The sequence below is a fragment of the Bufo gargarizans genome, chromosome 1 (assembly GCF_014858855.1).
Source record: "Bufo gargarizans isolate SCDJY-AF-19 chromosome 1, ASM1485885v1, whole genome shotgun sequence".
NCBI classification, from domain to species: Eukaryota; Metazoa; Chordata; class Amphibia; order Anura; family Bufonidae; genus Bufo; species Bufo gargarizans.
Window position 1 is genome coordinate 52,290,058 of NC_058080.1, and position 72,089 is coordinate 52,362,146.

At 45.7% G+C, this 72,089-nt stretch overlaps 3 protein-coding genes across 4 annotated transcripts; all 3 read left to right on the forward strand.

The window, feature by feature from the left end:
• The first annotated feature begins 8,394 nt into the window (after positions 1-8,394).
• Positions 8,395-25,036, forward strand: LOC122926714 (progonadoliberin-2). Its single transcript, XM_044278217.1, has 4 exons — positions 8,395-8,491; positions 14,857-15,029; positions 22,017-22,100; positions 24,005-25,036. Exons 2-4 carry the CDS (start codon positions 14,892-14,894, stop codon positions 24,038-24,040), a joined length of 258 nt encoding a protein of 85 aa, XP_044134152.1. The 5' UTR covers positions 8,395-8,491; positions 14,857-14,891; the 3' UTR covers positions 24,041-25,036.
• Positions 25,037-29,695: 4,659 nt separating this feature from the next.
• Positions 29,696-46,548, forward strand: UBOX5 (U-box domain containing 5). Its single transcript, XM_044295438.1, is given in 6 exon segments — positions 29,696-29,822; positions 40,932-41,024; positions 42,209-42,952; positions 42,954-43,386; positions 43,709-43,876; positions 44,602-46,548. Coding segments are annotated over 5 exon segments (1,608 nt in total). The 5' UTR covers positions 29,696-29,822; positions 40,932-40,970; the 3' UTR covers positions 44,811-46,548.
• Positions 29,704-34,649, forward strand: FASTKD5 (FAST kinase domains 5). Of its 2 annotated transcripts, none has more exons than XM_044295432.1 (2): positions 29,704-29,762; positions 32,166-34,649. In XM_044295432.1, exon 2 carries the CDS (start codon positions 32,200-32,202, stop codon positions 34,519-34,521), a length of 2,322 nt encoding a protein of 773 aa, XP_044151367.1. In that variant the 5' UTR covers positions 29,704-29,762; positions 32,166-32,199; the 3' UTR covers positions 34,522-34,649. The 2 variants fall into 2 exon arrangements, with proteins under 2 accessions (XP_044151367.1, XP_044151362.1); XM_044295427.1 differs by having other exon boundaries at positions 29,715-29,822.
• Positions 46,549-72,089: the final 25,541 nt, after the last annotated feature.

Below are 72,089 nucleotides of genomic sequence, written 5' to 3' on the forward strand. Positions count from 1 at the left end.
GACACGCTCCTGGTGCAAACAACACCCCTTTTTCATGCTTCCCCGGGACATTACTGCACACCTCAATTTTCACATTGCCGCACCCCATTAAGAGGATCTCGGGGTGCATTAAGAATAACGTTTCTTGGTATGTGGTACAAGTTATTAGCAAGATCCTTAAATGGAAAATCTTATATGGTGAGGTAAAGCAGCTCAGTAGGAAAGAGATGTATAAGAACCTGCTGATATCTCAGTTTAGTGCCCATATCCAGCTGAGGAACGCCCCGAACCTGGATGTAAAACAGGCTGTGACAACTCTGGAGGACCCCAGAGTCCCCGCTCACATGAAGGATGTGTCATGGCTGGCATTTCATGGTAAAATGTATGTCAGGGACAATCTAAAGTGTAGAAATGTGCCAGATAAATCCTGCCCTAGAGAACAATGCCGTCAGGTACTGGAGACCATGGAGCATCTTCTGCTGGACTGTCCGTTCAGTGTCCAGGTATGGGAGGCCCTGTCACGGTCCCTTCAGTTACCACATCTAGTGGGACAGCCGTATAATCAGCTCTTGTATGGAGACTTCCCCCCGGACCATGTACCATCTGTGGTGTGCACGGTGCTACCTGGTCATCAACAGAGAACTCCTGACTAGGGATGAGCGAACTCGAACTGTATAGTTCGGGTTCGTACCGAATTTTGGGGTGTCCGTGACACGGACCCGAACCCGGACATTTTCGTAAAAGTCCGGGTTCGGGTTCGGTGTTCGTCGCTTTCTTGGCGGGTTTGTGACGCTTTCTTGGCGCTTTTTGAAAGGCTGCAAAGCAGCCAATCAACAAGCGTCATACTACTTGCCCCAAGAGGCCGTCACAGCCATGCCTACTATTGGCATGGCTGTGATTGGCCAGAGCACCATGTGACCCAGCCTCTATTTAAGCTGGAGTCACATAGCGCCGCCCGTCACTCTGCTCTGATTAGCGTAGGGAGAGGTTGCGGCTGCGACAGTAGGGCGAGATTAGGCAGATTAACTCCTCCAAAGGACTTGATTAATCGATCGATCTGCAGCTGTGGGTCATTGAGCTGCTGATACTCAATTGCTCACTGTTTTTAGGCTGCCCAGACCGTTTGTCAGTCACTTTTTTCTGGGGTGATCGGCGGCCATTTTGTGTCTTGTGGTGCGCCAGCACAAGCTGCGACCAAGTGCATTTAACCCTCAATGGTATGGTTGTTTTTTGGCTAAAGCCTACATCAGGGTGAAGCTGTCACACCAAGTGCATTTAACCAGCAATAGTCTGTTTATTTTTTGGCCATATACTACATCAGGGGCAAGCTGCGCCTGTCACCAAGTGCATTTAACTCTCAATGGTGTGGTTGTTTTTTGGCTAAAGCCTACATCAGGGGGAAGCTGTCACACCAAGTGCATTTAACCAGCAATAGTCTGTTCATTTTTTGGCCATATACTACATCAGGGGCAAGCTGCGCCCGTCACCAAGTGCATTTAACCCTCAGTAGTGTGGTTGGTCAAGCTGTCACACCAAGTGCATTTAACCAGCAATAGTGTGGTTATTTTTTGGCCATATCCCAGTCTAATTCTGTCAGTAAATCCATACCGGTCACCCAGCGCCTAAATACTAGGCCTCAAATTTATATCCCGCTAAATCTGTCGTTACCGCTGTACTGTTGTGGCTGGGAAAGTTATTTAGTGTCCGTCAAAGCACATTTTTTGTTCAGGGTTGAAATACAATTCCCAATTTAGCAATTTCATAATTTAGTGGTTTCTGCTGTATCAGAGCTATTTGAAATCTATCCCTAAAAGGGTATATAATATTCAAGGTGCACATAGGGTCATTCAGAATAACTTCACACACACGCTACTGTGCATTTCCAAGTCTAATTCTGTCAGTAAATCTATACCGGTCACCCAGCGCCTAAATACTAGGCCTCAAATTTATATCCCGCTGAATTTGAATACAATACATTGGGCCAAATAATATATTTGTTGTTGTGGTGAACCATAACAATGAGAAAAACATCTAGTAAGGGACGCGGACGTGGACATGGTCGTGGTGGTGTTAGTGGACCCTCTGGTGCTGGGAGAGGACGTGGCCGTTCTGCCACAGCCACACGTCCTAGTGTACCAACTACCTCAGGTCCCAGTAGCCGCCAGAATTTACAGCGATATATGGTGGGGCCCAATGCCGTTCTAAGGATGGTAAGGCCTGAGCAGGTACAGGCATTAGTCAATTGGGTGGCCGACAGTGGATCCAGCACATTCACATTATCTCCCACCCAGTCTTCTGAAGAAAGCGCACAGATGGCGCCTGAAAACCAACCCCATCAGTCTGTCACATCACCCCCATGCATGCCAGGGAAACTGTCTCAGCCTCAAGTTATGCAGCAGTCTCTTATGCTGTTTGAAGACTCCGCTGGCAGGGTTTCCCAAGGGCATCCACCTAGCCCTTCCCCAGCGGTGAAAGACATAGAATGCACTGACGCACAACCACTTATGTTTCCTGATGATGAGGACATGGGAATACCACCTCAGCATGTCTCTGATGATGACGAAACACAGGTGCCAACTGCTGCGTCTTTCTGCAGTGTGCAGACTGAACAGGAGGTCAGGGATCAAGACTGGGTGGAAGACGATGCAGGGGACGATGAGGTCCTAGACCCCACATGGAATGAATGTCGTGCCACTGACTTTCACAGTTCGGAGGAAGAGGCAGTGGTGAGACCGAGCCAACAGCGTAGCAAAAGAGGGAGCAGTGGGCAAAAGCAGAACACCCGCCGCCAAGAGACTCCGCCTGCTACTGACCGCCGCCATCTGGGACCGAGCACCCCAAAGGCAGCTTCAAGGAGTTCCCTGGCATGGCACTTCTTCAAACAATGTGCTGACGACAAGACCCGAGTGGTTTGCACGCTGTGCCATCAGAGCCTGAAGCGAGGCATTAACGTTCTGAACCTGAGCACAACCTGCATGACCAGGCACCTGCATGCAAAGCATGAACTGCAGTGGAGTAAACACCTTAAAACCAAGGAAGTCACTCAGGCTCCCCCTGCTCCCTCTTCTGCTGCTGCCGCCTCGGCCTCTTCTGCTGCTGCCGCCTCGGCCTCTTCCTCCGCCTCTGGAGGAACGTTGGCACCTGCCGCCCAGCAAACAGGGGATGTACCACCAACACCACCTCCGTCACCAAGCGTCTCAACCATGTCACACGGCAGCGTTCAGCTCTCCATCTCACAAACATTTGAGAGAAAGCGTAAATTCCCACCTAGCCACCCTCGATCCCTGGCCCTGAATGCCAGCATTTCTAAACTACTGGCCTATGAAATGCTGTCATTTAGGCTGGTTGACACAGACAACTTCAAACAGCTCATGTCGCTTGCTGTCCCACAGCATGTTGTTCCCAGCCGCCACTACTTCTCCAAGAGAGCCGTGCCTTCCCTGCACAACCAAGTATCCGATAAAATCAAGTGTGCACTGCGCAACGCCATCTGTGGCAAGGTCCACCTAACCACAGATACGTGGACCAGTAAGCACGGCCAGGGACGCTATATCTCCCTAACTGCACACTGGGTAAATGTAGTGGCAGCTGGGCCCCAGGCGGAGAGCTGTTTGGCGCACGTCCTTCCGCCGCCAAGGATCGCAGGGCAACATTCTTTGCCTCCTGTTGCCACCTCCTCCTTCTCGGCTTCCTCCTCCTCTTCTTCCACCTGCTCATCCAGTCAGCCACACACCTTCACCACCAACTTCAGCACAGCCCGGGGTAAACGTCAGCAGGCCATTCTGAAACTCATATGTTTGGGGGACAGGCCCCACACCGCACAGGAGTTGTGGCGGGGTATAGAACAACAGACCGACGAGTGGTTGCTGCCGGTGAGCCTCAAGCCCGGCCTGGTGGTGTGTGATAATGGGCGAAATCTCGCTGCAGCTCTGGGACTAGCCGGTTTGACGCACATCCCTTGCCTGGCGCATGTGCTGAATTTGGTGGTGCAGAAGTTCATACACAACTACCCAGACATGTCAGAGCTGCTGCATAAAGTGCGGGCCGTCTGTTCGCGCTTCCGGCGTTCACATCCTGCCGCTGCTCGCCTGTCTGCGCTACAGCGTAACTTCGGCCTTCCCGCTCACCGCTTCATATGCGACGTGCCCACCAGGTGGAACTCCACCTTGCACATGCTGGACAGACTGTGCGAGCAGCAGCAGGCCATAGTGGAGTTTCAGCTGCAGCACGCACGGGTCAGTCGCACTACAGAACAGCACCACTTCACCACCAATGACTGGGCCTCCATGCGAGACCTGTGTGCCCTGTTGCGCTGTTTCGAGTATTCCACCAACATGGCCAGTGGCGATGACGCCGTTATCAGCGTTACAATACCACTTCTATGTCTCCTTGAGAAAACACTTAGGGCGATGATGGAAGAGGAGGTGGCCCAGGAGGAGGAGGAGGAGGAGGAAGAGGGGTCATTTTTAGCACTTTCAGGCCAGTCTCTTCGAAGTGACTCAGAGGGAGGTTTTTGGCAACAGCAGAGGCCAGGTACAAATGTGGCCAGCCAGGGCCCACTACTGGAGGACGAGGAGGACGAGGATGAGGAGGAGGTGGAGGAGGATGAGGATGAAGCATGGTCACAGCGGGGTGGCACCCAACGCAGCTCGGGTCCATCACTGGTGCGTGGCTGGGGGGAAAGGCAGGACGATGACGATACGCCTCCCACAGAGGACAGCTTGTCCTTACCCCTGGGCAGCCTGGCACACATGAGCCACTACATGCTGCAGTGCCTGCGCAACGACAGCAGAGTTGCCCACATTTTAACGTGTGCGGACTACTGGGTTGCCACCCTGCTGGATCCACGCTACAAAGACAATGTGCCCACCTTACTTCCTGCACTGGAGCGTGATAGGAAGATGCGCGAGTACAAGCGCACGTTGGTAGACGCGCTACTGAGAGCATTCCCAAATGTCACAGGGGAACAAGTGGAAGCCCAAGGCCAAGGCAGAGGAGGAGCAAGAGGTCGCCAAGGCAGCTGTGTCACGGCCAGCTCCTCTGAGGGCAGGGTTAGCATGGCAGAGATGTGGAAAAGTTTTGTCAACACGCCACAGCTAACTGCACCACCACCTGATACGCAACGTGTTAGCAGGAGGCAACATTTCACTAACATGGTGGAACAGTACATGTGCACACCCCTCCACGTACTGACTGATGGTTCGGCCCCATTCAACTTCTGGGTCTCTAAATTGTCCACGTGGCCAGAGCTAGCCTTTTATGCCTTGGAGGTGCTGGCCTGCCCGGCAGCCAGCGTTTTGTCTGAACGTGTATTCAGCACGGCAGGGGGCGTCATTACAGACAAACGCAGCCGCCTGTCTACAGCCAATGTGGACAAGCTGACGTTCATAAAAATGAACCAGGCATGGATCCCACAGGACCTGTCCATCCCTTGTGCAGATTAGACATTACCTACCTCCCCTTAACCATATATTATTGGACTCCAGGGCACTTCCTCATTCAATCCTATTTTTATTTTCATTTTACCATTATATTGCGAGGCTACCCAAAGTTGAATGAACCTCTCCTGTGTCTGGGTGCCGGGGCCTAAATATATGACAATGGACTGTTCCAATGTTGGGTGACGTGAAGCCTCATTCTCTGCTATGACATGCAGACTGATTCTCTGCTGACATGAAGCCAGATTGTCTGTTACGGGACCTCCCTCCTCTGCCTGTGTGTGTGCTGGGCCTAAATATATGCCAATGGACTGTTGCAGTGGTGGGTGACGTGAAGCCTGATTCTCTGCTATGACATGCAGACTGATTCTCTGCTGACATGAAGCCAGATCCTCTGTTACGGGACCTCTCTCCTCTGCCTGGGTGCTGGGCCTAAATATCTGACAATGGACTGTTGCAGTGGTGGCTGACGTGAAGCCTGATTCTCTGCTATGACATGCAGACTGATTCTCTGCTATGACATGAAGACTGATTCTCTGCTGACATGAAGCCAGATCCTCTGTTACGGGACCTCTCTCCTCTGCCTGGGTGCTGGGCCTAAATATCTGACAATGGACTGTTCCAGTGGTGGGTGACGTGAAGCCAGATTCTCTGCTATGGGACCTCTCTCCAATTGATTTTGGTTAATTTTTATTTATTTTTTATTTTAATTCATTTCCCTATCCACATTTGTTTGCAGGGGATTTACCTACATGTTGCTGCCTTTTGCAGCCCTCTAGCCCTTTCCTGGGCTGTTTTACAGCCTTTTTAGTGCCGAAAAGTTCGGGTCCCCATTGACTTCAATGGGGTTCGGGTTCGGGACGAAGTTCGGATCGGGTTCGGATCCCGAACCCGAACATTTTCGGGAAGTTCGGCCGAACTTCTCGAACCCGAACATCCAGGTGTTCGCTCAACTCTACTCCTGACCTGTGATACAATCTTATATAATATCCTGGAAAGTCTGAAGATGATATATAAGAAAGACCTGAAAAATAACCGCAATAACGTGTACTGGAGGAACATCCATGTGTCAGTAATTGTATAATGTGTTGTGATGTGTATTAAGAAAGTGATGTCCCTTTATATTTATTCTTTTCTATGATTTTATAGTAAGTGTATTGTAATATTTTGTTGCCTGTTTTTAAATAAAAAGATCATTATAGTAGTTATATTCTTGTACATAGGAGCAGTATTATAGTAGTTATATTCTTGTACATAGGAGGTAGTATTATAGTAGTTATATTCTTATACATAGGAGCAGTATTATAGTAGTTATATCCTTGTACATAGGGGGCAGTATTATAGTACTAATATTCTTGTACATAGGAGCAGTATTATAGCAGTTATATTCTTGTACATAGGTGGCAGTATTATAGTAGTTATATTCTTGTACAAAGGAGGCAGTATTATAGTAGTTATATTCTTGTACATAGGAGCAGTATTATAGTAGTTATATCCTTGTACATAGGAGCAGTATTATAGTAGTTATATTCTTGTACATAGGAGCAGTATTATAGTAGTTATATTCTTGTACATAGGAGGCAGTATTATAGTAGTTATATTCTTGTACATAGGAGGCAATATTATAGCAGTTATATTCTTGTACATAGGAGCAGTATTATAGTAGTTATATTCTAGTACATAGGAGCAGTATTATAGTAGTTATATTCTTGTACATAGGAGCAGTATTATAGTAGTTATATTCTTGTACATAGGAGCAGTATTATAGTAGTTATATTCTTGTACATAAGAGGCAGTATTATAGTAGTTATATTCTTGTATGTAGGAGCAGTATTATAGTAGTTATATTCTTGTACACAGGAGCAGTATTATAGTAGTTATATTCTTGTACATAGGAGCAGTATTATAGTAGTTATATTCTTGTATATAGGAGCAGTATTATAGTAGTTATATTCTTGTATATAGGAGCAGTATTATAGTAGTTATATTCTTGTATGTAGGAGCAGTATTATAGTAGTTATATTCTTGTACACAGGAGCAGTATTATAGTAGTTATATTCTTGTACATAAGAGGCAGTATTATAGTAGTTATATTCTTGTATGTAGGAGCAGTATTATAGTAGTTATATTCTTGTATATAGGAGCAGTATTATAGTAGTTATATTCTTGTATATAGGAGCAGTATTATAGTAGTTATATTCTTGTATATAGGAGCAGTATTATAGTAGTTATATTCTTGTATGTAGGAGCAGTATTATAGTAGTTATATTCTTGTACACAGGAGCAGTATTATAGTAGTTATATTCTTGTACACAGGAGCAGTATTATAGTAGTTATATTCTTGTATATAGGAGCAGTATTATAGTAGTTATATTCTTGTATGTAGGAGCAGTATTATAGTAGTTATATTCTTGTACATAGGAGCAGTATTATAGTAGTTATATTCTTGTATGTAGGAGCAGTATTATAGTAGTTATATTCTTGTACATAGGAGGCAGTATTATAGTAGTTATATTCTTGTATATAGAAGGCAGTATTATAGTAGTTATATTCTTGTACACAGGAGCAGTATTATAGTAGTTATATTCTTGTATATAGAAGGCAGTATTATAGTAGTTATATTCTTGTACATAGGAGCAGTATTATAATAGTTATATTCTTGTACATAGGAGCAGTATTATAGTAGTTATATTTTTCACTGCAAGTCAACAGTTTCTTCTCAACTAATTTTTGGATTTGGATAGAATAATCTATTTGAGTAAGTATTCAGATGTTTGCCTTGGACCCCATACACATTATATTTGTTTTACTTCTCAGCCACTTCTGCTCCTATGAAATGTGTTACCCACTTTAGATGTAACAGGGGAGTGCAGCACAGAACCCCCCTCCAAGCTGAAGATGTGATGGCATGTGCTGTGACTTAGACCTGAACATGTCACTAATCAGACCCCACACGTCAGCAGAAGGCAGATCCAGGGAAATCATTCCTATCCAAGCAAAGGGAATGTATAAATACTCGGGGCAAATGCTCACTAAGCAGTGAAGTCTGGTGGATCTAAGCAGACATCTGCAAGGTACGTGCCTCCTCCTACTGTACATCTCACCTTCATTTTATCGACTTGTCCAGTTATTTCTGACAACCGTTTACTCTATTTCTAAGTTTCATTCTAATTTTATGCTATATGTATACATATATATGTAGCAGTGCTGAATGTGTCATCAGACTCTTTCTTTTGTGCCCTGTGATATGCTATGCTCCTACTATTAACCTCTTTAAAAACTTTGTGTAATACCAACATGTGCTGTGCTTATGGACAGCCACATAAATGCATGCTACTCAGCTCTGCTACATCTTAGATATATAGATACGGCAGGGCTGAACATAGCTTTCAATTGTATCTTTTATGCTTCATGATAACTGTTAGTTTTCATGCCGTAAATGTAAAAACATATTATCAAACATATAATGTTATATGCAAATAAGTTGTGCTAAAGACAAACTCGGCTCTGCTACATAACACTTAACATACAGTCGTGGCAGTGCTGAATATGTAATCTGACTGTTTCTTTTGTGCTTTCATAACTCTTGGAATCAAGGATAATGTTTCTGGTTCTTTTCCACTCCTGTGCGCTGCAATGGCAAATTTAGCTCTGCTACATTGATGGAGTCACTCACCACTGCTACATCTTTGCATATTTTGTGGCAGGGTTGACGTTAAACTGTTTATTTTTGTACTTCATGACTCTCCGTTCATTTCCCTGCAGTTCAATGGAAAGGCTAAACACAAACTCATCTCTGCTGCATCTTTACGTAAACAGATGTGAATATGTTTTTGAGCGGTTTTCTTTGTGCAGTGTTAGGGCTCATGCACATGGCCGCGGCACAGACATACGGACATCTTTTGCGGCCCCATTTATTGCGGATCGGATGTGGACAAAAAACACGGTCGTGTGCATGAACCCTTATAGAAAGACTGATGATACCCTATTGTGATATGCCTAGGACCCAATGACAAACTCGGCTCTGCTACATCGTTTGAGCTACAGGACTAGCAGCGCAGACCATATCACTGAACTGTTACTGTCGTAGATTATGATAACTCTTCCCCTTAACAGGATATACCATAAATGTCTGATACACGTCCCACCTGTAGGACCCCCACCCATGTGGAGAATGGGGGTCCGCCGTCCTACCTGGGAAGCATCCAGGCAGAGGGTAAATGGAGAGGTGGCCAGTACTCTGCTTGGTACTGATGGGTCTCTGGTTTGGCTGCTATGAGTTCAATCAGTGGCGTATCGCTAGGACAGGGATCGGCAACGTTCAGAAACTACAACTCCCAGATTCCTTCTTTCATGTCTATGGGAATTACAAGAACAGCCGAGTAAATGTGCATGCTGGGAGTTGTAGTATCACAGCAGCTGGAGTGCTGGATCTTGCTGATCCCTGCGCTTGGATATGCCACCAATGTCGGATACGTGCGGATCCCACCTCTGAGACCACAGCGGGACCCCTGAAGTGAGCGGAGAGCAGCCGAGCATGCATGGCCGCCCTCCATTCATTTTTATGTAGTGGCCACAATCTAATGATATTAAAACACTTTGTGCCAAATGACCTACTCAGCTCTGCTGCATACTCAGCTCTGCCTATACCGATACGGCATGGCTAATTATGTAACGCAACTATTTCTTTTGTGTGTTGCAATGACTCAATGACAGTTTGATATTGGCATCAGCAGTACTACATGACAAACTCAGCTCTGCTACATCTTTCCATGTATAGATATGGCAGGACTAAATAGGGTCACTAGATATTAGTATACATTGTGGCAAATGACAAACCACACTATCCTACGCTGCCCATCTGTCTGTAATATATAGGGGTGAAGATATCTGCAGGACATATTTTGCGGTTCGGTAGGGGGTCCGACGCTCTTGCCCCTCACTGTGGACCAGACTCGCACACATTGTGGGCTATCTAGCTACAACTCGCAGCAGCCCACTTGCTCGGCTGTTCTTGGAGGATTCTGGGAGTTGTAGTTCCAGAACAGCTGGCATGCTGGAGGTTGCTGATCCCTGTTTTAGAGCTTCCATTCATTTCAGTGGCGGGCACACGGGAGCCCTATAAACTAATGCCAGGCGCCTCCAGCTTCCATCTCTTTAGGTCTCTATGAATACTACTTAAAGGGACACGTCTGGGTAAGGTGGTCCCTCGGGGGGCAGGATTACGTTGCCTCTTAAGATCAGGATGACAAGACCTGCAAACGCTCAAACCACATATAAATAGAAATCATAGATGGCAAATATTTGGGCATCTCCTTCATCGATCTGCCCAATGTAATCACCCGCTGCTCACTATATGACATTTCTATTCATTTATTCTGGATGGGGGGGGGGGGGGGGGGTTCTGCTGCTGCTGGAGGACCGAAAATACCAGTGCCAACATGTAGTTCTAAAGAACCCTGACTTACATAAAGGGACATCCATATCCACCAAGAGTCATGCCCCCTACATTTCAAAGGAAATATAATATACACATCCGCCATGGGCTGTTTAAAGAGCACTTCCCCTTTAAATAAAAATTTAAACTAGTCACCCAGTATGATTTTATGTAAACAAGGAATGCTCCTATTCAATGCCAGCAAACAGAGGTCTTGAAATGGTGCTGCCAGCCACTTATCTCCCCCCGTCTACACAGACATAACGTATCTGTTCTGCCAAACCAAATAAACACGCTAATGGTGGAGTTAGGACGTCATTCTCTTGTCTATGCCCAGATTAAAGGGGTTGTCTGGGATTAGAAAAAAGATATAAAAATTTCCCCAAAAAAACTGCGCCACATCTGTTCACAGGTTGTATGTGGCATTGCACCTCAGCCCTGTTCATCTATGGAGAAGACCCATGGACAGATGTGGTGTTTCTCTAAAAAGGCAGCCATGTTTTTTTTAATCCTTGACACCCCCTTTAAGTAAGACCTCAACCTCCCTATACACCCTATCATTACTCCATATGAATTTCTGCTGACTAGCCTTAGTGACTTACCTGCTGACTAGCCCTAGTGACCTACCTGCTGACTAGCCTTAGTGACCTACCTGCTGACTAGCCTTAGTGACTTACCTGCTGACTAGCCTTAGTGATTTACCTGCTGACTTGCCTTAGTGACTTACCTGCTGACTAGCCTTAGTGACTTACCTGCTGACTAGCCTTAGTGACTTAGCTGCTGACTAGCCTTAGTGACTTACCTGCTGACTAGCCTTAGTGACCTACCTGCTGACTAGCCTTAGTGACCTACCTGCTGACTAGCCTTAGTGACTTACCTGCTGACTAGCCTTAGTGACTTACCTTCTGACTAGCCTTAGTGACTTACCTGCTGACTAGCCTTAGTGACTTACCTGCTGACTTGCCTTAGTGACTTACCTGCTGACTAGCCTTAGTGACTTACCTGCTGACCAGCCTTAGTGATTTACCTGCTGACTAGCCTTAGTGATTTACCTGCTGACTAGCCTTAGTGACTTACCTGCTGACTAGCCTTAGTGACTTACCTTCTGACTAGCCTTAGTGACTTACCTGCTGACTAGCCTTAGTGACTTAGCTGCTGACTAGCCTTAGTGACTTACGTGCTGACTAGCCTTAGTGACTTACGTGCTGACTAGCCTTAGTGACTTACCTGCTGACTAGCCTTAGTGACTTACCTGCTGACCAGCCTTAGTGACTTACCTGCTGACCAGCCTTAGTGACTTACCTGCTGACCAGCCTTAGTGACTTACCCTTAACCCACCATAACATACCTGGACGTCATGAGCGTTAAGAGGAAGTATGGAGCGGGGCTCACCCAGTAGGTGCCAGCTGTGTAATCAGCTCTGCTACATCTCCATGGCTTTTTATCTGTTTTTTGTAGGCACTGGAGACAGAGCAATGAGCTTGTGGGGTGAACGGTGACTACAGCCAGGAGACCTTCAAGTCATTGTCCAGACTTTAACACCCTGTCGTTTTTCGATCCAAAATTATGAGCTAAATTCATAAAATATCTTTACAGTGGTCGCAGCTCCATTTTTCTGATACTGAGATACTCATCCTTTGTATAGCCTTAGGGTAAAATGATAAAATTTTGGCTACCTGCAGTCACCACCGGAGGGAGCTCAGGAGCTTACGTCACAGTAATAAGAACAGTATGCAGTTAGCTCCCCCTAGTGGTGACTGTCAGGATTCAGAATTTTATCATAGGCATAGTAAAAAACTAATTGCCACAGAACACTGCACCTAAAAACAATATGGTGTTAAAAGTGGACATTCCCTTTAAGGTTACTCCATATTTTGCATTGTGGCCCTTTAAATAAATATTAGATCTTATTTTTGGATAATATTGAGTCAGTGAGTTAATGATGTATTGCCCACCAGGGTGATGTCGGCTCAGGCCTAGAGGTCATTAGTAGACGTTTAGGCGCCAGACATTTTAGGGAGGGAGTGATGTCAGCGGAGTGCCACATGCGGCGGGGTCGGAGGTTCCCTCATCTTATAAAGGCCACAATTACATCACTGACAGGAACATCATATCATTAATCTGTGATATCTGAAGGCGTCAATACCGCAGGCTCCTCTGCTACTGGAAAACTACAACTCCCAGCATGCTCGCAGCTATCAGCTGCCTTGACAACCACATGGTATGCAGGGAGTTGTACACTCAGATAATGCACTATGATGTAGTAGCTTTACCTGCAGTCCTAACACCCCATGAGAAAGCCAGCTCTGCTACACTGACAACCTCAGCTCTGCTACATATGTTGCACTATGTTTCACCTGATGAGATGGATCCATTAAGCCTCTGGTCCGGGTAAGCAGGTCTTACACAGCACGGACAGGCGGCACTGGTGCAGCAGGATGGGAATAATGCAGCGATAAGGCAGAGTTGAATAACACTTGGTGTAGCAGAGTTGTAATAGTACTGTGGATATGCAGTGATGAGGCAGAGGTGTGAATGCTAGGTGTAGTTAAACTGTACTAGTGGTGCACGGATGCTGAGCTATTAACATGAACCAATGATGCAATGTTGAAGAACATTTGGTGTAGCAGAGCTGTACTGATTCTGAGAAGGTATGAATTGAAGAATACTAGGTGTAGCAGAGCTGTAGTAGTGCTGATGATGGAATGTAGAGAGTTGGCTGTGATGTAGAAGAGTTGATACAGTAATGTAGCAGGGTTGATTGTTTTAGAGCTGGAGTAGTGGCAGGACTATGTAGCAGAGCTGGAGCAGCGACGGGACTGAAGTAGCAGAGTAACAGGACAGAGAGAACCAATGACTAGACTCAGTGATAGTCCACAGGGACGCTGAACGACCTGAATAATCAGGCGGCATCCCACTGTCAGAGGCAGGTACCAATAACCCGCTGGTGTGATGACACCGCAGTGCGCAGGGTTGTCATGGTAACCAGAGGCCGGCCGAGGAGGGGAGCAGGACAGCGCGCCTCTGGATCCTGGACAGGTGAGTAGCATGTAAATGATAAGATACAGGTTCTCAAATCCTGCCCCAAACAGCAGTGTATGTGCAACAATCTGTAGCGTTGCCTCCCCACGTGGACCGGCCCCCGCAGAGCCTTCTTCTATGGGAGGTCCTACATGACCAACAAAGTTACACCCACCATTTTGAGAAACAGGTTGACTTACAAAGAATGGTGGGAAGTGGAGTTAATGGTGGCCTGGGATACAACTGAAGAAGATGAGGGATTTAAAAAATAAATGTACCCCCCCACACTCAAAAAATAAATAATTACATAAATAAATCTGGAAATATTTTCAAAATGGCTTCCAATATTATGTTTATCATCTGTCATATTTATCCCATGATTAATATAAAAAATGAAAATTAGACATCTCCTTCTAATAAAGCTAGAACCAGCCCTGGATCTCACATGGATCCAGAGATCTCCACAGTCATTGCTCTGCTAGATTTATATCAAGCTGACAGCTCAAGGGGAGTGTCCTTTCTGCTGCCGCTCTCTGCCTATCACAGCTCAAGGGGAGTGTCCTTTCTGCTGCCGCTCTCTGCCTATCACAGCTCAAGGGGAGTGTCCTTTCTGCTGCCGTTCTCTGCCTATCACAGCTCAAGGGGAGTGTCCTTTCTGCTGCACTTCTCTCCCTATCACAGTTCAGGGGTGTGTGTGTCCTTTCTGATGCAGCTCTCTCCTGTAACTGTCACAGCTTATAACAGTAGGTATAGCTGGTGGCAGTTGCTGGATGGAACTGAGCATGTGCGACCACCTCACCGATGTTACTATGGACAGAAAAATAATGAAGAGAACAAACAGCAGGTGGAGCTATACCGATGAAGTTTCTTGAATAACTCAGTGGTTATACCATATTTTTGTGCTGCTTTGGGAAATGTAGAATTGTTTTGGTCGGACCACCCCTTTAACAGGAGAATATGTTATTCTTTTTTTCCTCTCAGACCCAGTTCTGTGAACTGTAACCATAAACAGAGCCATGGCCTGCCAAAGTCACCTGGTCCTGCTCCTCCTCGTCCTGATGGCAGTCAGCACACAGCTGTCCCACGGCCAGCACTGGTCTCATGGATGGTACCCAGGAGGCAAGAGGGAGCTGGACATGCCGGCTTCTCCAGAGGTATGGCCTCCACACGGACTGCTCAACCATCCGGGGACACTTCTTTGCCTTTGAAATGAACTCAACTAGTGTTATCTATAGCTAGTAATATCTACAGCTAGTATTATATATGTAGTATTATATATAGCTAGTATTATCTATAGCTAGAAATATCTACAGCTAGTATGATATTTGTAGTATTATATATAGCTTGTACTATACATGTAGTATTATATATAGCTAGTATTATCTATAGCTAGACCTATACATGTAGTATCATATATAGCTAGTATTATCTATAGCTAGTAATATCTTCAGCTAGTACTGTACATGTAGTATTATATATAGCTAGTACTATACATGTAGTATTATATATAGCTAGTATTATCTATAGCTAGTAATATCTTTGGCTAGTACTATACATGTAGTATTATATATAGCTAGTACTATACATGTAGTATTATATATAGCTATTATAATCTATAGCTAGACCTATACATGTAGTATCATATATAGCTAGTATTATCTATAGCTAGTAATATCTTCAGCTAGTACTATACATATAGTATTATATATAGCTAGTATTAGCTATAGCTAGTAATATCTACAGCTAGTACTATACATGTAGCATTATACTGTATATAGCTAGTACTATACATGTAGTATTATCTACAGCTAGTAATATCTAAAGCTAGTATTATATACAGTATGTAGTATTATCTACAGCTAGACCTATACATGTAGTATTATTTATAGCTAGTAATATCTATAACTAGTATTATTCATGTAGTATTATCTATACCTAGCATTATGTATATGTAGTACTATCTATAACTAGTATTATATATATAGTATTATCTGTACCTAGCATTATGTATATGTAGTACTATCTATAACTAGTATTATATATGTAGTATTATCTGTACCTAGCATTATGTATATGTAGTACTATCTATAACTAGTATTATATATGTAGTATTATCTGTAACTAGTATTATGTATATGTAGTACTATCTATAACTAGTATTATATATGTAGTATTATCTGTAACTAGCATTATGTATATGTAGTACTATCTATAATTAGTATTATATATGTATTGTTATCTATAACTAGTATTATATATGCAGTATTATCTATATCAGTGATGGCTAACCTCCGGCACTCTACCTGTGGTAAAACTACAACTCCCAAGATGTACACTTGCTTGGCTGGCTGTTCTCAGAACTCCATAGAAATGAATGGAGCATGCTGGGAGTTGTAGTTTCACCACAGCTGGAGTGTCGGAGGTTAGCCATCACTGATTATTCTATATGTAGTATTATCTATCTATAACTGGTAACTTTCTAACACTAGAAATTATTTTTTCAAAAGTCGGGGGTCGTCTTATACGCCGGGTATACTCAGATCCGATGGTATATTCTACCCCCCAGGCGTTCCCATGGTGACGGGGACGCTTGCCTGGGGGTTAGAATATACAGGGCCCCGCCGCTCACAGGAGAACATTTATAAACTGTAATACGTAACTTTAAATCAGCGCTCATCTCTTTACTACCTTACTCTCAGCTCCAGTAACAGGCAGTGCGGGCGGCGCTCACTGATGTCACGTGCCTGCTCCTCCCACTAGGCGGGCGGCGCTCACTGATGTCACGTGCCTGCTCCTCCCACTAGGCGGGCAGGCGCGTGACATCAGTGAGTGAGCGCCGCCTGCCAGCACTGCCTGTTACCGGAGCTGAGATTAGGGTACCCTAGTAAAGTGATGAGCGCGGATTTAAAGTTAAAGTTACGGATTACAGTTTATAAATGTTCTCCTGTGAGCATCGGGGAGGAGATCTGTGGATGGCACTGTTTAGGGGGGATCTGTGGATGGCACTGTTTAGGGGGGGATCTGTGGATGGCACTGTTTAGGGGGGGATCTGTGGATGGCACTGTTATGGGGAGGGGGATCTGTGGATGGCACTGTTTAGGGGGGATCTGTGGATGGCACTGTTTAGGGGGAATCTGTGGATGGCACTGTTTAGGGGGATCTGTGGATGGCACTGTTTAGGGGGATCTGTAGATGGCACTGTTTAGGGGGATCTGTAGATGGCACTGTTTAAGGGGGGATCTGTGGATGGCACTGTTTAGGGGGATCTGTGGATGGCACTGTTTAGGGGGAATCTGTGGATGGCACTGTTTAGGGGGGGATCTGTGGATGACACTGTTTAGGGGGGGGATCTGTGGATGGCACTGTTTAGGGGGGGGATCTGTGGATGGCACTGTTATGGGGAGGGGGATCTGTGGATGGCACTGTTTAGGGGGATCTGTGGATGGCACTGTTTAGGGGGGGATCTGTGGATGGCACTGTTTAGGGGGGGATCTGTGGATGGCACTGTTATGGGGAGGGGGATCTGTGGATGGCACTGTTTAGGGGGGGATCTGTGGATGGCACTGTTATGGGGAGGGGGATCTGTGGATGGCACTGTTTAGGGGGGATCTGTGGATGGCACTGTTTAGGGGGGGATCTGTGGATGGCACTGTTTAGGGGGGGATCTGTGGATGGCACTGTTTAGGGGGGGATCTGTGGATGGCACTGTTTAGGGGGGATCTGTGGATGGCACTGTTTAGGGGGGATCTGTGGATGGCACTGTTTAGGGGGGATCTGTGGATGGCACTGTTATGGGGAGGGGGATCTGTGGATGGCACTGTTTAGGGGGGATCTGTTGATTGCACTGTTTAGGGGGGGATCTGTGGATGGCACTGTTTAGGGGGGGATCTGTGGATGGCACTGTTTAGGGGGGATCTGTGGATGGCACTGTTTAGGGGGGATCTGTGGATGGCACTGTTTAGGGGGGATCTGTGGATGGCACTGTTTAGGGGGGATCTGTGGATGGCACTGTTTAGGGGGGATCTGTGGATGGCACTGTTTAGGGGGGATCTGTGGATGGCACTGTTATGGGGGGATCTGTGGATGGAACTGTTATGGGGAGGGGGATCTGTGGATGACACATATAGCATAGGATGCTATATAGTGTCATCCACAAATCCCCTCCCCATAGCAGTGTCATCCACCGATCCCAGTCAGTTCCCTGGACTGGAGAAGATCGTCTTGGAGACAGGGAGGGCTGGGCAGGCAGGGGTAGTCTTATACGGCGAGTATAGCCCAAAACCTATATTGTAAATGGAAAAGTTGGGGTCGTCTTATACGCCGGAAAATAACTAGTATTATCTATCTATACCTGGTAGTGTCTATAACTAGTATTATCTATCTATACCTGGTAGTGTCTATAACTAGTATTATCCATCTATACCTGGTAGTGTCTATAACTAGTATTATCTATCTATACCTGGTAGTGTCTATAACTAGTATTATCTATCTATACCTGGTAGTGTCTATAACTAGTATTATCCATCTATAACTGGTAGTGTCTATAACTAGTATTATCCATCTATACCTGGTAGTGTCTATAACTAGTATTATCTATCTATACCTGGTATGCTCTATAACTAGTATTATCTATCTATACCTGGTAGTGTCTATAACTAGTATTATCCATCTATAACTGGTAGTGTCTATAACTAGTATTATCTATCTATACCTGGTAGTGTCTATAACTAGTATTATCTATCTATACCTGGTAGTGTCTATGACTAGTATTATCTATCTATACCTGGTATGCTCTATAACTAGTATTATCTATCTATACCTGGTAGTGTCTATAACTAGTATTATCTAGTCCTGCTTTAAGTCTATCAGATTGAGCATCACTGAGAAACTGAAGTCATCTGATTGGCTATGACGAGGCTTCCTGGCAGCCAATCAGATGACTTTCACCTAGCAAGTCACGGTCTTCCTATGAAATGTCTAAGACCAGAGTCCAGGGGCAGGAAGTGCTGTCATAGGGACACAGGCACAGAACCCCTTTCCATAGATATTAGACCTTTGCTTGTAATAGAGAGGGTTCCTGACGTGGGACAACCCTGTAAGGAGCACCCCAATCATCCAAGGACCTGCAGTGATCGATCTGCCTCTGTGGGGGGCCACATTATATGGGGGTCTTCAAACATGGCATATGGGGCTTGCAGAGGGGTTCCTGGATTATAGAAACCGTTAACCCTTCACGCCCTCAGGAGAAAGTCTGTAAGCATCGTCTGCTCTAATACCTCCCTCCTCCAGTGCCCCCTACTGGCAGATTCTAGGATGTGCATCCTGCAGGACTATATAGCCTCGGTGCTGACTTCCCTGATGCGACTTGGCCCATTTGGCCGCTGAAGCCTGTCGAATCTCCGCAGCAGGATCTTAGTAAACCACAGGTGTCAGAGGTGGGACGACGCTCATCTCTCAGAGGTGTCAGAATCGGGATGACTCATTATTCTCAAAACCAGTAAGGCCATTTTATTACATGTGCTCTTTGCTACATATTAAAACATAACTTTTATTGTTGCTTGTAAACATAAACATCTACTGATATATCTAAAATCCTCATCTGTGTCACTTGGTGACTTTTGTCACATGTGTTTGTGACACTGCCATCTTCACAGTGCAGCAGTTGCAGATATATACAGTGAGCCGTGTCGGGGCTTTGCTGCCTGCGCTACATGGAACATCTACTCCCTAGTATTTTCTACTAAACAGTCCACCTGATGCCTAAAACTACTTTAACCCCTTAAGGACCATTTTTGCATTTTCGTTTTTCACTCCCCGCCTTCTCATTGTCCTAACTTTTTTTATTTTTTTCATTCACATAGCCTTATGAGGGCTTATTTTTTGAGGGAGATGTTGTACTTTCTAATGGCGCCATTTAGGGTTGCATACCATGTAGTAGGGAGCGGGAAAAAAATTCCAAGTGGGGTAGAATTGGGGGGAAAAAATGCAATTCTGATATTTTTTTTACTCTGTTCACAATGCGGTAAAATTGACCAGTTATCTTCCTTCTCCAGGTCAGTACGGTTCCAACGATACCACATTTGTATAATTTTTTAATACTCAAAAAAAAATAAAAAATCTTTGAGGAAAAAAATAAGATTTTTTCATAACCATATTCTGACCCCCTATACCTTTTTTGTAGCTATGTGTACGGGGCTGTGTGAGGGCTCATTTTTTGCAGGACGATCTGTTCTTTTCAGTGATACCAATTTTAAGTGGGTGCGACTTTTTTATCACTTTTTACTCTTATTAAAAATTATTGGGTAGTTGAAGTGACAAAAAATTGTCTGTTTTAATTTTTTTTCTTGCTACACCATTTGCCGTATTCCATTAACATTGTTATATTTTAATAGTATGGGCATTTTCGCACGCGGCGATGCCCATGATGTTTATTGTTTTTATTGGTTAAGTATTTTTATTTTAAGGAAATTAGGGTGATTTGAACATTTTTTTTATATTTGTAAAAACTTTTTTTTTTACTTTTTTTTTAAATCGCCTTGGGTGATAATAACTGGCAGTCATTCGATTTCCCATAGTATTCAGTGATGGCTAATCATTGAAGACTTCATTTGCACTATATCAGTGATGGCTAACCTTGGCACTCCAGCTGTGGTAAAACTACAACTCCCAAGATGCCCCCTTGCTTGGCTGCTCTCAGAGCTCTATAGAAATAAATGGAGCATGCTGGGAATCGTAGTTTCACCACAGCTGGAGTGCCAAGGTTAGCCATTACTGCACTATATCAATACAAGGCTGCCACCTAGTGGCCTGTATTGATATATACATCTAATTGACTTTGAAGCCTGCTTGAGGCTTCGGTCAATTAGCTCAAGGCAACAAGTTCCCCGATCTCAGCCAGACCGGACCGGAAGCGCACGACTTCTGGTTACGGTCTACGCAGATGGCGTGGTCACATTCGACCACGGCATCTGAAAGGTAAGATGTCTTCTTGACCTAATGAAAATAATGAAAGTTATAAAAATGTGCTTATGGTCAGCATTTGTTGGAATTTAAGAAGTGGGACGGCGCTCATCTCTCAGAAGGTGTCAGAGGTGGGACGGCGCTCATCTCTCAGAAGGTGTCAGAGGTGGGACGGCGCTCATCTCTCAGAAGGTGTCAGAGGTGGGACGGCGCTCATCTCTCAGAAGGTGTCAGAGGTGGGACGGCGCTCATCTCTCAGAAGGTGTCAGAAGTGGACGGCGCTCATCTCTCAGAAGGTGTCAGAAGTGGGACGGCGCTCATCTCTCAGAAGGTGTCAGAGGTGGGACGGCGCTCATCTCTCAGAAGGTGTCAGAAGTGGGACGGCGCTCATCTCTCAGAAGGTGTCAGAGGTGGGACGGCGCTCATCTCTCAGAAGGTGTCAGAGGTGGGACGGCGCTCATCTCTCAGAAGGTGTCAGAGGTGGGACGGCGCTCATCTCTCAGAAGGTGTCAGAGGTGGGACGGCGCTCATCTCTCAGAAGGTGTCAGAGGTGGGACGGCGCTCATCTCTCAGAAGGTGTCAGAGGTGGGACGGCGCTCATCTCTCAGAAGGTGTCAGAAGTGGGACGGCGCTCATCTCTCAGAAGGTGTCAGAAGTGGGACGGCGCTCATCTCTCAGAAGGTGTCAGAGGTGGGACGGCGCTCATCTCTCAGAAGGTGTCAGAGGTGGGACGGCGCTCATCTCTCAGAAGGTGTCAGAGGTGGGACGGCGCTCATCTCTCAGAAGGTGTCAGAGGTGGGACGGCGCTCATCTCTCAGAAGGTGTCAGAGGTGGGACGGCGCTCATCTCTCAGAAGGTTTCAGAGGTGGGACGGCGCTCATCTCTCAGAAGGTGTCAGAAGTTGGACGGCGCTCATCTCTCAGAAGGTGTCAGAGGTGGGACGGCGCTCATCTCTCAGAAGGTGTCAGAGGTGGGACGGCGCTCATCTCTCAGAAGGTGTCAGAGGTGGGACGGCGCTCATCTCTCAGATGCAAACTGTGTCCTATGGGCCTAGACTCAACCCAGCAGAACAAGCACAAAAGTTTCAATAAGTAGCAGGGACACATATTAGGATGCCATCATGCTCTTCAACACATCCCACAATTTGAATTGACTTGGCATGACCTCTATTTTATCCGCAGGTCTCAGAAGAAATTAAGCTTTGTGAAGGAGAGGAATGCGCTTATCTCAGGAACCCCAGGAAAAACCTGTTAAAAAACATATTGGTAAGAAGAATTCACTTAAAGGGATTCCAACTGCAATCCTGTAAAACTATTTTAATCTGGGACCTAAGAGGTGTCGGATTATCAGATGTTCTGGATTACTGGATGAAAACTGTGTAATATTAGACAATCTTCATGAAGATGTATGAAAATGTGAACATAAATTGGCTGCTATCAGTATATGTTCTAATAGGCAGAATTCCTTAAAGGGGCAGTCTCACAAAGACAATCCCTTTTAAAAAGGGGCCAATGTAATCGGCTGATCACCAAAGGTCCAGCTCCTGATGCATTCAAACAAACGGACGTCCATGACATGCATGGTTCCGCTGGGTCAGCCGTGGACATTCTGGCCCATAGAGGCGGGAATCCCCTCTCTCTCTGATGTCCAGGACATATGGATAGGAATTGTCTTGGTGGGACAACCCCTTTAATCAGGCCTGTTGGAATAAGCTCTGGACTATCAGGTTTTGAGGCTTATCACATTCCGGGTTTATGGTGGTTGCCGGAACCCTCCTTAATTACACATAACTCACCTGCAGAAGAAAGTTTGTAATATACTACATCTCAAAGTTGTGTGGATCGGCCGCTTGAAAAGCGGTCATGTGACGATCCTCTCCTGAAAATCCAGCTTCCACCGACCTTCACAAGATTTGCAGCCTAGACTATGTGGACTGGGCCAGAACTATTAATCTCCCTTGCGCATGTGGGAACTTCTGAAGCCACCTTCTTTGCGCATGCGCCAGGGAGAGGAGACTTTTGGCAGAATTGAATTCCCATCTATGGCCCATGCCTGAAACCTGATAAAGGACACAACATCGAAGGAAGCTGGACTTTCAGAAGTGGAGCCTTCAGTGACCCAGTTCCCTGCAACTTCGAGAGATTAAGTATATTACAAACTTTCTCCTACAGATGATCCCAGAAAACTCCTTTAGCCATATATCACCTTTATAAGAAATTTGGTTTCAGTTTTCAGGATCGAGTCAGTGCATAGAAATTGACGGTTCCATTGTTTACTTCCTGATAATGCGCTGCCCACACAGGCGCAGAGCTCGTTACAGTGTACAAGATGTTCCTCTTTATAAGGGGGCCCATACACCTAGCTGTAGTATACAGTGTAGTCGGAGACCCCCCCCCCAGGAAAAACTGAGTGTGGTTTTCACATATTCCACTGCTGGGACTAAAACCCGTAACAGAAACCTGTGGCTTGGCCAGTTGGTTTTTGACTGCCAGACACACTACCGCCAGCAAGCAGAGATCTTGAAAATGGTATGGAACTGAAACACAAAGAGGGACATTTATCAAAACTGGCGTTCCCATACACCAGTCTTGATCCCTATGTGCTGGAAATGCGCCTAAACTGAAGTCTACACCAGCTAGGGGCCGGCGCAGACTTCAGCTATAACTTATGCCAGTTTCTGGGCCACACACAGTTAAGACCCTCCCCTTTTCTTTCCACTTTAGAAAAGTGGCAAGAAGCTAAAAAAGTTGCAAATTATGGTGCAAATATTGCGTGTGCTGTAATTCACAAATACCCATCCGATTCCGGTGCGGAAAAAAATAACGTTACAAAAACCACAACTTTGTAAAATCCACACCTCACAGAAGTGTGAGGGCACCCTATTACAATGCCCGGGCATGACAAGTGCTGATCGGCGATAAATGTGTTGATCGGCGCTATTAGATAGGTTGGTGCAAAGCGGACGGAGGGGGAATGATAGAGACTGATCCAACACCGGCAGGAGAGTTTTTAGAGGAGATAAAAAAGTTTTGGAGAGAAAGAAAGGAATGAGGGAAATCCAGAGTATGGCGAGATCTTCAGGCAAACGCTGCAACTGAAAACCCTATTAAAATCTGGTCTAGAACACCCGTCCTGTAGACTGACCCTCCACCATCTTATTCTCTTTCAGAATGACGTACTGGCAAGACATCTCCAGAAGAAGTGACCCGTTATAACCGATTATGCTGCGCGTTTCACCCCGGACTCCTGTGTTGTTTTGAAGCCACGCCATGTTTAACATTCTCCTAGAGCAGCCGGTGCCCGGGCATCCTTCACCACGCCGGGCACTGTTTTATTTCTGTATGAGACATCCCTTATACGCCAGGGGATCTGTACGGGGCAGATATCCTTTGTTCTTATACATTGCCTTCTTCATATGTCCCTTTTTTGTGTTTTCCTGGGATTTCCATAAATAATTTATATGTATTTAGCTAGATGACACTGCGGGGGGGGGGGGGGGTTAAAAGGGGACATCTTGAAATAAAATCCATTGTCTGGAATGCAGTCCAGTATCCGTACGCAGAGGGGCAATTCTGTATATATATATATATGTGGCGGTCCACCACTAGAGGAAGCTAAAGAGCTTATTGAGTTCCTCAGATACAGCCCTTGGTTCCATTACATCACATTCAATGTAGCAGCCATAGGCCACCCAGAAACAGCATAGATCCATCTTCATAGCTTGGAGTAGTTAGGTGCCCCTCAAAGGCCACCACAGCTCCCTGCCCCCAAGAAATAACATACGTCCCTCAAGAAACAGTACAGCTCTATGTCCACATGGAACAACCTTCAAACTGGTACAGCTTGATGTCCAGACAAATGGTGTAGTTACATGCCCCATGAAATAGTGCCCCCAAAAACCACCACAGCTCCCTGCCCCCGAGACAATGCACAGAGCATACACATGACCACCAAGAAATGGGACAGCTCCATGGACACAAGATGGCATCTACAAAAAAAAAGAAGCAATCACATGCCTCCCAAAATGGTGAAGCCACATGCCCCCCCTTGCTCCATTGATATGCTCACTATTGTCTCCCTGCCAGGTCTTCTGTGTGATACTGCCCCCTGCTGGCTGCATTCATGGAGGTCTCCTGTGGAACATGACTGGTAATAGTGCAGTAGAGGGTAGAGAGCCAGGTGCAGCAAAGAGGGCAGTAGGTGGTAGGCTCCTACGCTACCTCTAGTGGTGATGTTCTGGTTCTGTTAGGTCACAGTCCTGTGCTGGGAGGTCACTGCACTAACACCAGCACCATAGAACCTTTGTGTTTTACAATGTCCCAGCATGGTGGCATTCTAGAACATGCAGGTTTGCGGTCAGTGATCAATACACTGCTCCCCAACTGAGCTGCTCAGCCCTGTAAACAATGGGGGCAACAGTGCAGTCAAATACATGTTAAGCGTGCCGTCATATCATTTTACTTCATGTCTGTAGATCTCCAATAAAACTTGTTTAGGAATAAAGTGAAAAATGTTCACAATTTTGTTGCATCACTTTACAGAAGGTATAAAAATCCTCCCCAGAAATACTCTGTACTGCTGGGGATTCTGTAACAAGCAAGCAGATCTAGACTATGTAGATGGAGTGTCAGTTTCTATTGCGGCCTACCTAACAGTCCTTATCACAGGTGGCTTCTGGAAGCCTAGGTCTCTGCTCAGGTTCTGGACTCCTCTGGTTCTGGGTACTCCTCATGGAGCTGCTCTGAACTATGGTTGGCTTCTCGATCGGAGTCACAGGCAGTCCCTACTTCTCCATCATGTTGGCTGGGCACAGCCTAGAAGAAAACTTTGGTCGGAGCTGAAACATAGACTCTCTCGCTAGCAAGAGATCAGCAACCTTCTTGGTGATAGCCCAAACCTCGGCAAATGACACCATCCTGAAGGCGCTTTAGTTGGGTTAGGTGGGGTTCTTCAATCTATTCATAAAAGTTCGGCTAGCATAGGCAACTGATGGCCCATCCCTGGTCATCTTGCCCTTGAGTCAGCATGGCTCCCAGACCAGTTGGTGTAGTCAGCATAGGCCAGGGCAGGTGCACAAGTCAACAACTTTTTCAACTACCTGAAAAATCTTAGTCCACCACCACCTTCTTCTTTAAAGTCCAGGGAATGGCCCCTTTCAGAAGTAAGTATAGAGGTGTGGCCGTCCTTTGCAAAGTCTTCTGATGAACTGTTGGTAGTAGCCAACCAGTCCTAGGAACGGTCAGAGCTCAGTCATGTTGTTGGGCCATTGCTGCACTACCTTTGAGTCTATGGATCAGAGCTCCTCCTTGGTTACCAGGTGCCCCTTGCACTCAATGCTTTCTCTGAAAAGATGACACTTGCTGGGATTCAGCTTCAACCCGTGCACCAGAGCCAGCACCAGATACAACATCTGCAGATGTTCAGAGAAGGTTGCTGAAAAGTTAGCAATGTCATCTTATTACATCAGTGGGCACTCAGCCTAGGCATAGCTCCAAGTCTCAAGAAGGTTGTTGGTGGTGGTTTAATAAATACGGTCTTCTCTTTGTCTTTTTTGGCCATGGGTACCTACCAGTGTCTACTGTCCAAATCCAGGGCAAAGAATTTAGTATTGCCCAGAGCTACCACTGAGTTTTCTATTCAGAGCACTGGGTGGGCATCTCACTGTAATGTAGGGTAGGAATCAGTTCATCCCCTAGTCTCCAACTCACTACTGTCCCTACCTACTTAGACAATCCACCCTAAACGGCGGCCCCCAACTGGGCGGCTGTCCCTATCCTGTACAAGGCACAGGAGCTACAGGGGAAAGGTGGTAAGACAGAAGGTTAGAACCGGACAAGAGACACAAGACAGGGTCCAAACCAGAGAAAGCATCAGAACCAACGCACGACAGAGAGTCTGAGTCCTAATACTGTACAGGGTAAGAACCAGGAGATAGCAATAGCAGAAACAGAAGTCAGGCAATGTCAGGGCAATCCAAAGGTCTGATATCCAGGAGTATATAGTAACTGTAAGGCCATTGAGGTAATAAGGACCGATCATCGGCGACCGTGGTCAGCAGTCACCTGTTTAAATAGCCCACGGCAACAAGCATGGGACTCTGGCCCTCATCCTGATTGGCCTCGGGTCCCAATCTAAAGGTCATACTGCCGTGACCTCAGCACACATAGGAGCGGCGAGCTGCTGTAATGAGGCCGGGATCACCACGGGCGCACTAGAAGGTAAGTACACGACACTCACATGGTGCATGGACTCCTATCCTTCTTCTTCACTAGCTATAAGGACTTCTACTCTGAATGGTGACATAGCCGTCCGCCATCTGATCTAACATGGCATCTCGACAGAGGGCCTGAGAGAAAGGGCAATACCAGTCCAGAGTAAGGTTGCCACCCGGCAGGTATTTTAGTGGCCCTGCCGGTGCCGATACTTTTTTTTCAACATTGCCGGTATGTTCCTAACAGGACTGCTACTATTGAGCGCTTCCATTGTGTAGTGCTCGTTAGTGCAACTTGTGTTCATAAAAAAAAAAAGCACTCACCTCCTCTATTTGCTCGCGCGGCTACCTGGAGGACAGAACCTGCGAGACGTCATCACGCTGGCGCGCAGGTCCTGAGCTTCCAGTCAGCAGGGAGTGTTCACAGCAGCGCAAGCAAATGGAGGAGGTGAGTGTTGTTTTTTTTTTTTTTTGCAGAAACAGAGGGGGCACTAATGGGGGCATTATTCTAACTGGGGGCACTAATGGGGGCATTATTCTAACTGTGGGCACTAATGGGGGCATTATTCTGACTGGAAGCACTAATGGGGGCATTATTCTAACTGGGGGCACTAATGAAGGCATTATTCTAACTGGGGGCACTGATGGGGGCATTATTCTAACCGAGGGGCACTAATGGGCATTATTCTAACTGGGGGCACTAATAAAGGCATTATTCTAACTGGGGGGCACTAATGGGCATTATTCTAATTGGGGGCACTAATGAGGGACATCATTCTAACTGGGGGCACTAATAGGGGCATTATTCTAACTGGGGCACTAATGAAGGCATTATTCTAACTGGGGGCACTGATAGGGGCATTATTCTAACTGGGGGCACTAATGAGGGACATCATTCTAACTGGGGGCACTAATAGGGGGCATTAGTCTAACTGGGGGCACTAATACGGGGCATTAGTCTAACTGAGGGCACTAATGAGGGACATTATTCTAACTGGGGGCACTAATGGGGGCATTATTCTTACTGGGGGCACTAATGGGGCATTATTTTTACTGGGGCACCAATGGGGGCACTAATGTAAGCATTATTCTAACTGGGGAGTACTAATGGGGGCATAAATGTAACTGGGGCACTCATGGGGTCATTATTCTAACTGGGGGCACTGATGGGGGCATTATTCTAACTGGGGGCACTAATGGGGTCATTATTCTAACTGGGGGCACTCATGGGGCATTATTCTAACTGGGGGTACTAATGGGGGCATAATTCTAACTTGGGGGCACTAATGAGGGACATTATTATAACTGGGGGGCACTAATGGGCATTATTCTAACTGGGGGCACTAATTAGGGACATTATTCTAACTGGGGGCACTAATGAGGGACATTATTCTAACTTGGGGGCACTAATGGAGGGGCATTAGTCTAACTGAGGGCACTAATGGGGGACATTATTCTAACTGGGGGCACTAATGGGGCATTATTCCAACTAGGGGCACTAATGGGGGCATTATTCTAACTGGGGGCACCAATGGAGGCATTATTCTAACTGGGGGCACTCATGGGGCATTATTCTAACTGGGGGTACTAATGGGGGCATAATTCTAACTGGGGGCACTAATTTGGGGCATTATTCTTCCTGGGAGGCACTAATGGGGGCATTATTCTTACTGGGGGGGCACTAATGGGGACATTATTTTTACTGGGGCACTAATGGGCCCATTACTCTTACTGGGGGCACTAATGGGGGGCATTAATTCTGGGGTGCACTGATGGGTGCATTAATATTACTGGGGGGCACTAATGTGGACAGTATTAATTCTGGGAGGCAGTAATGGAGGCATTACTATCATTGGGGGCACTAATATTATTGGGAGCCACAGTATGATAGCAACTGAGCCGCTAGGAGCAACGGGGGCGTTTCCGTTACTCCTAGAGGGCCAGCTCTCTCTGCAACTGCCGCCCCCTCTGCACTTTGATTGACAGGACCAGGCGGTGAAGCCATGATTACACCCGGCCCTGTTGATCACAGTGCAGAGGGGGCAGCAGTTGGAGGGAGACGAGCAATGTCCCTAATAGGCTCAGCTCAGTCCTGTTCAAGTGAATGAGGAAAACTGCAATTCCAAGCACAACCACTATACAGTGTATGGCGCTGTGCTTGGCCCTCATACCTCAGATCAGGGACCAGCAACCTCCAGCACGCCAGCCGTTCTGAAACTATAATTCCCAGAATGCTTCATTCTAGTTTCACAGGGGCTGGACAGCCCAACGTTGCTAACCTTGCCTTAGATTGACAGTTTACTACGAGCTCCGCCCACATGCTTTAGATTGACAGATCAGTCCCGCCCCCATACTTTACATCTAAGTGACTAATAAATACTGGCTCCGCCCACACACCTCAGGATTGAAGGATAGGAAGCTGCTAGGCCCTCCCACATTGATACACCTCCTCCAGGCTCCGCCCTCACAGAGCTAGACCGCCAGATTCAGCCCTCATGGAGATAACGTCTAGCTCCGCCCACTTACAGGCAAAGCCGCGCCTCCACCATTCCTTCCAAACCCTCCCACTTACTGGCAGGACGCCGCGCGATTGACGTCACCCGAGAGCTGACCACGCCTCCTGCAGCTGTGACATTGTGGGTGTCATCAGTGCGCGCCGCCGGATTGCGTCTCTTCTCAGTGCATGGACGGGAGGCGATAGAGGAGAGCGGAGCGTGTAAGTCACCGGCGGATGTGCCCGCCTATGTAGACGGGGCCACTATACACTATATATACGGTGAGGCTTCATGTATCTATGCGCAGCACCTATGCCCTCGTCTCCTCCCAAAGCTGCCTGTGGCGGAGGTGTATAGAGACGGATCTATATCATCGACCAATCAGAGTTCAGCTCTCTTTTCCCCAGAGCGGTCATGGAAATGTAACCTGGCTTCTGATTGGTTGCTTAGTAGAAGGGCTCCAATATGTAGGGAAGTGCTGCTCGTGGCCCCTGGGAGGTTATAGAAGCCTGTTTTTCTTAGTTTATTTACATTTTACAAAAAATTTTAGTGTAATAATTTGGGCATTGGGAGTGAGTGAGGTGCCAACCTGCAGCTGAAAGATGTTGCGTGAGGGCGCAATTTTCCTGATAACTGTGTCTAATCTTTTGATGCCGTCTTGGTCGATGGTTAATTACGTCACGTCGCCCGTTATACTGCAAAATCTGCACGTTATATGCGAAGTGATACGGCGGCCATATTTCTCCTGCTGCCAAGGGTCATGCTGCAGCTTTATGGCAGTAATGGTTGGCATGGCAACAGGAAAATGCGCCCAGGGTGCCATGGGAGGGAGAGGCGACACTGCTGAAAGCTGCCATCAGAGGGCGCTCTATTCTGACTACCTGGGGTGAAATCTCAATTGGCGTCTCAACAATGGGTTGTGCACGTGACCCCATAACGTGTCGCTGCTGGCCGCCGTATATTCCGGAAATGTCTCCAGGTTGGATGCGGTCTGAGCCGGCTGTGTGAGATCTACATGTGTGCAGATTAGGCGGCTGCGCAGTCCTGTCTGGTCATTTTACAGAAAGAAAAAACGAGTGAAACGTTCCTGTCGGCGTCCTCATTGATTTCCGTGTTTTTTTTTTTTTTTTTTTTTTTTTTCCAATTGGCAATATGCTGGGAGTTATAGTTGTGTTAACAGCCTGATAGCTGTAGATTGGGGTATGTTCACACGGGGCATATATACATTGAGTGGAAAACTGCGCTGATTTAGGTTTTAAAATTTTGCATGGATTTTGCGCCGAAGTCCGTTTGAAACCGGTGGTAAGTCCACGTCCCATTGCTTTTAGTGGAAATCCACATGGGGCTACGTAGCTGCCTAGCTGTAAGTGGACTAGACTGTCACGTCGCAGTGCGACACCATAGGCTATCATTATAAAAATTGCCTCGCGACATATCGTCGTGTAGCCCCAGCCTAATGCGGGCACATATGAACATGGGACTAAAACAGATGTCTTCAGCTGCTAAGTGCACAGGTAATGGGTGTCATGGGTACAAAACTGCTGACAGATGCCCTTTACTGTATGAGGGCCACTGACTGCCCTGGCTCCACTACTGACGACTGCAGACGTGGCCTTCAGGGCTTTGCATTTAACTCCCATGGACAGTGACAAATGCCCTTTAAACGGCCTTTTCTACTAAGGGCACTCATGGTATATCCAAAGGGTCCCACCTCTAGGACTGGCAGCTATAACGGGTTTCACAAGACCCGGCCAGGCATTGATTTATTGGGTTTGCACCGTGACAAACGCAGCTCTGTCCACAGGATTGGGGGTAAGTTTCTGATCAGTGTGTGTGTCCGACCACTGGGACCCCCCACCGAGTGGGCCCGGTCATTCCCAGCCTCATCGGGGTGCCAGTCATGCATGTGCGTTTTGTCTCCATTTCAGTCTATGGGATTGCTGGACAGAGAACCAGTTGTAGCTCTGCTTTCTCTGGCAGTCCCATAATGTTGAATGGAACAGCAGCAGCATGTGTGACTGCCACATTAGTCAGACTGGGAAAGTCTCCGTTCTTGTGATCGGCAGGGGCCCCTGGTCTCCACAATCAGACAGTCCCCTACCCTGTGGATAGGGCATGTCTTTGTAATTAGACTATCCCTTTAATTCCAGTCTGAGAGTTGAGCAAGCTGAGGAACCCCTGTTCCCAATATAAGTGTGGGGGGGGGGGGGGGGGTCCCAGCGGTATAAAAATCCCTTTAAAAGAATATTCCTTTCATGTACAGTGGTTTTTTATTACTATTAGATTCCAAAAATACACAATTTTAATTATAAAACCCTAAAATACCGTCAGGGTCTCCTGCGCTATGTCTCACTCCCTACTGTTTTTTCTGTCCCCTTTAACAATGGGTATTTCTTTCTTAATTACTAAGCTTTACCTAACATCATGCAGTGAGCTCTTCTGTAACTTTCCATAGACCAATGGAACGTGTGGTGCCCGCCTGTTGGTGTTCTCGATGCACCCTCCGGCCTCTCTCTGCCTTAGCTCTTGTGGATTTTTTTTTCCAGTCTGATTGTTTTTTTGTGCACCGTTAATTATACCGCTGGAAGACACTCATCATCATTCTTCATCTACCCTTTTTTCAGCACTTGACGCCTCCGATTCGGCACCTCAGGACCCATGGCTACTGCACTATGTCGAGGACTGCCAGGAGGAGTTTTCCGTGCAGCCACCTTTTCATCCTTTTCCAGATGGTCGAGCACTAAAACTCCAGAAAAACTTAGGAGAATTACCGTTCAGCTTTCATCTTATTTCAAGAAGGTAGACGGCAATGCCGGAGACCTTCAAGATCTCGATAAACCTTCAGGATTTTCCACAACAATCAGTGATGTCAAGAAGGGACGGCCAGAACGTGACTACAAGCTGCCATACCCTAAGAAGAAAAAAAAGCTTGCGTTGCCTCCACGTACTTGGGATAAGTCATCAGAGAAATTTGAAAAGACCTATAGAAAAACCAAAAACGAAAATATATATGATGATGTAGAATCTTACGATACAATGGCCGATCCAAGAGGCTTCCAACAAAATAGACCGGAGTATAAATCTCTATGCTTCAATCCTGAACATACTGTGAATGTTTCCCTGGAGGAAAGTGAGACCCTTCTAGAGGCGGTGGCTTGTAATGGTAATCTAGCTCCTGCAGAAATTTCAAATTTTTTGGAGAAACTAAGTGGTCTACCTGAAGACCACATTGGTGGACTAAAATCAAATAAACAATTTGAAAAATTATGTAGCAACAGCATGGAAGCCCTTCAGCTCTACACACACGGAGACCTAATCCGTATCCTCAGCGCCTTTGTCCGATTCAAAATACCCACAAGCCATCCCATACTCAAAGCTTATGAAAAAGAGTTTTGTCGTCGGGTGTGGCACCTATCCACCAATGAGCTGCTACTGGTGGCGGATATGTGGCGATGCCTGTCATTCAGTGTCCCTAAATTTTTGGACATAATGTACAGTTATATGCACTTACGTTGTATGGACCTAAATTTGGCACAGGCCATCCAATTAATATACATAATCGGTGAAGGAAGACGTGCCACCGAAGAGCTCATGGAGAAACTTGAGGCGGTGGTATTGAGATATCTCCAGAGCATCAACCTCGAAGAAATTGGTACGGTTTGTCTTGGCTTTTTTAAGACCGGTCATGGACTATCAGAGTACCTAATGAGAAAGTTCGGTGATATGATCGTAGAAAACATAGACGACATAAGCAACTACTCTTTGGTGAACGTCCTTAAGATGTTCCGGTTCACCCGTGTTGACCATCTAGACTTTTTTAGGCAGGTTGGACAGGTGTCTCGGAAACGTATACCTGACATGGGAATTCAGGGTATCATGCATGTTACCCTTTCCTTCGCCTCGATGCATATTCTAGATGAAGACCTCATGAATACGGTAGCTTCAGTTATTCCAGATCGTGTATCTTACTGTAGGAGCAAAGACATTGCCAAGCTGCTATGGTCGTTTGGTATTCTGATGTATAACCCACCAAACGCCGATGTTTTTTACTCTGCCTTAATCAATGAAATCTATAAGAATCTCCAAGAATTTCTGAACTTTCCTGAACACTTCTTGACTTGTCTGATGGCCCTGGCTTTCTGTCAGAGGTTCCCATTAGATCTAATTAAGGTGGCCTTAAGTGAAGAATTTCTCATCCAGTCTACTAAAATAAGCATGTTTGAACTTAAGAAGGATCTCTTCACTATAGCGGGCAGTGTTGAGATCGAATGCCCTGAGTACGCCGGAGAAACTATTTCCCCCCAGCTTCGGCAAGAAGTAACAGAAATGCTCGTCCGTTTGTCCAACCAGGACATATACGTAAAGGAGGAGGCCCTCGAAGCTGCCTCGATGTTAGAAATCTTGTTGGGAGGACCAGAGTTTGTAAAGCACCACATGATCTTGCCTCATAGTAGATCAAAAGATCTGGAGGTCCACTTTGATTCTAACAACAAGCCCATCCCAATAAATTTAGAGATTCTTAAAGTGGCGCAATCTAAGAAGAAGCCCATCGGTGTTCACATCACCAATGATCTCATGAGTCAGTTACTGAATAGAAACTTGAACCAAACTTGTGATGGTACCCAGAATGGTCCAAAGACTGGTTCCAGACCTAAGACTGCTGAAATCACCATAGACCTGCTGTCCCAGTTGACCGTGGGACGGAAGCGTAATAAGAAACCTGAAACTGAGGTCATTAAGCTGGCCATTCAGGTTACTAACCGGAATCACTATTGTTATGGCCAGAAATGGCTCTTGGGTCTCCATGCCATGAAAAGGAGGCAGCTGCAGAAGTTGGGTTATGTGGTGGTCGAGCTGCCTTACTGGGAGTGGTATCCCCTCGCGAAATGTTCCCAGTCAGAAAAACTTTCCTATCTGCATTACAAAGTGTACGAGTCTCTGGACCTGCGGGAGGTGATGGACTGTTGTGTTGACTGCTGATTACTTCGCGATCCTACCTCCGGTGCAACAGTGCGGGCTCATCGCTGACCCACCAGGACGGAATGGACGGGAATCAGTATGGAGTCACAACCTAGTTCATTCTTCAGTAACACAGTCCTGCTGGTGCCGCAAGCAAGTTATACACCTAATAAAATGATTGCAGGATTTATTATTTGTGTCTGTCTTATTATTTTTCAGCAAATTAAATTTTTTATTTTAATTTTTTTTTCCCTTTTTTTTTTTTTTTTTTGGTACATCTAAATCAGGCATGCTCAACCTGTGGCCCTCCAAGCTGTTGTAAAACTACAACGCCCACAATGCCGTGCTATAGGCTGATAGCTGTAGGCTGTTCGGGCATGCTGGGAGTTGGAGTTTTGCAACAGCTGAAGGGTCGCAGGTTGAGCATGCCTGATCTAAATCACAAAAAAAAAAAAAAAAACTCCTTTTGTGAGGAGGGGTTCTCCACTTTTGCCATATTGATGACCTATCATTAACAGATCGGCGGGTGTCTGAGGATAGTTAAACAATATAGCACCATGAAGACATTTTACCACCTATACACATTCGACTATGGGAACCCGACTCTCGGCACCACCATCGATCTTCTGTTTGAGGAGACGGCAGCCCAACTGTGAGTGCCGTGGCCTCCTCACTTGACTGGAGCTGAGCTGCACCTAGGCCACGTGACAGATGAACGTGACATCACACAGTCTAGAAAGAGGCCTAAGCACTGGCGGAGCGCCGCAGCCTCTTCATACAGCGGATGATCAGAGGTCCCAGGAGTCAGACCCTCTCCGATCTCATATTGATGAGTATTGGCCATCTATATGTAAATCATGGAGAACCCCTTTAAATAGCAGACAGACCTGCAAAACTAGACGCCAGCAGTAAAGGTGTCATGCGTTGGTTACGCGAATCCTGGGCTGTCACTTTGTGATCATCCATATCTGTTAAAACCTGTGTACCAAGTTATAAAAGCATATTAAAGATTATTATTTTTATCAGTAACTGTGCCCACCTTGCTGCCACGGCCCCCGTGTCTTCCTTGCCCTGCCGCAGTCCACAAGACATGTCATGAGAAAGTAAACCTGGGAACTGATGAGTGTTGTCCACTTCAGAAAACCCTTTCTCAAATACCCTTTAGTGCATTCTGAATTATTGGAGAGTCCCTTCTTTCAGACCTTCATCAATAAGCTTGGAGAAAAGAGCAGCCACCATGAGTGTCTTATCTCTGGAGGACCTGCCTCGTTTTCCCTGTGGGGGCGCTGTTTGAGAATGTCACACATGCTTCCAGATTACAGCTGATCGCTGGGGGTCTCCTCAGCAGATTTGCCTTTTAAAATGGATGGCCGGAGCTCTAACTATCACATGGATGAGAAATGCGAATTTGGGGCCAATGTCAAGGAAGATTCTTGGGAATCTCGGAATCACAGGTTGCCCCATCAGAGGAGTTTATAAGGGGTCCTCGCACTAGAGAATTGGTGCTCACAGGCAATTCCATCTAAAATCATAGGGGGGGAAAAAGTAGAAAAAAAAATTCTATAAAAGTGGCAAGAAAACAGAAGACCACCCTGTCCATTTAGTCTCCATCTAAAGTGGGCATGTATTGGCTTTCTTGATTTTCATCACAAATTGAGCATTGGGGGATGTTTTCACCATTTCCTATGTTCAACCGTTATTGCTGGGGTCCCCCAAAGAGATCTTATCAAGGAGGATATTGAATGAGGGGTGCGATTCCTTCTGTAAAATTTGGAATAGAATTAGGGGGGTTTCATTGTGTAATTTTGTTGGTCAGTGAACCTGTTACCTGAATCTTAAAGGGCATCTGTCAGCAGTTTTTTACCTATGACACTGGCTGATCTGTATCATGTGCACTTGGCAGCTGAAAACATCATCTGTGTTGGTCCCATGTACATATGTATTGCTGATAGAGAGATATATATATATACAATTGAGCCTCTAGGAGCAACGGGGGAGTTGCCGTTACACCTAGAGGCTCAGCTCTCTCTGCAGCTGTCACGCCCTCTCTAATTGACGGGGCCAGGTGTGATGACGATTACTCTACCTGACCCTGTCAATCAAAGTGGAGAGGGAGCGAAGCCTCTGTGTGTAACGACAACGCCCTCGTTGCTCCTAGAGGCTCTCTTGCATACATTTTTCTCAGCAATGCGGGCACCTGTGAACATGGGACCAACACAGACGCCTTCAGCTGCCGAGTGCACATGTGACAGGTCAGCCAGTGTCATAGGGACAAACTATACTGCCAGGACTATGAGACTCGTTATGTTCATATGTCTGGTTGTGAGTGAAATTATACACCATTCCCTATACTCAGATCTGCAAGCGTCATGGTTTGGTGATATAAAAATGATAGTTGAGTGTTCTTATTTCTTCCTTTTTTTTTTTGACTATTTAGATCTTGTTGTACCCGTTATTGACCACTAGGTGGTGCCATTGCTCTTAAGACCAAATCCTTCCTCGTTAGAATGATTATTTTCTGAACTGATTGTCAGCGGCGAGGTACCGGTGAGCAGCTCTGTCGTACTGGGAAAAACCATAGCACTAGTTCAATAGAGGATGGGTACGGGCAGTGGTTGAGACTATTCACTCTCCATTACGGGCAGGGCCGTCTTTAATAGTGATTGGACCCTGGGCAAGAATTTACTTGGGCCCCCTGGATCCCGCCTTCGTACATCACCGATCACCTCAGCAATAAACTGCATAGAAAAGTGCAGTGTGTGAGTATCGCAAGCTGTACAGCAATATAAGTGACAGGAATGTGCAGTGTGGTAGTGTATCATAGCCCGTAGGGAAGCATTGGGAGGCTATTGCGCATGCGCGGCTTCATAGAGATGCTTTGAATCAATGCATTTCTATAAGGTGTGTTTAGCGTGAAGGCCAGTGTGCAACACCGGACTAGGAAGCGCCTCTAGTGGCCGTCTGATGAGTGGTCACTAGACGTGTTCCTTGGCAGTAATGTAAACACTGCCTTTTTCTGAAAAGGCAGTGTTTACATTAAAAATATTGCAGAGACGCGCTATAGACACCGGAACTACTACATTTACCTGTTGTGGTTCTGGTGACTATTGTGTGCCTTAATATAGAGAAGAAAAAATGGCTGTATCATTATTCTAAAAATTAAAAAAGCACAACTTCTGACACAAATATCTAGTGTTTTGCAGATTACTTAGGTTTTTGAGGAGGAAAATAAGAAAATATTTTGAACCAAAATGTGTGCTTTTGGTGGGTTTTGAACTAATGGTGGTCTGTGGATGACACTGTTATTGGGGGAGATCTGTGGATGACACTGTTATTGGGGGAGATCTGTGGATGACACTGTTATTGGGGGGGGGGAATCTGTGGATGACGCTGTTATTGGGGGGGGGGGGATCTGTGGATGACGCTGTTATTGGGGGGGGGGGGGGAATCTGTGGATGACGCTGTTATTGGGGGGGGGGGGAATCTGTGGATGACGCTATTATTGGGGGGGGGAATCTGTGGATGACGCTGTTATTGGGGGGGGGAATCTGTGGATGACGCTGTTATTGGGGGGGGGAATCTGTGGATGACGCTGTTATTGGGGGGGGGAATCTGTGGATGACGCTGTTATTGGGGGGGGGAATCTGTGGATGACGCTGTTATTGGGGGGGGAATCTGTGGATGACGCTGTTATTGGGGGGGGGGAATCTGTGGATGACGCTGTTATTGGGGGGGGGAATCTGTGGATGACGCTGTTATTGGGGGGGGAATCTGTGGATGACGCTGTTATTGGGGGGGGGGAATCTGTGGATGACGCTGTTATTGGGGGGGGGAATCTGTGGATGACGCTGTTATTGGGGGGGGGAATCTGTGGATGACGCTGTTATTGGGGGGGGAATCTGTGGATGACGCTGTTATTGGGGGGGGGGGAATCTGTGGATGACGCTGTTATTGGGGGGGGGGGAAAATCTGTGGATGACGCTGTTATTGGGGGGGGGAATCTGTGGATGACGCTGTTATTGGGGGGGGGAATCTGTGGATGACGCTGTTATTGGGGGGGGGGGAAATCTGTGGATGACGCTGTTATTGGGGGGGGGGGAAATCTGTGGATGACGCTGTTATTGGGGGGGGGGGGAATCTGTGGATGACGCTGTTATGGGGGGGGGAAATCTGTGGATGACGCTGTTATTGGGGGGGGGAAATCTGTGGATGACGCTGTTATTGGGGGGGGGGAAATCTGTGGATGACGCTGTTATTGGGGGGGGGAAATCTGTGGATGACGCTGTTATTGGGGGGGGGGAAATCTGTGGATGACGCTGTTATTGGGGGGGGGGGAAATCTGTGGATGACGCTGTTATTGGGGGGGGGGGAAATCTGTGGATGACGCTGTTATTGGGATCTGTGGATGACGCTGTTATTGGGGGGGGGGGGATCTGTGGATGACGCTGTTATTGGGGGGGGGGAAATCTGTGGATGACGCTGTTATTGGGGGGGGGAAATCTGTGGATGACGCTGTTATTGGGGGGGGGGAATCTGTGGATGACGCTGTTATTGGGATCTGTGGATGACGCTGTTATTGGGGGGGGGGGGATCTGTGGATGACGCTGTTATTGGGGGGGGGGATCTGTGGATGACGCTGTTATTGGGGGGGGGTGTTTGTGGATGACGCTGTTATTGGGGGATCTGTGGATGACTCTGTTATTGGGGGATCTGTGGATGACGCTGTTATTGGGGGGGGGATCTGTGGATGACAAATATATAGCAACTTATGCTATATGTGTCATCCACATATCCCCCCCCCCCCCCATAAGTGTCCCCCAATACATCGGGCCCCGCCACTCACATGCAGTATTCATATCTAAACAGTAATCCTTAACCTCGAGTAACTTAAACTTTAAAGCAGCGCTATCCTGTTTACTCCCTTACAATCAAGCTCCGGTAACAGGCGGAGCGGGCGGCGACGTAACGTCACTCATTTGCGTCACGCGCCTGCTCCGCCTGCTTCATTCATAAAGTGGGAGCTTGATTGTAAGGTAGTAAACAGGATAGCGCTGCTTTAAAGTTAGTTACTCGAGGTTAAGGATTGCTGTTTAGATATGTATACTGCTGTGAGCGGTGGGGCCCTGTGTAAGAGTTCAGTGACTGCACCGGGCCCCTGCCGCGGGTTGCCGGCCTCCAGCCCCTCCTCCCTCCCCGCTGATACATCACTGCGCTGTGCAGCATCGCAGCCGGCGATGTATAAGCGTTAGCAATGTAAAAATGGCAGCATTCGCCCCATAAGATGCACTGCCATTTCCCCCCCACATTTGGGGCGAAAAATGCAGTAATATAGCTTACAGTGAATTGCTGTAAATACTTGCAGTTCTGAAGACTCCCGCAGGCTCAGGATCAGTGCTCTGGGCTGGAAGTGGGCGCCGCTCTGCAGTTCAGGAAGGAGACTGGGGCTCGGCTCACCCTAGCGTGACGTCACTGCGCGTGGCGTGCGCAATAGGCAAGGGAGGTCGGGAGGAGGAGCAAGCAAGCAAGTACCATATTTTTCACCCTATAAGACGCATCGGCCGATGAGATGCACCTAGGTTTGAGAGGGGAACAATAAGAAAAAATTTTTTTTTTCATAACACCTCAGGTCAGTCCACCAATCAGACCTCCAATGTTAATAAGACCCCCGATGAGACCTCAGCTTAGACCCTAATGTGAATGACCCCCAATCGGACCTCGGATAAGAGCCTTATATCAGCCCCCATGTGCCTTTCCTGCTCCCGACGCCGCTGCTCCTCACCGCCCGCGCTCGGTCTTCCTCCACTTCAGTCTGCTGTGCTGTGAACTGGCGGTCACAGCTTGACCTCACATGTACGCAGCGCTTCCCGGTCCTCCGGATCATAGATGTCATATGTACAGCGCTATGGAATGAATGGCGCTTTAATAATAAATAATAATTTGTGGGCAGTGGCCAGCGGGGCTCAAGAGGCAGCTGCCTTGGGGCCCCCCACGAGCAACTGGTCTCAGGGCAGCTGCCCCTTTTGCCCTGCGTTAAAGACGGCCCTGATTACGTTACGGGGCATGTATGGCCTCCTTGGTACAGAGCAGTGCCACCTCCTTACATTGGCCTCATTAGGTGATTCTCCCTACAAGCAGTGCTTCCTTATACCCCGATATGGAGTCCAATACAGCAGACCGCTACTTTTATTTTATTTTTTTATTTGATTTTTTTCTGTTGGATTCGTACAGAATCTAAGAGAAAACAACATCAGTAAGCTGAGGCATATGGAGGTACGATAGTAATACCGCCATGTGCATGTCCAAACCCTTAGGAACGCCGAACCCTTTAAGAAGTCCCGAGGAACAGCGCACTATGGCACTTGCTGGTCTGACGCATACAAGTAGCTGCTCAGGAGCCGACGCATTGATGGTATCCTCATTTCATCTCCTAGGTGTTGCTGCGTGGAGACCTCTCAGAATACTCCTCCAAGATGGTTGTAAACCTCTGCCTTCCTCAGTTCAAGCCACGGGTCATTTGCAGCAAGGTGATCTTAAATTTTTTGGGCTTTTTTGTTTGTGAAGGTTTTTGGTTGGAGCCTCCATGTGCAGCATGACACAGCTGAAGCTTGGGCTGCACAAGGAAATCGGCTGGGATTTAAAGGGGTTGTCTCATCTCGCACATTGAAGGCATATCACTAGGATAGGCCACCAATGTCATATAGATGCAAGTCCTAGAATGGATCCTCGAAAGTGAAGGAGAGCGCACCGCGCATGCGCAGCATGCTTTCCATTCATTTCTATGTGCGTTCCCCAAATAAGCGCGCGTGCTCAGATACTTTTGGAAGTCCCGTAGAAATGAATGGAGAGAGCACTGCGTAAACAAGACCGCTGCTTCATTCACTTCTGTGAGACTGCTGGAAATAGCCAAGCCAATGCTCTCCGCTCACTTCGGGTGTCACGGTCTGTAGAAGGGTCCCACCTCTGTGACCTGCACCTATCTGACATCGGTGGCATGTCCTAGCAATATGCCATATATGTCTGAGATCAGACAACCCCTTAAGATGTGAGTAATCGCTGTTTCTTTATTTTTTCACATTCCAGGGACCCCCTGTCACCCTTTGTTCTGGCTCATAGAAGGGGCCCGTTCATGGAAACCCCCTTCTGTGATGTCCATATGTTCTGGAATGACACATGGAGAGGGTTCATGAGACAACCCGTTAAAAGGGTTTTCCAAGATTTTTATTTTTTTACTGACAACCTATCTGATCGTGGGGGTCCGACACCCGGGACCCCCACTGATCAGCTGTTGAGCGCCACGGCCTTCTCTTTGCTTACTGAACACAGCGCCATACATTGTATAGTGGTTGTGCTTAGTAATGCAGCGGCGCCTAAGCCACGTGACCGATGAACGTGTCGTCACTGGCCTAGGAAAAGCAGCGAGAAGGCCGTGGCTGCCTTCTCAAACAGCTGATTGGTGAGAATCCTGGGTGTTGGAACCCCACCCATCAGGTACTGATGACGTATCCTGAGGGTAGGTCCTCATTAAAAAAAATATATATCTAAAAAAAAAAAACTTTAAGTTACCGAACCCTGGAAGCAGACTTTGAAATCTCAGTCCATTATGCACAAAGCCGTCCAGGGATCCTTGACTTTGGAAGACCACTATGCACAATATTAGAATTATTTTTATTTTTTGTGTTGCTTTTATATATCTTTTTCTTGTTTTTAGATAAGTGCTGATGGCTACGAAGTGGAGAATCTGGTCTCCGAAGACCTCGCTAAAAGGAATCGTGGTTTTCGCTGTGAATATTTCATTAAGCCTCCTATACACCTCACCTTCTCGTTTCCATTTAATATAGATATATGTAGGATTAATATAGACACCTCCTCAGGGGGGCACCAGCACTTTTCAGGAATAGACATTTACTCAGCTACCTCCACCAACAAACCGTCTTGGAGTAACCATGAGCCAGCTTCAGTTGGCCAGGCACTGGAGAAAGAAGTCTTTGCTTTGGTGGGGAAAGTTGTGCTGAAAAATCAAAGTAAGGCGACGTTCAACAACAGAGGCTTCAAACCGAGACACCCATTCCATCAGACCGATAACGTGATGTCTTACCATGGGTCGTCTTGCCAAGATCTGTGGAATAAGGGCCAGAACTCTCTGAGTAACGTTACCCACCTGAAGATCTGTATAACGCATGTAGCGGGGGGTACGCCTTGTAGTATAAAGAGGGTGGAAGTGTGGGGGCAGCCTGCAAAGACTTGCCCAAAGGAAGTGGTGGAGAACGTTTACCAGATCGCTTGTCTAAGTCTTCCCCAGGGCTTTGGGCAGCAGCGTCCCTCATCACCTATGGAAGGTAACCACATGTCTTATAATAACTCAGAAAATACACAGCACAGCCTGAGTGAGCTCGCTGTTCTCCTCCAAGATGTCCCCGAGGAGTTTCTGGACCCAATTACACTGGAGATCATGACCTTTCCCCATAGTCCTTCCATCAGGGAAAGTCATTGACCAAAGCACACTTGATAAATGCAACCAAAGCGAAGCGTCGTGGGGCAGGATGCCAAGCGACCCGTTTACGGGCGTTCCTTACACGCCACACTCCCAGCCTCTCCCTCATCCTCCACTCAAGGCTAGGATAGACTACTTCCTCTTACAGCACAATATTCCTGGCTCCAACCTCCTGGGAAGAGCACGAGTTGGTGGCCCCCTGACCCCTTCTGTCATAGCACTGTCCTCCATGAAGAGGAAGGTGGAATGGATGGAGGATTCGGCCAATGACGGCGATAACGTAGACACCTACTTTTCAGCGTTGAGTGGCCTCTCGTCTACCTCAGAGCTCGGAACGAAGAAGATGAAAACGGAAAATGACAGTCAAACGTCACAGATGGATTGCTCAAATTCAGGTATTCTCAGCAATCTCTATGTCCACCGTGCCAAACAAGTATAGAGGATGAGTGTCCAAGGACAGGACTAGGTGTAATGATGCTTTCACTGCCTGTCAATCAAAGTGCAGAGGGCGCTGCAGTTGCAGAGAGAGCTGAGCCTCTAGGTGTAACGGCAACGCCCCTGTTGCTCCTAGAGGCTCATCAGCAATGCGGGCACATATGAACAGATGCCTTCAGCTGCCAAGTGTACATGTAATGGGTCAGCTAGTTTCATAGGTACAAACCTGCTGACAGATGTCCTTTTAAGATCGATTTATTTTATTTATTTATTTGTACACAGAGTCAATGTCCCATGAGCAGAGACTGACACAGAGTCTGGACCAGGCTCTCACCACAGCCCTGGGCTCCATGCCATCGTACACAGCAAAGTTCATGAAAAGTCAACAGCAAGGATTTCACATGGAGAATGCCGGGAGCCCACCCTGGACCACAGCCTCGTCTTTTACTGGTATTGTTCTAGACAAGTCATTAGATCACTACTGGCATATTGAGGGTTGCAGGAAGGACACACCCGTCTTCCCTGCATCCCTAGCACCTTTTCTTTAAAAAATAAAAATAAAATCAGCTCCTATAGCCGTGACTAAGACTGCAGGATTTTGCTTCTGTACTTGGATTGTAAATGTATTACTTAAAATATATATTTTTTTTTTAATTCTGCACTTATAGAAGTTTGTAGGTTTTATATTTGACGGTTGTTTCTGGTGTTTGGAGTAGTAGTGGACTACTTTGGAGTAGTTTTCTACTGTAGCTGTCCCCTAGCTGTTCTGTGCAGGAGCCTGAGCCAGTTGTTTCCCTCCCCTGTATCATATACAGAAACTGGACTCTGCCTCCCCTCCCTCCCTGTCGTACACTTGCAGTATTACTCCAGATCAGGGCTGGCCAACCTGTGGCCCTCCAGCTGTTGTGAAACTACAACTCCCACCATGCCTTGCTGTGGGCTGATAGCTGTAGGCGGTCTAGGCATGCTGGGAGTTGTAGTTTTGCCACAGCTGGAGAGCCTCAGGTTGGCCATCCCTGCTCTAGATGGATTCTCCAACCTCATTATCGATCTGTGCAGGACATCAGAGCTTAAACGCCCTTCTCGAAATATTCAAAAAATGCCGTAGGTTATAATTCTGTATTGAATTCACCTTTTTCAAGTCTTTTGTTCATGTCTGATCTTTTATTCTGCAGAGCATGCGAGGAGCGGCACGCTTCAAGGCTGCACATCGTGTTTGAGGACATTTTCAGCTTACTGTAAAACTGAACCCATTTACCAGCTTTCGTGCGGCCACCTTATGTGTCGCCCCTGCCTGGCTGAAACCCAAAAGTCGCTGTCGGTGGTCTGCAAGAATTGCAATCGGACCGTCGCCACCCGAGACGTGCTGAGGGTCCACCTGTAGACCAGAGAAGCCAATCACGTTCAGCTTCCTTGCGGGATATAACGCTTAAACGGGACACAACCTTTGCTGCTAATCTCTCCAGACTTGTGCGTATTTATTTAGAAAGGTCACATTAGGAGCTATAACCGGCGCCCTAGGCTTTGGCGTCTTTGCTCACTCATAGTTGTGCTGGTGAAACACCCCCCCCCCCCCAAAAAAAAAAAAAGTCCTAGATTTTGTGTTTACAATGGGATTCCATACTGTGCTATGTGAATAACATGGACGCCTGATTGAGGCTGATTTGGAAATAAGTGCAATTGTGTATCGTGATCCTTGTGCTTTCCTTCCTCGGTGCCTGATACGTTCCCCACGTGGTTTTCGTAAGTACAGGCCTCGTAAACACTGTTATGCCCTGCTGGTCACCCGAGCATTTCGGTAGTAATAGTACTGCCATACTTGGGCACGGTTTGTGCACAGACCGCCCTCGTCTTCCTTTAGTTGTCTAATGTGGATATGAAATAAATGCAGAATGTGTTTGAGTTCAAGGAATCGAGGGCTGGAGTTGCCAGTGTCCCATACATATAGCCTCCACCTATGTGTACACCTGCTGCGCAAGCTTCCTGTCACATGATTTGAGTGCAGTTTGCAATATGGCCGCCTCCATTCAATAATTAAACATCTCAGGAACTTGCTGGAGATTTGAGGTCCAATTCCCGGGTCATTTTATGTTTTCAGTTTTTTTGCCAAAACTAATCAATCCTTAGCCCCTGTCTAAATATGTTCACTTACTATTACTGGGGTCAGGTATGGATTCCAGGGGTCTCCCATTGAGTTTGTCAGAGGGTGCACAGATTTTGGTCCCTCTTGTGATGGGCCTCGCAAGTTTAAAGTTTTTATGGAGTCGCCTTGATGGCTGCAGCAGTTATGGAAACTGGTGGGACTGATACTTCCATAGCTTCATTCAGTAAGAGATTGTCCAGATGAGCTTGAGAGAACTGTTGCGGGCAGCCTGTTGTTAAGCTGTAGTGTAAAGCATGGCAGGAAGCCATTGACTTCATCAGACATGGATTATTATTTTTTTGTACTCCAAACGACTACACTGTCGCTGAGGCAGAGTTAATTGATTGTAACTGAGAAGGAGGAAGCAAGGTATTCGCAGGCATCAAATATATGAAATAGGTTTTCAGGGACTACAGTATTGATGGGCTATTCTAGGGATTGGTCTTTGAAGTCAGATCGTGGGGGTTTGACTTGGGGCACCTTGCCGTCTCTGTTGATATAGTGACTAAAGGGTCCTGGCTTTCGCTGGAGTGATGCGTCCCATTCCTTGTCTTATCTGTACAGCACCATACTTTCAGTGGTGGCTGTACCTGGTATTGCCGCTCATTCCCATTCTAGTGAGCCAGTACTAAAAGTGCAGAGCGCACCGGCCCCTTCGTCCAGCAGACCGGTCAGGGTGCCGGCCATCAGTATTATAGTCAATGGAAACTACCACTGCACTTCTATGTGGTCTTGTGCTGGGAAGTCAAATGTCTCACATCGTCACCATGTCCTTGTAAAGTAAGGCTTCCATGCTCCAATAGACCTTAACTGTTCTCTCCATCGCTTTTCTATTGCCAGCATATATGTCCATCAACCCTGCATGATGGGCTGCAGTAAACGATTATTTCAGTAATCGAGTATTCTATCGATTATTTTTTACGATTTGAGTATTCTAATAAGAAAAAAAGGAATTAGATTGTTTTCCTTTATAAAAACTCATCAGACCCCCTGCCATCAGTCCCCAACACCCTTCGTCCCCCAGTGCCATCAGCTCCCCCCAGTGCCATCAGCTCCCCCCAGTGCCATCAGCTCCCCCCAGTGCCATCAGCTCCCCCCAGTGCCATCAGCTCCCCCCAGTGCCATCAGCTCCCCCCAGTGCCATCAGCTCCCCCCAGTGCCATCAGCCCCTCCATGCCATCCATTGCCATGTCCCCCACTGCCATCAGATCACCACCTCCATGTCCCCCACTGCCATCAGATCACCACCTCCATGTCCCCCACTGCCATCAGATCACCACCTCCATGTCCCCCACTGCCATCAGATCACCACCTCCATGTCCCCCACTGCCATCAGATCACCACCTCCATGTCCCCCACTGCCATCAGATCACCACCTCCATGTCCCCCACTGCCATCAGATCACCACCTCCATGTCCCCCACTGCCATCAGATCACCACCTCCATGTCCCCCACTGCCATCAGATCACCACCTCCATGTCCCCCACTGCCATCAGATCACCACCTCCATGTCCCCCACTGCCATCAGATCACCACCTCCATGTCCCCCACTGCCATCAGATCACCACCTCCATGTCCCCCACTGCCATCAGATCACCACCTCCATGTCCCCCACTGCCATCAGATCACCACCTCCATGTCCCCCACTGCCATCAGATCAGCCCTTCAGTGCCATGTCCCCAGCGCCAGTGAAATAAAATACTTACCTGACGTCACAAAGCGTCGGGTCATAATGGATCCTGACGTCACACAGCGTCGGGTCATAGTGCGCGTTTACGTGCACCATGACCTGACGATGGGTCAGGATCCAGTGCAGCGCGGTACGGGCCGGCGGGTGACCACGGAGTGGTGAGTAATAGCAAGCGCTTTACTCCCACTGCATGGTCACATGACACAAACGAATCCTCGATGCAAAAAATTTGCATTGATGATTTTTTTTTTTTGTGTTGAATTACTCGATTTGAATCGAGTAATCGTTTCAGCCCTACCTGCATGTTATTACCCGTAGCCTATATTGATTATAGCCTATATAATCTCTACCAAGAATAGGAAATTTACAGGGCAAAAAGTTTGGGCAGGTGTGGGAACATGCTGCAAAGTGAGAATGTTTTCAAAATCAGAGGTATTTATTTTTATCAAGTAACAAAATCCAAAGAGAATAAAGAAAAGATGAATCAGTACTTGGTGTGAGCACCCTTTTGTCTTCAGCTCCTGTGTTTTCCTGCACCGATGAGTGGAAACAAGGCCAAGGCTCAACTATAGATGATGACATAGGAACTGGGGTGCAGACAAATGGCAGCCGGTGCTCTAAACCGAGGAGTCAAAATGTGAAGCATTTGGCTGCAACAGACGGCAGTTTGTTCGTGAAGGACTGGAGAGCAGTACTATAAGAAGTGTCTGCAGGCAACAGGGAAGCATGGTAGAGGCTCCTGGCAAGTTTCAGGCTGCATTTCAGCAAATGGAGCTGGGGATTTGGTCAGGATTAAAGGTGTCATCAATGCTGAGAAATACAGTCAGCTACTTATCCATCATGCAACACCATCAGAGAGGCGTCTAATTGACTTCAAATTTATACTGCATAAGGACAACTAACCCAAACATACAACCAATGCATTAGAAAACTATCTGCAACGTAAGGAAGGACAAGGAGTCCTGGAAATTATGATATGACCCCCATGGAGCCCTGATCTCACCATTATGAAGTTTGTCTGGGATTACATGAAGAGGCAGAAGGTTTGGGGCAAGAAGATCAGATCTGTGCTTAGTTCTCCAAGATGTTTGGAACAACCTCACTGCAGAGTTCCTTCAAAAACTGTGTAAGTATACCTAGAAGAACTGCTGCTGTTTTGAGGGTAAAGGCTGGTCACGTCAAACATTGACTTTAAGTTTTTTTTTATCAATTAAAAATACTAGTTTTGAAAGCTTTCTTACTTTGCATCATTTTTTCCACATCGTAAACCTTTTGCACTGTTCATATATTTTATTCTTCGATCATTTATATTAAATATTTTGAAACATTTTAATAAACATAATAAAGTCATACTCTCACACGAATGTCACTAAACTGTCAAGGCACCAGACCATTTGATAAATAGCAGTCCATGTGTCCGATTCATCATCAGTGAGGAACATGCATCAACATCCAGGCATCTGAACTCCCATCTGCCCATTAAAGATGAGCAAGGTCAGACGTATCTAGCCTCTTCGTACCTCGAAGACCATGGCTTACGGTGAACGTATACTTGTGTAGGCAAAAGCAGGTTTACTTCAGAAACTAACTCCGCCAAAGAAGGTGGAACAGTGTCCCTCAAAATGAAGGCAATACATTTTTGGGCCTGATAAAGAAGCCACTTTATCCAGTTCCGCTAAAGCCTACTCGGAGCCAAACATACCATTGGACTGCACTCTATTGAAATAACATATACTGCGTCAGTAAGATCTAACCTGTGACACAAATGAAAACCTTTCCACATCACATGGAAAAGACTCGCCCCATGGCTCTACACCTAACGCACACTGACTTATCAATAATCCCCTTTATAGAGTTCTACAGACACAATGGATTAGGTATAAGTGAAGTAGATGCTCTTCCTCACCTATAGACCTCCCTACAGAATTTCACCCCATGAACCTTGCAACTTTGGGCAATGATAATTTCCCCTTATAGATATGTTGTTTTGTAAACCTTTTAATTTCCAGAAATGCTTTGACTTTCCACCAGACTGGCTGTATAGAAGCTGTTCTAGGGGTACTCATGTGACTCCCTCCCAAGTGCTAATGATGCTGATGAAAATAATGTCTCGGGACCTTGACTACTGAGGATGAAGGCTGTTCCACGCTCTGACCCCATAGATGTTCGATTAGGAAGTATTTAGAAACTTGCATTTGGAAGTCATGAAACATGATCAGAAAATAAGACTGTGTACATTTCCAGTTAACCCTTTTCAAGCCCAGGCATTATTCTTCTCCAGTGGGATGTCCTCAGTGTAAAATTGTATGATGACTGGAATTTTCCTTTGAGCGTTTGTACGTGACCCTCACTGTGCTTACTTTCCTAGGCAATGGCTATAAATGTAAGACCATTACATTTTTTTTTTTGTTGTTGTTGTTTTGTTCCATCCCATGTCTTTGAAGACTTCCATTTTTTATTCTTTGCCACTTTGTAAATAGGGGCCCATTGCCCTAGCACTGTGCAGGCTGCTATTTTGTAGGCTCATTTACTCTATGTCCACCTTTAGAGAAAGACCTCTTATTTTTTAGCGTCTCGCAATTAGATCAGTAATCAAATGTATCTGTGTCTGCCAAACTTTTGGACAGAAGAGTCTGAATCTTGATAAAATGAAGCATTGCATTGACTGATGCTTAACTTATGTTAAAACTTTTTATCACTCGTAGTAAAAAGTTTGAGCGAGCAGTTAAAGAATTACATTTTAGCCTTAAAACAGCTGATGGAGAACTGAAGTTTTTGAAAATTTGATCAAAACAGTTCAGGAAATATCTTATTTCGGTTAGGGCTCTGAGACAGTCTTGGGCATCCACTTTTTTTTGGGGAGAATGGGAGTGGATGGCTGACTTTATTTATCCCAAATTGTGTCTACATCCAACTTTACTCAACGCAGAATCTATTCTCCCTTGTAATGTGAATGTTTACAGACCTTTTCATGTTCTGTTGACCCTTTTTGACGCCTAAAGCTCAGTAAAAGCGATCTTGAGGTCGCATTAAAGTTCCTAAATGTGACTTTCAGGATATTTAATGGAACCGAAATTGCCTGTTTCTTGTGCCTTTGTGTAAGTTAAACTGTGTAAAATTTCAAACCGACGTTAACACGGGCCAAAAACTTTCACAAGTTGACGGGTGAATAATCTGCGTAAGAACATATAGTGCATTCTGGTTGAAACTGGATAACTGCTCATTGATGTAATGTATGCCACATTAAAGGTTTGGTAATCTTCATGTGTGCGTGGTTTATTTGCCCTCAAAAATGGCTTTTGGAGGAAGGACAGATGGCAGAACTGATTATCTTTGTCTACCCTTTATTGTCCCATTTTGATACTACTCAACCTTTCCTTCACTTGTGGCCCAGCTGGGCAGATGGACATAGCTAAACTTGAGTGTGACCAAGGTAATTTGGGAAATGGGTGGACTGCAGCACCTAGACGGCTTAGCAAACTTGGGCTTCACAGTTTGGATGAAAGATGGTAAGGTTTCACCACTGCCATAGACAGAGTACGAGCAAGTTTAAAATAGACCTTGATGTCTTTCTTGAAAGTATTAATATCACACAATATGGGTACTAGATTTCAGGGGATGGGATATTAATCCAGAGATTTATCCTGATTGCCAGATTTGGAGTTGGAAATTATTTTCCCCTCTAATTTTGGGATCATTGGTGACCACGTCATAGGGTTTTTTATCTTGCTCTGGATCAACACAGTAGAATTATAGGTTGAACTTGTTGGGCCATCAAAATTACGATTGCATGTTTGTTCATTTAACCAAATAGAGTATATTCAGAACTTTCGAAGATGAAGATCCAGAGTAAAGACCTCTAAATATGGATAATATACCGTATGTAGAATAGTAGGATTACTTCAGAACATTGTTTTATAAATTGATAATTGCATTACATGTTTTGCCAGAAGGCTTAAAAGGGGTTGTCTCCAAAGTACACAAGGACACTACTGAAATGTTTTAGAGTTTGATATCCAAAGCCTGCCTTCCTAGGTTAATGTGGTGCGAGAAACAAAAACATTGGCATGATGTGTTTGTGTTGATCTAGAGATACCCAATTAGACTTATTTCCACTGAAAGGCTTGCAACGCACATCTCGCTAGCAGCACAGTGGAGCGCAGGAGAACATCTGGTGGGCAGACAATCACAGGAATGGAAGACAAATCTGCACAAGCTGATAGACTCGGCTTGTGACAATGCTGTGAGGCACATATGAGGTTCCTAGTGCCACGCCACCATTAATGAAGAGGTTTACCTTGTGGTTCCTGTTCTCTGACCCCTTTACTTGACTTGTGGATTGTCTTCAGCTAGGTATAGAGACATCTTAGTGACTTAAGTGGGTTCGCCACACGATACTTTGATTTCAATGCGCTTGAATACCTGTGGGATAAAGTTGGAACTTCCACATTGGCAAGACGTGTGCAGCTGAACAGTTTGTTTAGAATAGCACCCCCACCAGGGTTCATAGGATAGAATGCAGCCATACAAGCAATATTTTGGCAAATTGTATGATTATTTTGGACCCCTATGCCTTTTCTTCCTTTCATGGTCTCCCGGTGATGTCCATCTTTGCACATTCCCTACATCATCCACAGTGATCCCTACCTTTACCTCATCTCTGCCTGGAGATTTGCCCCTGCTACTTTTACAGCCATGAAATAAACAGCAGGGAGGGGGACGGTTCATTAGTCCGTCTGGGTCTCTGCAAATTGGAATGGTCTATGGGAGCAACAGATGAATCTTTCGTAGCAGCTTTTCGTAAAAAGAACGGAGACAGTGTTTTTTGAGAAAAGATCGTACAACATTAAGATGTGTCCTGAGCACACGCCTAATTCCTAGGAGATTTATTAAACTAGAATAACAACCAAAATGTGATTCATATGAAAACGCAGCCACTGACAGGGTGAGGTGCGCCGGGAATTAACTGTGCTCTGCTGGAACAGTGTGACTTGTACCTCAGTAATACCGCCACAGAGGGAATAGTTGAGGCAGTACTATAGCTGAATTGCAGGTGGATGCATATTATTATCGAAGACTGGAAGCCAAGCCGGGGTCATCCTGGTATTGCAGAATATTAACCCTTCATTTTCAAGACTACAATTGTGTTTGTGAGGCCTAATTAACATCACCGCTATATATTTCCGTTAGAGGAGCAGAATAACACAAATAAGGAAAGTGCTGGATACGGCAGAACTGAGACTAATGGAGCTGAACAGACTCTGTTGACTACAGTGGAGTCTATTAATTTTCTGTTCGGGATCCAGTTTTTTGTTTTTTACTGGACAAAAAAGTCCTTCATGCAGGACTTTTTTTTTTTGTCCAGCCTTTTTGATATAATCTATGACGAAGGCTCTGACTCAGTGGTGTAACTACAAATGACTGGGCCCCACAGCAATTTCTTTGCAACCCCCACTCTTTTGGCTAGTGAAGATTGAGCTCTCAGACAAGGCCGGGCAGCCTCTCCGTCCATTTCCTACAGTGTCTCCTGTATATAATGTCACTGTATAATACTGTTGAGGGGGCCCCGACCAATAAAATCTTCTAGTCTTCCACTTGAGGGGGCCCCTTTGTGGGTCTGGGCCCCAAAGCAGTGCTTCCCCCTATAGCTACACCCCTGCTCTGAGTAAAGCCTTCAAAGCAGATGTGAAGAAGCCCTGAAGGGAGTCTTGACGACTTTATTCTCTGAATAATCCACATGCAAATGAGCAGCTAAGTGCACCGAGAGCGGACCAAAGCACCTCTGTGCATCCTTACACCTCCTACTTTCTCTGCCAGCCCTTCCCTCTTTCCTTGATTGAAAAGGTTCCAGCATAGTCGTCTTACCACAACCTGCCTAAGTCCTGCCTCTAGATGATGGCTAGATGCCACATCTATAAGTCTTGCGCTCCTATCATGATGCCCAACTGCAACCGGATTGTATATTCAGGGTCTGCTTTTACCAGAACGTGAATGTATAGGTGGAAATATATTGGAATTCGTTAACATTAAAAACTAGTAAGTACTAATGGGTGTATATCTGACTTAGGGTCATGCACACGACCGTATGTATTTTGGGGTCCGCGAAAAACTGATCCCCAAAAAATACGGATGACTTTCCGTGTGCATTCCATATTCTGCAGAACGGAACAGCTGGCCCCTAATAGAACAGTCCTATCCTTGTCCGTGTTGCGAACAAAAATAGGACATGTTCTATTCTTTTGTGGAACGGACATACCGAAACGGAATGCACACGGAGTAACTTCCTTTTGAAATGGATGGTTCCGCATACGGTCCGCAAAAAAAAAACTGGAACGGACACGGAAAGAAAATACGTTTGTGTGCATGAACCCTTGTCTTGGGGGGTTGTTTTGGTGATACTCCGATGATCTAAGTATAGGGATAGTTTTGAGGACAGATATCGCCCTTTTCATGGTGACCATTCCGTTCCCTAGGCAGGGTTTAAGTTGAATTTTCTATTGTATTGGAATTAAAAGTTACGTTTTAAGGGGGTTGAGAATTTTTTTTGACCTTTTCCCCTCTGAATATCAGTCCCTGCCTGATAGGAACTGATCAGGATCCGTTATTTTGTTTCATGCCCTGCCAAAGAGAGGGAGGAGCTTGTAGAGGACAGAGGAGGAGCAAGGAGGCATAGAGTGGCTTGGCCCTGCCCTCGGTGCACTTAGCTGCTCATTTGCATATGGAATAAAAGTACTTTTTCTCCAGTATGGAGCAACGATCGCGAAGTGAAAAGTATCCTTACACTCTGCTGAGGTAGTCCTACAAGACATCGTGCCTGGTGTTACTATGCATTTTCTAGTGACACACTCCCTTTAAGGATAGCAGTTTTTTTTCCCCAGAAAAGAAAAATTTGCATGAAAATAATATCCTCACCTGATTAACAAGAAATATGGATTTTCTTATCCTAACATCAAGCCTCCAGCAGGGCGGTCGTCAGCTTGTCATTGATGGCATCATAATTTCCATAATTCTGGTGCTCTCAAATCTGCCCCTAAACCATCTCCAGAAGCTGTCGTCAAATTAGAGCGTCATGTAATGGCTGCATGAATAATCCCCTTCATTGTGCGGGTGCTGCATGACCTAGAATGAGAAGCGAAAGGAGACTTTGAAGAATCTTTATCCTTTGTGTCGGAGCCCTCCGCTTTCTTTGTCTACTTAGGTCGTTGGGGGGCTGCTTTTAGGACTTGCCTTTGAAGTGGTCAATACAGGGGATATGAAAACCCTATAATAATTTCATTACTATAATAGCCTGCCCTTAAGACTGATGGCTTCATGTTCGCACGAGGTCCTCCACTTTTTTTTCTCCCTGGACCTCCCGCTCCTCGTCTTCATTGTGTTTGTACACAGAATGGAGTGATAATGATATAGTCATTGATTCAGGAGGTAATTTACAAGACGCTGAAGGGCAGGCGATTATAATGTGTCATGTACAGCGGCCTCCCGCTCCTGGTTCTGAGGGATCTCCTCAAGCTTAAAGGGACACTCCAGTTTTCATAAATGATATTCATTGTGTTATGCTGAGTGCAGGGTCAGAAGGGCAGGACATAGAGATTGTGTGTGCAGCTCCATGTACAGTGCAAAAGTATAATAAAATATATCTAAAGATTTAGGTGGATGGATAGAGGAAATAGATACAATCTGTAATGGGTGTCAGAGGTTATATGAAGTCTGATTTGTGTCCCCTATGATTTACAGTGCCTTGCAAAAGTATTCACCCCCCCCCCCCTTGACTTTTTTCCCCCCATATTTTGGTGCCTCACAACCTGGAATTAACATGAATTGTTTGAGGATTTGCATCATTTAATTTGCGAAACATGCCGACAACTTTTGAAAATGTTTTATTTTTGAAGCAAACAAATAGGACAAAATAACAGAAAAAGTCAATGTGCAGAACTATTCACCCCCTAAAGTCAATACTTTGTAGAGCCACCTTTTGCGTCAATCGCAGCTCCAAGTCGCTTTGGATAAGTCTCTATGAGCAGTCGCCACATCTTACCACTGGGAGTTTTGCCCATTCCTCCTTGCAGAACTGCTCCAGCTCCTTCACGTTGGATGGTTTGTGAACAGCAATCTTTTAGTCTGACCTCAGATTTTCTATTGGATTGAGATCTGGGCTGTGATTCGGCCATTCCAACACGTTTACATGTTTCCCCTAAACCACTCAAGTGTTGCTTTAGCCGTGTGTTTGGGGTCATTGTCCTGCTGGAAGTTGAACCTCCGTCCGAGCCTCAGATCACCCACAGAGTGGGACAGGTTCTGCTCAAGAATATCCCTGTATTTAGCACCATCCATCTTTCCCTCAACTCTGACCAGTTTCCCATCCCCCCAGCATAATACTGCCACCACCATGTCTCACTGTGGCGATGGTGTTCCTTGGGTGATGTGATGTGATGTGTTGGGTTTGTGCCAGACATAGCATTTTCTTTAATGGTCAAAAAGTTAAATTTTAGTCTCATCAGACCAGAGCACCTTCCTCCGTACATTTTGGGAGTCTCCCACATGCCTTTTCGCAAACTCACAACGTGCCTTATTGTTTTTAGCTGAAAGTAATGGTTTTCTTCTGGCCACTCTGCCATAAAGCCCAACTCTATGGAGCGTACGGCTTATTGTCGTCCTATGTACAGATACTCCAGTCTCTGCTGTGGAACTCTGCAGCTCCTCCAGGGTTACCTTAGGTCTCTGTGCTGCCTCTCTGATTAATGCCTTACTTGCCTGGTCCGTGAGTTTTGGTGGGCGGCCGTCTCTTGGCAGGTTTGGTGTTGTGCCATGTTCTTTCCTGGGGATCATCAAAGATTTGGATATTTTTTTTATAACCTAACCCTGACTTGTACTTCTCAACAACATTGCCCCTTACTTGTTTGGAGAGTTCCTTTGTCTTCATGGCAGTGTTTGGTTAGTGATGCCTCTTGCCTAGGGGTTGCAGCCTCTGGGGCCTTTCAAAAAAGGTGTGTATATGTAATGACAGATCATGTGACACTTAGATTGCACACAGGTGGACATCATTTCACTAATTATATGACTTCTGAAGGTAATTGGTTGCACCAGAGCTTTTTATGGGCTTCCTAACAGAGGGGGTGAATACATACGCACATGACAATTTTCTGTTTTATTTTTATATATTTTTCTCGTTTCACTTCACCGACTTAGACCATTGTGTTCTGATCCATCACATAAAATTCAGATTAAAAAAACATTGTCCTTAAGGCTGTAATGTAACAAAACACGAAAAAAGTCAGGGGGGGTGAATACTTTTGAAAGGCACTTTATACTGCAGCTCAGCTCTTCAGATTAGTTGGTAAGTATAGGTACAGGTCCAGTACAAGCTCAGTGCACAGAAAGGTGAGTATAGAGTAGCTAAGCCAGCAGTGAGAAGAAGGTAAGTACCACACATATCGTGGGGGTGGTTCTTCATTACTGCAATTACCACCGTCCTCGTCAGTAATATCAGCCTGTGCACACATCGCTTCCACCATTAGCAACGTGCGTGTTTGTCACATGAACGCGTCTCCGTAGTTCAAAGGTCTGTATGGACAATATGTACAGACGAGGCGTTGAGGCGGACCTTTCACCTCTGAAAATGTCTTATTACAATGCAAAAGAGGCGACCGAATGACGTACAGGATTCTGGAGCGATAATGTCATTAAAACAAGCTAATTATACTATAATATCTCAAAGCGTGGAGGGACTTACATTACAATAATATGTGTGCACCCCTATGTATGCATACAATGCCTTGCGAAAGTATTCAACCCCTTAAAAACCATTGATTTGGGTTTGTCTAGATGAAAATGAAACATGCTGTTTTCATAAGTATTCAACCCCTTAATCTGCAACTACAGTATCTCTGTGGCAAGAAAAGTTTTAGCCTCTTTTCACACAAACGATACAGATCGTGTCCGGATCTGTTCAGGAAAAAAACCGAAAGATTTTGCGCGCAAGGTCAGTTAGTTTTGTCTGCAATTGCGTTCAATAGTTCCGTGTTTAATTTTTTTCTGCGCAGGTGCAATTCGTTTTGATGCATTTTGCACGCGCATGAAAAAAAACCCTGAAGACTTGCAAAAAACTTCTCCTAGCGACCATCAGTGAAAAGCGCTTTGCATCCGGGTGCATCCAGGTTATATCCGGACAATGCGTTTTTCACCGAAGCCACATTCACTTCTATGGGACCAGGATTGCATGAAAAACGCAGAATATAGAACATGCTCCGATTTTTCACGCAATGCAGAGATGATGCGTGAAAATGAACGCTCATGTACACAGACCCATTGAAACGAATGGTTCGGGATTCAGTGCGGGTGCAGAGTGAAGAAAAGGGAATATTAGGCTGTTCGCCAGCATTTTTCTTCAAAAACTCAAACATTTAAAGGGGTTGTCTCATCTGAGATATTAGTGGCATATTGCTAGGATATGCCACCAATGTCAGATAGGGGCAGGTACCACCTATGGAAATCGCACCCATCTCTAGAACGGAGCAGCACATGCGCAGCCGTCCTCCATTCATGTCTATGGGAACGTCGGAAATAGCTCAGCTATTTTCGGAAATCCCATAGAGATAAATGGAAAGAGCACCTCGCAATCACAGCCACCGCTCCAGTCGCTTCTCTAGAACTGCAGGAAATAGCCTGCGCTTGGCTATTTTTGGCGCTCCCATAGAAATGAATGGAGGCCGGCCGTGCATGCGTGGTGCTCTCTTGTGCCTTTTTTGAGCTTTGTTCTAGAGAGAAGTGAGGCTCCTGCACCTATCGGACATTGGTGGCATATCCTAGCGATATGTCACTAATATCTCAGATGAGACAACCCCTTTAAATGTATAAACTGAAAAAAAAAAAATTCGATTTTGCTTAAAGTGCTTCTGTCACCCCCCATTGTGCAATTTTCATTAGCCGACATTAGCTATTTGCTAATGGCAGCTGAGTGCAGTCATACATGTCCCACCTTTGTCTGTGGCTTATCTCTTGTAAAAATAATACTTTTATTATATGCAAATTTCTTCACTACCAGCAAGTTGGGCGTGTACTTGCCGCTTCTCGACACGCCCCATCTCCTCTTGATAGACAGGGCCAACAAGCGCTCTCCTCCTCCCGCTGGCCCCGTCTGCTGCTGAATTCCCGCGCCTGCGCCGTAACGTTCCTCGATCGGAGCAGGTGTACTAAGTGAAGGACACGCGCTTGCCAACGCCTTCCTCGGTGCGCCTGCGCCGATTACGTCACACTACACCTGGAAGAGAAGACTACCGATTATCGCTGATGCCGGCAGTCTTCTCTGCAAAATTTCCCACAAAAAATATGTAGTTTAATCAGGAGCCATTTTTATGTGTCTTAAAGGGAAACTCTCAAAAATGTGCCCTGCTGGAGCCTAGAAAAATGTTATTTCCTATCGGTTTGATGTATACCAATCTGCAGTACTCCATGTTTTTGTATCCTGCAGAGTCCATTAAAAAAATGCATACATTAACGTAATTTTTTTTTCTACCATGGAACTGTATGGTGAACGGATGCCACTGTGCGGCATCAGTCTGAGGATTGTATGGTGAACGGAGGCCACTGTACGGCATCAGTCTGAGGATTGTATGGTGAACGGACGCCACTGTACGGCATCAGTCTGAGGCATCTGTTAACGCGTACATTTTTGGAATGCATTAAATGGAGGGCAAAAATAGGATGTGAACCCAGCCCTAGTGTCAGAATAAGCACCAGTACACATCGGAGCAGCATGGCGGAGAGGGGAGGCCGCCATGTACTGACAGAGCGCTACCTGGTCCTGGTGATCAGGGGTGAGGACTGTGTTTCCCAAGGATCATTTTCTACTGGGAAATACAGGGCACAGTATAATACACTAGAATCTATATAATATAAAGATATTAGCCCTACCCCCGAATAATATTACAATTAGGTGATCATTTATTATATAGAAATATATCTACGTTAGGCGTATTTATGACACAGATTGTGGCGCAAAGGTCCTTAGCACCGCAATCTGCATATTTCTCCAGCTCATGCCAGGTCTAAAGAAGGATGGCGTGGGCAGGGAAAGGGATACAGTTATGGCCATCCAGTTATTGTATACCACCGCCATACATTGACCAGATAACATCGCCATACCGTGACCGGATAAAAGAGTATATGAGGGCACAGTACAGGGAATGACTAGGGGCACTGCACAGGGTGTGGAAAGAGGGCACAATGCAAGGTATAAGGGCACAGTACAGGGTGGGGGGCACAGTCACATGACCCTGTGACATTAGAAGGTCCTTATGGTTAAAGCGGTTCATATGCCACAATAATGAGAGGCAGAGGAGTGAAACAAGGGTGTGATTATCTGGATAGAGATAAAAAATTTAACTTTATGCCAGTACAGGCCCCAAAAATTAGGCAATAGACATTCACCTGACAGCAAAGAACTTTGGATTCTGTGGCTGTTGGTGCATTCGCTGTTCACAGGATAAATATGTAACTGTTGGCCAGTACAGACCCCAAAAATTAGGCATTCACCTGACATAAAATACCTTTTATGCCGCTGTATATACAAGGACCATTCTTTGTTCTGGGTGGTGGCGAATATGTGTGGGCTAGCATGAGGAAATTCAATTACACGTGGTCATCACAGGTGTTGAATTCCTCTGAGATCCATGCCTCATTTAAAAAAATGTGAGGTAGTCCACACTGTCTTGAGCTAGGCGCGTGCGCTTATCGGTCACGATCCCCCCTGCTGCGCTGAACGCTCTCTCGGACAGGAAACTTGACGAGGGGCAAGCCAAGAGTTCCTATGGCAAATTGTGCCAGCTCTGGCCACAGGTCAAGCCTGCACACCCAGTAGTCAAGGGGTTCCTCGCTTCACCGAGCGTCCACATCGGCCGTTAACCTTATGTAGTTGGACGCCTGTCGGTCTAGGCGTTCCCTGAGGCTGGATCCGGCGGGCGGCTGTCGATGGGTTGGCTGCAAGAATGATCTCATATCCGAAGTGACCAACACATCTTCAAACCGCCCTCTTTTTGCAGGCGTAGGTAGGATTGGCACCCGCACCTGTTTCGCCATGGGTGGAAATTCCTCTGCCAGTGCCCGCAACAGAAGAATGCACCATCTCTCGCAGCAAGGCCTGGAGATGCTGCATTCTGACAGCCCTCTGTGATGGTGGTAACATGTCCACCATTTTGTGTTTGTACCGGGGGTCTAAGTAAGTTGCCACCCAGTACAGGTCCTTGACCTTTATGCTTTTTATACAGGGGTCCCTCTTCATACACTAGAGCATGAAGGCCCCCATTTGCACTAAATTGGAAGTGGTGGAGCGTCCTTGCTCCTGCTCATCGACCAGGAGAATATCGTCCTCGGTCTCCTCCCCCAGCCGCGGACAACACCAGGGATCACCGAAAAGTTTAATGCCTGCTGTTTTTGCTTCTCCTCCCCCAGCCACCATCCTCCTCTTCAGACTCCTGCTGACTTGTCTCAGATGGAGTTGCCCCCCTGGGAATTCATTCAGCATTGCGACTTCCTCATCTTCCTGCTCCTGCTCCTCGACGGCTTGATGAATGACACGATGCAATGCACGCTCCAGAAAGAAGGCGTAAGGTACGATGTCACTGATGGTGCCCTGGCTGTGACTTACCAGGTTGGTGATCTCATCAAATGGCTGCAGAAGTCTGCATGCGTCGCGCATGAACAGCCACTGGCGCTGTGAAAAGAAACCAAGCTCCCAGAACCTGTCCTGCTGCAGAGTTCGTACAGGTAGTACCCCGGGGTCTAGTAGTCGTTCTGCTGGAGCAGCCTATCAGGCATATACAAGGTGGAGTTCCAGCACGTCGGGCTGTCACAAATCAGACGTCTGATGGGCAGCCATGGCCATTTAAGATCTTCTAAAATGGCCAGAGATTTTCTTGGCCTGCCGCAAGACGTCCTGGACCCGGGGTATTTGGCAACGAATCGCTGCACTACTAAGTTCAGGACGTGTGCCATGCACGGCACATGTGTCATTTTGCCCTATTGCAGCGCGCTCAGCAGATTGGCACCGTTGTCGCACACCACTTTACCAACTGTCAAATTGAGAGGGGTTAGCCACTGATCGGCCTGTGACCACAGAGCTAAAAGCAGTGCAGGACCGGTGTTGTTCTTGGCTTCCAGGCACAACAGCCTCAGCACAGCATGGCAACGTCTCACCTGGCATGTCGAATAGGTTCTGGGGAGCTTGGGGGGAGCAGCGAAAGAGGCGGTAGCAGTGGAAAAGGAGGAGTCAGCCGAGGAGGAGACGGAGGATGGAGTAGGAGGAGGAGAAGAAGAGGCAGGCCTGCATGCAATCTGTGGCGGTAACACCAAATCCACACGGGTGCCGCAGGTTACATGCTTGATGGCCGTCAGACGGTTCACCCAGTGGGCAGTAAAAGTTATGTACCTTCCCTGCCCGTGTTTGCTAGACCGCGTGTCTGTGGTCAGATGTATCTTGGTACCGACACTGTGTGCCAGAGATATATTAATTTGACGCTGAACATCGCCATATAGTTCAGGAATGCCCTTCTGGGAGAAATATTTCCTTTCGGGGACCTTCCATTGCGGTGTGCCAATGGCCACAAATTTTCTAAAGGCCTCTGAGTCCACCAATATATATGGCAGTAGTTGGCGTGCTAGCAGTTCCGACAAGCCAGCGGTCAGCCGTTGGGCAAGAGGATTATCCGGCATCATAATTTTTTATACGCTGGAAAATTTGCGCTACGGAAGCCTCCCTTGTGCCAGATGAACATGACGACGACACGGTGGAAGGTGGAGTGGAGGACAAATGGGAGAAGAAGGAGAAGAGGCTGGACGTGGAGTGCCGGGAGTGTGGCTTTGTGGGTTCTGACGGCATTGCTCCCACTGGGCTCGGTGATGGGAGGTCAGGTGCCTTCTTAAGGTGGTCATCCCTAGGTGAGTGTTGGGCTTACCGCGACTTATGCGTTGACACCACAGGCTGCAGATGGCAACACTATTATCAGCAGCTGACAAGTTAAAAAAAGCCCACACTGCGGAGCCATGTGCTGGCGTCCTGGGAGCGCAAGATGTGACCGTGCATGGTGGATGGCTAGCTCCAGATACATTTGCAGTCTGCTTTTTGCCTCCTGTGCACTGCCAGTTCTGCCTGATTCTCCTCCTTCTCCTTCCTATCAGCTTCTCCATCTCTCCCTCTGAACTACCCCTCCTCTTCCTCTCTTGTGGGCACCCACATGACGTACATCGACACGTCATCATCGTCACCTTCACTTCTACTGACATTAGAGATCTCGGAGTAGGCAGCAACAGCGGGTACAACCCTCCTTGGGCTTATCTGGGTACTGTCATCAGACCGCTGGGTGGCGGCCGTTGCTACCTCCTCTTCCTCATCCGATGCCCAGAATGGCTGCACATCGGTAAGGTCTGGGAATGGATGGGAAAATAATTCCTCTGACTCGAGTGGAGGGGCTATGGTGGTGGTGGTGTCTTTGGGGGTGCACACAGCAGAGAGTGAGGAGGGTGCAGATACAGAGGATAAGGAGAGTGCAGAAGCGGAAGGCTGAGTGAGCCACTCACCCAACTCTGGTGCATCCTTTGACATAATCGTATGCACCTTCTCCAACTTCCCACCTAGGCGCCTACCTGGTGCACCTGCCCGACCCCTACCACCCCTGCGCAAAGGCCTGCCTCTTCCTCTGCCTGTCATTTTCAAAATGACCCTGTGCCAAAGTCCCTAGAGAAGAGCAGTATTTGTGGAAGCTGATATATCGCAGGCCTCAATCCGTTGATAGTTGAAGCAGGTATATCACCCTCAAGCAGTAATTTTGTGGACGCAGGTATATGGAAAACCTCTATCACTATTTTGTGGAAGCTGATTGATCGCAGTCCTTAATCAGTATTTTCTGGAAGCATACAAATGCACTATAATATACTTTCTATGTTAAAAAGTATATTATAAGTATATCACACCCCTATGTGTATCATACCTATCGATAGCACAACATTACCAGTCCTTAAAATGACTTTTGTGGCCCTATTAACGAGTGTTTGGTCTCCCTAAATTCCTAACAGCCTGTCCCTGCTCCAAAATGCAACCTCTCTCTACACTGGCAAAACACATAATGTAAAATGGCTGCCAGATCGGGTTCTGTTATAGGGTTGGTGGTGTATCCATGTGCTTAAACGTCTCAATTGGCTGCCCTGTCCCACCTGATGGATGTGTCATGGGTCAAAGTTCGGCGCAATGCAAAAGAATATGGCGTGAGCGGACATCGCCATATGTTCGCATGTTTGGTGGATCGCAAAATCGCAAAGTTCTCCGCAAACCGACCACCGGGCGAACCGCAAGGCCATCACTAATAACCATTGCTTCTGAGAACTGCTTGTGTTGCACAGAGTTGACCATCTCAACTTCTGACATCTCTGGACAGGTATTCAAGTTCAGGACGATTGGACTACATTCCACAGTTCTTCATTTTTTCGTTTTGCATCATAAACCGCATTTTTAAAGTCACCCCACAACTTATCTCTAAGATTGAGGTTAGGGATTCGGTGGGCCTCTTCATTACTGAACCTCAATTCTGTTTTTCTTTAACTAAGATGTGTGTTTTGGGTCATTGTCATGTTGAAAGACCCATTTCAAGGGCAGTTCTTTTTTGGTATAGGGCAACATGATCTCAATTATTTTGATATATTCATACTGATCCATGACCCGTTGTAGGTGATGAATAGGCCCAACACCATGATATGAGAACATCCACCGCCCCACCATCCACCGTCCTACCTTAAAGTTAATTCAAGGCACTTACAAATGTATTGTGATTGTCCATATTGCCTTCTTTGCTGGCTTGATTGAATTTTCCATCGCATTATACACTTTTCGTTTCCATTGCTACGACCACCCTGCAGATCCAGCAACGGTGGTCATCCATGCACACTATAGTAAAAAGTGCTGGCCTCTCTGGTGGCTAGGATCATGGGAACTCACATAGGAACGCATGTGCAGCAGCAACCATCCCGGCCAGTCTTGCATCTGCACTGTAGCGGTGGTCGTAACCCCTGGAAACAAAAAGTGTATAATGTGAGGGGAAAAATGAATCAAGCCAGCAAAGGAGGCAATATGGACACAGTGTAAACGTGATCACACCTGGCCCTGTCAATCAAAGTGCATGAGGACATGGCAGATACAGAGATAGCAGAGCCTCTAGGTGTAATGACAACGCCCCTGTTGTTCCTAGAGGCTGATTTGCATATAATAAAACTTCATTTTCTCAGCAATGCGGGCACATATGAACATGGGACCAACACAGATGTCTTCAGCAGGTGCCCTTTAATGATTTAATTACTCAGAATGACCGGTGTGTATGTCCTACTTGTTGGGTCTGTTTTTTTTTTTCTATTACTCTACTACACTTAATAAATTATTTGCTATGTAGAAATATCACTTCTACCAAAAACAGTGGCTTATCAGGTTAATGATGTTGGACTGCATGTAGACATACAGTAGTCTTCAAAAAATATCACAGATCTTCACAAAATGATTGAAAACGAAGAGACCAAGATTCCTATTGAACAATTGATCTGATTCATTGCAGATTGTGATTAGATTTGCAAATGTGACGGTCGTCATAAAGCTCATATCATCACTTATTGGTAAGACTGGTGATAACATAAAGATAAGCTCCTGTATCCCACTGGAGTCACTGGAGGCTGTACAGGAGAGAGATGATAGTAACTGGTTGTCATTGGTAAGAGTGGTGATAACATGAAGATAAGCTCCTGTATCCCACTGGAGTCACTGGAGGCTGTACAGGAGAGAGATGATAGTAACTGGTTGTCATTGGTAAGAGTGGTGATAACATGAAGATAAGCTCCTGTATCCCACTGGAGTCACTGGAGGCTGTACAGGAGAGAGATGATGGTAACTGGTTGTCATTGGTAAGAGTGGTGATAACATGAAGATAAGCTCCTGTATCCCACTGGAGGCTGTACAGGAGAGAGATGATGGTAACTTGTTGTCGTTGGTAAGAGGGGTGATAACATGAAGATAAGCTCCTGTATGCCACTGGAGTCACTGGAGGCTGTACAGGAGAGAGATGATGGTAACTTGTTGTTGTTGGTAAGAGTGGTGATGATTTAAAGAAAAGTACAGCCTCCTGGGGGATACAGGAACAAGGCAGAGATAACTGTAACAGTCTGAGGTGACAACATGAAGTGTCCCTGGAGGCAGTATAGAAGATGACACTAACAGGTTGTGATCTGTTCTGTCGTCCTCTAAAAACACAGGACAAAAACCTTTTTAACCCACCACCTGACCTTTGATGAATACTGTTCCTCCAATAGTGCACCTATAGCTCTAATGGTGATCTTGCTAATGTTCTGGGCTTTAATATAATACTGAGTGCTTTATCTCCTATATTTTAGTGAAGACATATGTAAAGCCCTTGTTACTGAGCTCTTAAAGAGGTTGTAAACATATTCAGCAGTTTTCAAACCAGAACCTGGAGCTGAATATTTTTGTAATTGCTTGTAATTAAAAATATAGTACAGCCAGTGAGTTATTCAATTAAATGTATTTGAGGAGGACGCACATGCTTAGTTCCATCCTTCAACTACCACCAGTTGCAGAAGGACATGCCCACTGAGAAATTACCCTCCCTCTGGGCTACCAGCTTCAAATAAATATAGCACAGTAATTGAAAGAATGAATGGTGATATCTCTGGATCCCTGCCAGGTACAGGGCTGGTTCTAGATTTGTTAGAAAGAGGTTGTCATGTTCTCCATGATGCCTGATTTTCATTTTTAACATTACTCATGGGATAACACCTTTAAGTACAATCCATACTACTACCACCAACGTTTGTCTATGAAAATTACAGCACTGTGTGATGGATTTTCTATGAGCAAGGCCCAAGCACCTGATCTCGATAATCGAGAGATCTGCTTACTTGTAGGTGAATGACATCGTGAAAACGCCTACTCCATATGCTTATATGGTGGCTCTTCATCTTTCACATCCATGACCAGATGGTTGAGTCTCTTGATATTCTGGGCTTGATTTAAATTCCGATCGTATACAAACCTTGAGAAAGGACAGCTATGTGAAACACGTGGTTAAAGGTTTGGGAAGAAAGATACCCTTCTGTACTGGTGGTGACTCATTTCATTGTTATGTCAGAGATAAGCACTACAAGTCAGTTGTATTGTGAGCAAATGGAATCAGGTCTACAGCTTTTGCCTCCGTACTGAGGTTGAGAAGGAAGTGTGAAGGACGTAGATAGCAAGTTGTCGTGTAGACGTGAATGAATGTCCTCTTCGTTTAGTCAAGACTGTTGCCTCTATTCCTCTTGTTTCTACATTTGGAGCTGAAATGCAATACATGTTCTCAACTCTTCCTTCATTCAACAACTGATTTGGAAGCTTCTTTCAGGGTCTTTTCACCTTCTTGGTTCAAAATCATGCGAGCTCCAACTTGTGATAGAGCTATCATATCGGCTTAGAAAAATTTTCAGCATTTGGTTCATTTCAGTATGCTTTTCATATATATTTTCCTCTTGGCAAACGTGTTCGAGAAGAATTACAACTGTTTAGTTTTTCTTGTTAAACATTTTGGTAAACCCTTCTGGTTGGGTCTTATTTAGAGAAGAACCTCACCATTCATAAAATCTTTCTGAAGATCAACAATTTGAGTTTACAGTTTCTCAAGACACCATGTTGGATTGTGAATAAAGGATTAGCTTCAGTCAGCTCCAAATCAGGTTGTCTTCAGCTGGACCATGAGGGTCCGTTCATATAGGCATCTTGGCTAAATGGAGGATCCTCTTGAATTCTGGTGGACCAGTCCAGCTCTGACCATGGTCTAGACAAGATCTGCTTGTATTAAGTTTCATTGAAATACCATCAGTCAACCATTTAACAATCACAGGGTAAATAGTTTCTCAGGATGTTGAATCGAGAAGAATTACAACTATTAGGTTTTTTCCTTGTAATATTTTGGTAAACCCTTCTGGTTGGGTCTTATTCAGAGAAGAACTTCACCATTCATAAAATCTTTCTGAAGATCAACAAGTCGAGATTACAGTTTCTCAAGACACCATGTTGGATCGTGAATAACAGATTAGCTTTAGAGTCAGCTCCAGTGAGTGAAAAGTGGTTACAAAGAGCATCCCTTTTTCTGGAGGACCAGTCCTGCACGAAACAGAAAACCCACTGAGGTGAATGTCCACAGTGTAATGTTTAATTTCTCCTGTGGTGGCGCTGCAGGGAGATTCGAGTAAGCAGTCAGTGGTCTAATGGAAGGAACTTTTGGTAAAAAAGTGACCTGACAACAGAAGCATAACTGGATCCATCGGGAGCATCCATCACATATTCTCTTTTTGCTGATGGGAAGAAAAACACTGCATGCAGCTCTAGTTTTTTCCAGTCAAAACAAGGAACACTGCTCTGGAACCTGAGAAACCCAATCAATATAGGTTAATGCTGTCCATTAGGGATTATGGTTTTTGATGGCAACTGTGATGCATATGTGAACAGAGTCTAAGACATGATATCTATCTATCTATCTCTACATCTATCTATGTCATATCTATCTATCTTATATCTATTTGCATTGAGAATTGTTTGGAACTGTGTTTTGATACCATTGGATGTACTACATCTCCCATTTTGTTCTTTAGTTAAGAGAGATGTTTGTTTTCTACATCTGGACTGGTTACTGACTCCAGGATCAAGGACACCCCAACTACCATCAGGCAGGAGCCTCAACATCAGGTTGTGCCCCGAGGAAAGGGAAGCTGTGCCCTCCTATCACTGCCCGGCCCTAGTTAGCATCGGTGTGAGGACTACCACTGTGATTGTAACAGGCAGAACCACTATCACTCCCATCCTCAGCTCTTTTGGAGCTTGCAGCGTGTCTTTCTATCGATCTATCTGTCCAATCATTATTTATCTACCTCACATCAAGCTATCTATCTCATATCTATCTATCTATCTATCTATCTATCTCATATCTATCTATCTATCTCATATATATCTATTTAACATCTATCTATCTCACATCTATCTCATATCTATCTATCTCATATCTATCTATCTCACATCTATCTATCCCACATCTATATCATATCTATCTATCTCATATCTATCTATCTATCTATCTATCTATCTATCTCTCTCATATCTACCTATCTATCCATTTTAGATACTACAGACGTGTTACTTCATTTCCTACACAGGACATGTCAAGAGATAGAGCTTTAAAAAAGAAACACAAGAACGGTCTTCACACCCTGGTGTACATTGTTAATTCTGCTTGTTTCAGGTGAGTGAATGTTATCCTTTTGAGATGTTCAGGAGAGCGGAAGTAATGGCTTACTTGGACTCTAAGAATCAACATTATTCCCTCTACTCTACACCTAAAATGTCATCATCTGTTGCAGGTATTGTACAATAAGTTATTGGCAAAGTTTCTAGTTCATTCTGACATTTCCAAGTAATACCATCAAAGCAGTCTAACTTTCCTTCACTTCTTTCTACTGATAACGGATTTCCCTTGACTGGTTACCTTTCTGAATGTTATTATTCACTTTGTAGTTGGATTAAAGGAGTAATCCATCTTAAAATATCTTCTTAAATGCCATGTCAGGAGACACCACTGGGGTGGGAGGAATGTTCAGGTTTGATCACTATGATTCCCTAATCAAAGAGCAAATTGGGGATTTTATTATTTTTAAGAAAAGCCTTTCCTAAATGGATTATCCGCATCTCCTTAGATCAACTTGATTCCAACTTCTCTAAGGTCCATGTGGTCACTCATTTCTGCTGTGACTGCCAAAGAGGAGATGGTGCATATGAATGGTTGACCGTATAATATATCGCCATATTCAGACTGCTAGAGCGTGGGCTGCTCTTCTCGTTGGGATCTGCTCTGGCTTGTAGGGGCTGGAAGCCCAAGGATGATTGCCTTCTCCATGACCTCATCCATAAGACCTCATAGGACATAATGACATATTATAAACCTGCAATCAACAGGTTAAACAATACTTAAACATTAAAGCTGTGTGAACTTGTGCAAAGACATGGCGTTGTTGCTGCAATACATCTAAAATATAAAAAGAAAGCACATTTCACAATAATTTTGATTAAAATCTGCCGTTTTTGGTATACAGCTCCTAAACAAGCATCTCTAGGTAGTCTCATCCTGTAGTCTATGTTACTCCACCTCTCCTTCTGATGGAGGTTAACACATGACTGCAGGATCAGACTAGTCTGTAACCATGGAAACACTTACAGTACAGACCAAAAGTTTGGACACACCTTCTCATTCAAAGAGTTTTCTTTATTTTCATGACTATGAAAATTGTAGATTCACACTGAAGGCATCAAAACTATAAATTAACACATGTGGAATTATATACATAACAAAAAAGTGTGAAACAACTGAAAATATGTCATATTCTAGGTTCTTAAAGTAGCCACCTTTTGCTTTGATTACTGCTTTGCACACTCTTGGCATTCTCTTGATGAGCTTCAAGAGGTAGTCACCTGAAATGGTCTTCCAACAGTCTTGAAGGAGTTCCCAGAGATGCTTAGCACTTGTTGGCCCTTTTGCCTTCACTCTGCGGTCCAGCTCACCCCAAACCATCTTGATTGGGTTCAGGTCCGGTGACTGTGGAGGCCAGGTCATCTGGCGCAGCACCCCATCACTCTCCTTCATGGTCAAATAGCCCTTACACAGCCTGGAGGTGTGTTTGGGCTCATTGTCCTGTTGAAAAATAAATGATGGTCCAACTAAACGCAAACCGGATGTGCTGTGGTAGCCATGCTGGTTCAGTATGCCTTCAATTTTGAATAAATCCCCAACAGTGTCACCAGCAAAGCACCCCCACACCATCACACCTCCTCCTCCATGCTTCACAGTGGGAACCAGGCATGTAGAGTCCATCCATTCACCTTTTCTGCGTCGCACAAAGACACGGTGGTTGGAACCAAAGATCTCAAATTTGGACTCATCAGACCAAAGCACAGATTTCCACTGGTCTAATGTCCATTCCTTGTGTTCTTTAGCCCAAACAAGTCTCTTCTGCTTGTTGCCTGTCCTTAGCAGTGGTTTCCTAGCAGATATTCTACCATGAAGGCCTGATTCACACAGTCTCCTCTTAACAGTTGTTCTAGAGACGTGTCTGCTGCTAGAACTCTGTGTGGCATTGACCTGGTCTCTAATCTTAGCTGCTGTTAACCTGCGATTTCTGAGGCTGGTGACTTGGATTAACTTATCCTCCGCAGCAGAGGTGACTCTTGGTCTTCCTTTCCTGGGGCGGTCCGCATGTGAGCCAGTTTCCTTGTAGCGCTTGATGTTTTTTGTGACTGCACTTGGGGACACTTTCAAAGTTTTCCCAATTTTTCGGACTGACTGACCTTCATTTCTTAAAGTAATGATGGCCACTAGTTTTTCTTTACTTAGCTGCTTTTTTATTGCCATAATACAAATTCTAACAGTCTATTCAGTAGGACTATCAGCTGTGTATCCACCTGACTTCTCCACAACGCAACTGATGGTCCCAACCCCATTTATAAGGCAAGAAATCACACTTATTAAACCTGACAGGGCACACCTGTGAAGTGAAAACCATTTCAGGTGACTACCTCTTGAAGCTCATCAAGATAATGCCAAGAGCGTGAAAAGCAGTAATCAAAGCAAAAGGTGGCTACTTTGAAGAACCTAGAAAATTACATATTTTCAGTTGTTTCACACTTTTTTGTTATGTATATAATTCCACATGTGTTAATTCATAGTTTTGATGCCTTCAGTAGGAATCTACAATTTTCATAGTCATGAAAATAAAGAAAACTCTTTGAATGGGAAGGTGTGTCCAAACTTTTGGTCTGTACTGTAGGTCTGTACATGAACTGTAGATAATTAAAATTATTAGCAAAGATACTTCTTTTATTTTAGATGCTCTGGAGCAATATATATTATTGCAAAGGTTTACATACCGTTTACAAGCCCACGATCCTAAAATCAGATTAGTGGAGTTGGTATGCATATTGCTTTATCACTGAATTGCTCAGTGGAGATAATATAAAAATCTCTTCTCATTTATCATATGGTCAGGACTCAAACCCAGAAACTCCTGTACTCCAGGCAAAAGATCTTCTCCCCAAGCTATCCAGCTCTCTTGACAGCTCCTCTGCTGAACCTTGTTCTAGAGCCTTGTTCGTGCAAATCCAGTTCCTGTTTTCCTAAATGGCTCCACCCGATGTTTCCTTGACTGGACACCCTATTTAAGTCTGACCTTGCACTTCGTTCATTGCAAGATTATTGTGCTCCCAGCCTTTAGTCAAGCTCTCTTCATCTGACTGCTTCTCCATGCGGATATTGATGTTCCTGTGTACCAACCTCTGACTTCCTGCCCACACTGGTTGCAATAAGAAGTCTGCAATCCCAAACTGGCCCGTTACAGAATAACCTTGTCTAAAAATGAAGTCCATTGTGACCACCTTGATGCAACAAGTTGCTGAACTTCAAGAATTTGGTGCCACATGGCAAGAAAAATGTTTTAATTTGCAAATACTGGTGCCCGATAAAGAAAAAGAAGTAATTGACTTAGAGAGGCAAATTCTGGATTTGTGCAAATCAGACTCCGATTCAAATTACTCTTCAATGACTTAAATACCTTTACCACTGTTAAGGATCAAGTTTTTGATGACCCAAATCGCTGTGCCACAGTAGAAACCAAATGACATAATTTACGACAAGGGCGACGCTCCGTTGCTGAATGTCCAGCAGAATTTCGTCGCTGGGTGGCTGATACCATGTGGGATCTAGACGCCCAGA

Excerpts from the sequence above, each read along its gene's own strand:
- LOC122926714 (XM_044278217.1), top strand. The coding sequence starts at position 14,892 with ATGGCCTGCCAAAGTCACCTGGTCCTGCTCCTCCTCGTCCTGATGGCA. Across the intron at positions 15,030-22,016 it reads ACATGCCGGCTTCTCCAGAG|GTCTCAGAAGAAATTAAGCT; the intron begins GTATGGCCTCCA and ends TTTTATCCGCAG. Across the intron at positions 22,101-24,004 it reads ACCTGTTAAAAAACATATTG|AATGACGTACTGGCAAGACA; the intron begins GTAAGAAGAATT and ends ATTCTCTTTCAG.
- FASTKD5 (XM_044295432.1), top strand. The coding sequence starts at position 32,200 with ATGGCTACTGCACTATGTCGAGGACTGCCAGGAGGAGTTTTCCGTGCA.